Raw genomic sequence first — 72,089 nt, 5'->3', positions numbered from 1 at the left:
AGGTTTTGCTGACTATGTTCGGGTTAAGGCCAAACCCTACCGACGACGAGAGAAAGCATGAGTTTATATACTAACCAACCCACTCCTCATGTTCGTTCTGGCCCCATATCCATAAGCTTCAACCCTGATGCAGGAGGAGGTGGTGCATAAGATAACTGCTCGTCTTAACGCTATTGTGTTGAGAGAAACAGACTAGATTTACCTTAGTGTCCCTCTAGTGAATATTCCAAACCTTTTTACCTACTGGTGTGTGTGAACCGTGAGTGGGCAAGGCAGGTGACCCCACGCCCACACCCACACTCCCGGGATAGCACAGTCCACTGCTGCCCGGCTCAACCTCTCCACATGACTCATGCTCTGCTGACCACAGTGAGCCGCAGTTCAGCTCAACCCGATGAACCAGGATGACCGTCCGCCTCACCCGCCAAGACAGTCTCTGAGTGGACTGCCTGACTTCTCAGATAGTCCACTTGACCTGTATAGTCACGTGACCTTCATGACACCTACAGCAAGAGCCTTCGTGGACCTCTAGGTCCACCAGCGGTCACCGAGCTATTAACACGCCTGCAAGAGGTCATCTTTGACCTTCCGAGATCTGACCCGAGGGTCTTACTGGTCACTGAACGCCTCCAGCTACACCTCAAACACTCACAGCTGCTCCCTAACCGTGGGCATCCTCAAGCCCTAAGGATGATGTGAGATCGGTGATGACAACACGAGGCTGACTCATCCCTCGTCCTCAGCATGACCAAGCATTGCTTCCTCAGCACAGGGTGACCTCCTCGTCCCCAGCTGACGTGCACAACTCCTTTGCCAGCCTCAGGGTGACTGACTGCCTCCTGCAACAGAGACTGATGGCCCCTCCACCCCTCACCTGGCGACACTGAACGGTGGTGGAGGACAAAAGTCGCCCTCTCCTCTACCCCAGCGTCTGACTCCTCTCGTTCAGGACATAGGAGGCCACACATTCTACCTGCTTGGCTATACAAATCTAGACCGGCATTGTAACAGCCTGTGGGCCGTGGCCCCAACACACCATCGTACCATCATTACCAGGCTGGCCTGGGGCTGAGACACAACCTCCTGGAACCAGGACGACCCCTAACTCTGCACTAACTTTACCTGAGGGGTAATGACGACTCACTGACTCCACTCCCCTGCCAGTGGCAAACCCTCCACCTCCACCTGGGCACGAGGGAACCTCCTCCCACTCAGGCTATTGTCTCCAGGTCTTCCATACTCTCACACTGCCCACCCATTATTACCCTCACTCATAGAATAGTGAAGCCCCCACGCCTCGCCCTCTTCTCCTCTCCTCCTTCGCCTCTTTCCTCCCCCCCCTCCAAGGCTTTTCAAGGTCTGTGTCAGGCTGCCACCCTGACACTCACGCCTCATGCAGTGCTCTGCTGGGAAGACACTCCCCTAGAGAAGTGACCAGCTGCACTTTTACACTACTGCCTCGAGGTCACCAGCTGCGGAGTGCCACTTATCTTAGTCCAGGGTGAGGGGAGCCACCTGCCCGCCTCAATACCTGGCACACCACACATGAAGGTTGCCGTCCAGAGCCACACTCAGGGCCTCCTTCACCAGTGTTCCCCCGAGGGCTCATACTAGCCCCCAACAGCTCGTCCTGGGCCCCACGCTCAGGGCCCTCCATAAGTAAGTACCTCGAGGGCCCACACTTGAGCCCCGATACCTCGTCCAGGGCCCTGCAGTGTCCCAGCAGCGAGAGTTGAGTTCAGGATTATGATACACACGCCACGCTAACATATCGTCAGCTGCGGCCAATGTTTGTTTACCTGTGTTGACGATCCTCGTTTGTTATCCCACCCAAGCCCCCCCATTCACATACCACCACCCACCACCACCACCACCACCTCACACCAACACCGCCCCTCAACAACATCACCACCACCACACTCCCTCACCACACCACCCTCACCCACACCCCATCACCATCACCACCCACCTCACCCAACACCCCCACCACACACTCCACCTACCCTCCACCACCCACCACCCACCCCTACACCACCACACACCTCCCTCACAACACCCTACCACCACCTACCCTCACCAACACCCCATCACCCACCCCCTCACACCTACCCACCCCCACACCTACCTACCACCACCTACCCCCTCCCTCCACCCCATCATCACCCACCACCTCCCTCACCCACCTACACCATCATTAATACCACATGATCTACTGTCATGGCTCTTACATTGAATTACAGGCCAATTAAGCTTTACTAGCCACTACCTGAAGTCCCATAGAGCCTAACTACCAATAGACCTCCAATCTGAATAGGCCACATGTCATTAAGCCACAGTCCAACTAAACTACTATACCAAAGCAAGCAACGTCAACCAATCAAACCAACCTTATAAAAGTTTCATAGAATAAGACCAATAAAACCCAGCCTTTTGACCAATCACAGTCATTGTATAGGTTAGATCTCTTAAAGACTGCGTTTTTTCCTCCCAACACAACATACCACATGAGGAAGCATCAACTACCCTAACCTAACCTAACCTTAACCTAACTTATTAACCCTAACCTAACCTACCTCACTTCGACATGAAACTAATGACGTCACAATCCTACATAGGACTCACATTATGGTGTCTCTAAGGCGTAGATACAGAAGAAATTTGAACACAGAAATACTGCAGAGACCAACACACCCCTGATTGAAGTGATCCAGCCTCACTGACGTCACGAGAGATTGTCAAGTCGTGATTTAAAACCTTTAGTGCTGGGTCGAATTAACCTATTCCTGTTAAGAGATCCCAGTTTTGTCACAGCAGGTTTACGTACCCACACACACACACACACACACACACACACACACACACACACACACACACACACACACACACACACACACACACACACGGATGCTGCAGTCATAATGCTGCGTCATTAGGGATAGGATAGGTTAGGTAAGGTTAGGTTAGATTAAAGATTAGATTATTAGAGTTAGCTAGGTTTCTCATGTCACGTCCAAAAACAAATTTAAAAGGGTACTGCTAGGCAGAACCGGGAAGCCAGCCACCTGCTGACCCTTGACTCACGCCTTATTTATTCTGGTACAATTCCCTCTCTTAATTTTCTATATACTTCTCTCTCTCTCTTTTCTCATTATTTATATGTTTATCTTCTCCCATCTCTCTTTATTTACCCCACCCCCCCCCCCCCCTATATATCTATCTATCTCACAGAAGGTTTATGACTCTCTCAGACAGGATAGCAAAAGTTTTAACAGAATCACAACTAGTTCTTTAGATCACAGGAGAACCCGACAGCCCCATACGGACTCACTATATGACTGTCACACCTAACCCAAAAGTCCACCTCATTTAACTCCTAAAGTCCCATGACAGCCACAACAGAAGCACTCAACCCACGACAGCTACTTAACACATAAACAGCCACATTTAAACCATAACAGACTACAACAGCTACCCCTTAACCCATGACACTCACCCATTACAGCATCTCCTGGCTTGAAGGTTTAATAAGCACAAATCTATAGGCTCTAGAAATTAATAATAATAGGCCCTTAATTTATGAACCGTTCCTAATTAGCGAGTTTAAATTCTAATAAACTATCAACTAACCCTAACTAACCAAATTAAACTAACTTAACCCTTAAACCCAAGCTCAACCTAACCTAATCAAACAAACCTTCTTCAACCAGCTTAACCTCATCTAACTTTATCAGGACCAATTCATACCATTAGGATTAGCGATCCAGAAACGCACCAATAAGATTTTGCGGTGTATCAGAGTGAGTCTTGAGTCATCACCAGCAAACTTCACTGTCAGACCTGACCTCAACTGAACCAACACAGCCCTTGAACACACACAGCTGGACATTGGTCAGCCACCACCGCCTATAACCACCACAACTAATACTACTACTACTACTAATACTACTACAATACTACTAATACTACTACTAATACTACTAATACAATACTACCTCTACCACCTTCATCACCACCAAGCTTCATTACTACCACCACACAACTATTACTACCCACCACCACCACTACTTCCCTACACCACACCACTACCAATCCCCCACTGTTATATTGACTATTATATAAAAAAAATTTCCTTTATTTCGTTTTATTTCACCCACATTCAAACCTCCCCTATCATAATTTATCCAACTCTACTCACCTCCCCACTTTCGTGGGATGGAATAATGGATACAAAACCAAACCAGAAAATAATAAAGGCGAGTAATAAGAATAAAATGTAAAGAATAAGTCAATATACAAAGAAGAAAAATAATACAAAGACGTGATCAGTGACGTCAAGGGGTCCTAAGTAAGGCGAAGAGGCCGTCTTGTTTATGTATACCTACTGTGGACAACTATAAATCAAGAACAGTCAGTTATAGTGTTCAAATTTGGCTACATATCTACTATGTCTCTCCTAGTGACATAAATTGATCATCAAGTAAAGGTCAAGGTTACCAGCTGGAGATTCATTGGGGTTAACTGCGATCTGATTGAGTACTGGAGTATATCTGCAGCATAGAATAAGTCAACTTTGTAAGATTTATAAATGTAATTGATGTATAATTCACAAGCTATCATCATTATTAGCATCGTTAACATCACTATCGTCATCACCATCACCACCATTAGAATCAATATTATCATGCATCGCAATCACCACTACCACCACCACTACTATCACCATCACCATTATCATCCCCATCACCACATCACCAACTCCCTATCACCATCACCATCTCACTATCACCATCACTATCATCATCAGACTTAAAAATAACGATATACCCAAGAACCCATTGAAGGAGCCATCTGCACTCGACAACACACCTCTTCATTATTGCCATGTGCACTCCCAGAAGACACAACCCCGGCAAACTACACCCGCCGGACCTCCAAACACAGGCTCTGAACACGCTTCAGTGCCCTTCAAGACAACCACATTGAGCCTCCAAACGAACGACTGGAAAATGTACAAAGCCAAGACAACGATTTTTAATTATCCAGGGTAAGACATAAGAGGAGATAAAAGAAATCATACCATGCAGTCTGCCATTTATCCCATTGATTTCTATTAAACGTCCCCAGACATTAGGCTACCAATGTCCTTCATTACCCACTACACTACTTTACTCTGAGACCCTATATAAAGTACTCAATTAATATTGTTCTGTTTAGTTTAGGAGTGCTTCAACTACAAGGGTTACTTAAGTTCACAGAATCTTCAGTGACGTGACACACACACACACACACACACACACACACACACACACACACACGGTAACATCAAACACACACACACACACACACCTACACACACGTAGTACACGGGTTGATAATGGCTCAGCTAACAAGTTCAACACAACTGAGTCACTTTCCCCGATGAAGATATTGACAATGTGAAAAATTACGGACGGCCGGACAGAAATCACACGGACGAACAAACTGAATGACCAGACGGGCAAGATAAACATGGGCGGACGGGCGGACAGAACAAACACGGACGGATGCATAGTTAAACAAACATTCTCACAAGCAAATAAAATAAACAACTGTAACGAGAACAAACAAACATATCTCAGAAATAAACAAACGAACAAACAAACGACAAACCAAAAAAAACAATCAATCAAAAATGAAAACAAACGAACATAAAAACTCCCTCACACAATACAGAATAGTTGTGAAAAAATCCCTCCCCACTCTCTCCTCTCTCTCTCTCTCTCTCTCTCTCTGGACAGTATCAGTCACCAACAACCTACAAATAAGTCTCCCCAATTAACATAAACAGCACACAAAATGTACCTTCCTAGCCCTCCATCCCCTGGCCCTCCCTAGCCCTGCCCATCCCTAGCCCCCTAGCCCTCCTACCCTCTGTCTAGCCTCTCTGACCCACCTTCCCTGGCCTCCTACACTCTACCATCCCCTACCCCTACATCCCCAGCCCCACCTTCACTAAGATCCTGCCTCTCTGTCACATAACCCCTACACAACTACCCTGATACCCCTCCATCCTAACCCCTGTCCCTGATTACCTTCCCATCATCCTACCTCTAAATCCACCAATTTCCCCTAACAAATCCCATTACCCCCACCATTATCCCCTACCTGTAATCCCAACTGTCCCACACACAGCATCCTAACCCACCTTACCCCTGTCCTCCTACATCTACACTATCCCCATCTGCCATCACACCCTGACCACTCTTCCTCCTGCCTCCTACCATCCTATCCCCCCTACCATCTGTTGTACCCTGACCTCCTCCTCTACCAATCCCAGCTTCCTGCCTACTGCACTATCCCACCCTACACCATATCCCCAGCCCCCTATCCTCCTATCTACAATCCCGCACCTACACCTGTCCTCCCTCATTGCCTTCACACTTACCCAAAGTTTCCTCATTAATCACTCCTCATTCCTCCCCTAATTACATGGAAGTGAAGAGATATGATGAATAATTGAAAGAGAGAGACACAGCCTCACCTCCCTCACTACCAGGTCAACATCAAGTCCTTACCATCCCAAAGACTCTGCTCCCCACACACTCCAGAAACCACAGATGATTTGACACTCGAAACTCCGCGCTCGTCGATAGCAAGACCGTCAAATTGCATTGGTAATGTGGACAGTAAGAATTCAATACTATTTATATATGGTTGTGTTGGGGATCACAGTTGATTTATATCAGGTGACATTTTTATTTTTATATGACTGAATTGGTTCAGTTACAATTTGCACTCAGTCTAATATAGTGAAACAGTTCAGTCAACCAGGTGTCAGTCATGTGGTCTCGCGTCACACACACACACACACACACACACACACCCTCACTGTTTTTAGATATTTATGCACCCCGGACAGTATAGGACAAACTCTCCACATCCCTACACTCCCCTCACCTTACTCCCTCCTCACCTTCCCCTCCTCAATAAGTACTCAATACACAGAGACATTTCACCTTCCATCGCTCTCTCTCTCTCTCTCTCTCTCTCTCTCTCTCTCTCTCTCTCTCTGCCAAGGTCTTGTTGAACTCTCCCACCGTGAACCAGCAAACACAAACTTTAACTTTCCTGTCTGTCTGTCTGTCTGTCTCTGTCCTTCAGTCTGTCTCTTCTCTCTCTCTCTGTCTCCCGGTCTGTCTGTCCTGTCTCTGTCCTTCAGTCTGTCTCTATCTCTCTCTCCTTCTGTCTGTCTGTCTCTCTCTCCTCTCTCTCTCTCCTGTCCCTGTCTGTCTGTCCTGTCTGTCTGTCTCTGTCCTTCAGTCTGTCTCCTATCTCTCTCTCTTCCTTCTGTCCTCTCTGTCTCTCTCCTCTCTCTCTTTTCCCTGTCTGTCTGTCTGTCTGTCTCTGTCCTTCAGTCTGTCTCTCTCTCTCTCTCCTTCTGTCTGTCATCTCTCTCTCTCTCTCTCTTTCTCCCTGTCTGTCTGTCTGTCCTGTCTCTGTCCTTCAGTCTGTCTCTATCTCTCTCTCTCCTTCTGTCTGCTCTGTCTCTCTCTCTCTCTTTCTCCGTCCTGTCCAGTCTGTCTGTCTCTCTGTCCTTCAGTCTATCTCTCTCTCTCCTTCTGTCTGTCTGTCTCTCTCTCTCTCTCTCTCTCTCTCTCTCTCTCTCTCTCTCTTTCTCCCTGCCTGTCTGTGTGTCTGTCTGTCTGTCTCTTTCCCTATCTCTCATTCTCTGTCTGTCAACATACCACAACCTCACATACAACAACAACAACAACAACAACAGATATTACCACAACAATAACATGAAACATAACTATGAAAAAAAAGACTAAAATTACAACTTCAACATTAATACAACTATATTTGTTAACAACACCTACTAACAACCTACACAACAACTATTACAAAACTAACAACACCAGTAACAATTACCGTAACAAACCACAACAATCATCACAGCTAAAACAGCAACCACAACAACCACAACAACCACAACAACCACAACAACAACAATAAACTGACCTTCGATATAAGATCAGGGTCAGGTGGGGAGATGGGGGGCTGGGAGGAGGGAGGGGTTAAGTCACTATACAGGTACAAACACATTTACAGGTAGATAATTATCACAGGTACAAACACAGGTACAGATGCAGGTACAGAGAGGTGCCGTGCGCTTTACTACAGGTGCCAATTGGGACAGGAGCCATTTCAGGGTGTAATTTGTAGCAAGGAAATAAATCACTGGGATAAATCTATGGATTCCACCCACCGCATTTAATTAATTTATTTCCGGGTGGATAATTTTCTCTCTCTCGCTCACCATCTCTCTCGCTCACCATCTCTCTCGCTCTATCTGTCCGTGTCTTTCTCGCTCTGTCTGTCTGTCTGTCTGTCTGTCTGTCTGTCTCTCTCTCTCTTGATCTCTGTATGTCTCGCTCTTTATCTCTCACTCACTCTCTCGCTCTGTCTCTCAATGAATATTCATATGCAAAAGATTTAAATAATGTGTGTGTGTGTGTGTGTGTGTGTGTGTGTGTGTGTGTGTGCACGGTCGAGTCTCAGAGCATTATTGAACCCATTTTTATCTCTTTCTCTTACATTAAAATCCCAGAGAGAGAGAGAGAGAGAGAGAGAGAGATCATTTTAGTTAAAAGAAATAGCTTAGAATCCTTTGAGAATTTAGTTGATGCCTCAAAATTAGTTTATAGGTTAGATTAGGTTAGGCTAGGTTAAGTTAGATTAGCTAAGGTTAGGTTAGTTTAGGTTAGGTTATATTAGGTTAGGTTAGGTTAGATTAGGCTAGGTTATGTTAGGTTCGGTTTTTCAGTTAACTAAAGAACCTGTGTCCTCGGTACATGTTCTGCAGCAAAGAAAATAGAAACGTCCAAAAAATAAAACTTAAACCCATAAATTATAACACAATACATCAAATAAACACCTTAAAATAAAACACTTAAACCCTTAAAAATAAATCACTTAAAACCCCTAAAATAAAACTTTAAACCACAAATGTCTTCAAAGTTAAACCCCTTAAATTTATAGTTTTTCTGTTGTTAAAGGTAAGTGTCTGGAAGAACTTGTTAAAGCCTTCACTTAAATACTTCTTCACGTCCGCTAATTGGAAAAGTTTACGCCCGCCTCCAGCAGGTAGTAGGCAGCAGCAGGTAACAGCAGGGAGCAGGTAGCAGGAATCAGGCGGTAGCAGGGAGCAGACAGCAACAGGCAACAGCAGGGAGCAGGTGATAAGGGAGAGAGAGAGAGAGAGATCTTCCGCCTCACTCTGTCCCGTTCCAACTCATTATCCCTCCCGTTCCGCCTCAGTCTCGCTCCGCCTCATTATACCTCCCGTTCCACCTCAGTTCTCGCTCCCGTTCCGCCTCAGTCTCGCTCCTGTTCCGCCTCAGTCTCGCTCCTGTTCCGCCTCAGTCTCGCTCCTGTTCCGCCTCAGTCTCGCTTCTGTTCCGCCTCAGTCTAGCTCCCGTTCCGCCTCGCTCCCCTCCGTCTCGTTCCGCCCTACGTTTCCGATCCATTCCGTGTTGCTCCACCCTATGTCACGCTTCTTTCCGCCCCGTTTTCCGTCCGCCCCGTTTTCCGACCTCCAGTAATAAGAGAGAGGGTCGTACATATAGCTTACACGGTCGCATCCTTAGCCAATAATCTGAGAATTTCGCGATAATTTGCATAGCGAAAGTTGTGTCATTTCCTGAACCCCGAGGCGAGAGATCTTTGGTCAGCAATACGTGTGATTGTATCGGTATCATGTGGACCAGGCCCCAGAGAACAGGCCATGCACTATTCTGGTTATCAAGACAGACACAAGGAATAATTATTACGCGACAAAGTACGGATCATAAACATTCCTGCCGAGTGTAAGATACTGTACATCCCGGCACAAGAGACATGCTGGTCAGGATGCAGACTTGGTAGCGATAGTTGAGTAATACGAGTACATGTATAATATTTATACACAATGTTCATACAAGTATACACAATACATATATACAATACTCATACACACACACACACACACACACACACACACACACACACACACACACACACACACACTGGAGAGCTATAACCTATCGGGCGCCTGCTCCTGCTGAGGAGCTGCTCTCGGCCAATGTTGGCCCATTCCTCAAGTCCCTCTCCTCGACCCATCCTCACCACCAAGATATCGACATAATCCCTCCAAAAGTGACATTTTCGTTTCGGAAAGAAGTGGGAACAGTGTCGAACAGTGTTTACGCCAATGAATTAAGCAGTAGACAGTACCAGCGAGAGCCATGACCCACCAGTGAAATTAGCGCCCCTGGGATCCGACCACCATCTTCTGACCAGGCGGTATTAATCAGTCCACTCTGGGAACAACAGTGGGTCGGCTTTACAACCGGACCATAAGGTGAGGTACTGTGACACTACCTCACACCACACGGTCTCCATGACTACGTGATGTCCTTCATATCAACACATATGGACGAGTTACTGCACCACATTACCCCGTGGCCTACGTGACCTCACACAGTATGGCAAGAGACCAGCCCGGGCCATCAACTGTAAACTATAATTTGTATGTTCAATTCATGTTCCTTCTCCTTTTAGTAATGAAAGCTTTTGTTAAACGACCCAACTACCCCATGTCTTTGAATGCAATAAGTCATCTTTGTCTAATGTACATTTCCAGCCTTCGGGCTGCAGAACTTTTTTCAATAAATCGTTAATTATTATTATTAATATTATTACACTTGGAGAGCCTTTGTGCAGATATAAAGCACTAAATAGATGGTACAGTACAGTAAGGACTCCCTCATTAGCATACCTGACCCTGACACCCACACTAGTGCCACTTACAGCCTCACCTAACCAAACCTAATCTAACCAAACATAACCAAACTTAACCTAACCCACCACGACCTTACCCACTACCCTCCGACACCTACCCCCTTGCACCTATCCCACCTTCACCCACCTCAACCATACCCTCCACCCACTCTAACCCTCCTCCACCCACCTCCACTCAGCCTCACAGAAAATATATCACTTTTATACAGAGAATTACCCTGTGCGCGGTTAAGATCAAAGAAGCGCAATTTGTATATATCTTGGCTATCTTGAGGGGGGCAGGGCCGGATTAAGCAGGCCTGAGGAACAGGGCCCCCTACCCTCAAGGTATATATAAATAACAAGAACAAAATATACCAAAATTTATCAATGATTTCATCAATATTAAGCTTCTGCAAAATAACACATTTAATGTTCATAAGAGCCAGAAAATTGAGACGTTGCCAGGACATCGTTGAACGAAGTTCATGTTTATACGCTAACTTCGAGAATGTTTGGATTTGGGGGCCTAGAGTCGGGGGCGGAGGTCAGTGCCTCAAGTGCCTCATGGTTAATCCGGCACTGAGCGCCTCGGAGACTGGCTTAGCTATCATCAGAGGGTCGACGTACTGTGTGTGTGTGCGAGATGTTTATTTGTGCGGTTGGTTGAGGTACTGAGAGAAGATAGATACAAACACAAACACATCCCACCACACCCCTACACACCCATCCACCCCCCCCACCCCCCATCCCTCCACCACACTCCAGTTAGTGACGGTTGGCAACACCACCTGTGTCATGGCGTCGCTTAGGTGTGATGGTTCGCGTTTTCTATGATGAGTCATACCACCAACGTAAATATTTCCACTCGTTTACCTCATTTTCTTCGTTTCACTGGTCATTTTTACTCACAATATTGAATAAAACACTCGTTAATGATGATCGGGTCTTAATATTGTCACTGTGGGGAATGTTGTTTATATATTAACATTAAAACACAAACACACAAAAACAATGATGTTCCCTGTGTGTGTGTGTGTGTGTGTAGCCAAGCACTGACTGAGGTGATTCTCTGGCTGGCATCACCTACCCGCTTCTCTCCCTCCAGCTGATTGGTCATTGTTACCCCTGTCGTCTCTGACTGGTCACTGATATTTCTCGAGGGTTAGATTGGTCGTCAGAGCTCCTTTTGTGTTTACATCTGTAGTTTGGTGAATTTCCTAACAAGCAATTACGCAATTTGTTTTTTCTTCATAATCAAGGTTTAATTATCATTATCGTTAAAATACTAAACTACCGCAAATTATTTAATTATTATAGTTTTAGAGTAATACTAACGCCATGTTGGATGGTATTAGTGTGTGAGGTTATCATATTAGTATTGCCGTGTGTCGTATTAGCAGTACTGTACTGACCTGTACTACTACTACTATTACTACTACTACTACTACACACCTGCACACACACACCTGCACACACACAGACACACACACACACACACACACCTGCACACACACCTGCACACACAGACACACAGTACTGTATATTTTCCAGCTGCCAATCAATTTCAATAAACCGTTAATTATTATTATTATTATTTGTACATACACACACCTGCACACCACACACACACACACACACACCACACACACACACACACACACACACACACACACACACACACACAGACACACACACAGACACACACACACAGCACACACACACAGACACACACACACACACACACCACCACACACACACCTGCACACACACACACACAGACACACAGTACTGTATATTTTCAGCCTTCTGGCTGCCAAGCTATTTCAATAAACCGTTATTATTATTATTATTATTTATTACACACACACCTGCACACACTCACACACACACACACACAGACACACACACAGACACACACACACACACACACACACACACACACACACACACACAGACACACACAGACTCACACACACAGACACACACACAGACACACACACAGACACACAGACACACACACACACACACACACACACACACACACACACACACACTTGTCTCCCGTCCACCAGATAAGCCGGATAGTTTACCTGAGGTGATCATAAAGCGGTTTACGTGACCACCAGGTTTTAAATGTAGGTGATAAAACATGATGTTGTTTGGTTTATTAAAAGGTACCCTGTTCCCTCTCTCTCTCTCTCTCTCTCTCTCTCTCTCTCTCTCTCTCTCTCTCTCCTTTATGTAGATTAAAGAAGTAAGAGCACCAATAGGCCCCATTTATAATAGGCATCTGTTCTAATAGTCTCCAAGTTCTAATATGCCCCAGTCCTAATAGGTCCCAGTTCTAATAGACTCCAGATATAACAGGCCCCAGTTCTGAAAGGCCCCAAGTTCTATTTGGTACCAGTACTAATAGGTTCAAGTCCTAATAGATCCCATTTCTAATAGGTCCAAGTTCTAATAGATCCCAGTTCTAAAAGGCGCTCGTTCTAATAGGCCTCCGTTCTAATAGGTCCAAGTTCTAATAGATCCCAGTTCTAAAAGGCCCCCGTTCTAATAGGCCCCGTTCTAATAGGTCCAAGTTCTAATAGGTCCAAGTTCTTATAGCTTATAGAGATGGGAATAGAAAGAGAGGAGATAAAGAGAGAGAAACAGAATATATCAAGAGAAAAGGAAAGGAAGCAGAGAGATAAAGAGAGATGGTAAGAGGGAAACAGATAACAAGAGATAAAAAGAGAGATAAAGAGACAGAAAGATAAACAAAGAAAGAGGTAATGGAAGAGAGTGAGAGATTCATATATATAAAGAGACAGAAAGTTAATAAGGTTAAGAGAGATGCAAAGATAAATATAAGAGACATGCAGCCACTCGAGGCAGAGGGACACAAGATCCACACAATACCTAATTGCTTCTCCACCAGTAACACCGCCCAGGGCCCCACCACAAACAAAACATTTACACATACCAATCCTCACCAAATACCACCATCGTCTCCTCTCCCTCGTCCTCCTCCTCCTCCTCCTCCACCTCCTCCCTCCTCCCCTCCACCTCCTCTTCCTCTTCACCTACAGGACGGAGAGACAGTACACCGTCAACTTTATGTATACCTCTCAGATGAACGTCACTGAGAACCCGACAGGAGAGAGGCAGCTGTGTCAATACCTGTCAGTAAGGAGCTGTCACCTGGGTCACACAACACAGGCAGGAGACGGGGGAGACGATGCTGGCTCGACCACCATCTGGGATCAAGAACAGGTGTGGCAAGATAAGTGTGCAGGTGTGGACAGTTTTGGTGTCACTCGGTATATTCGGGTGTCACTGTACAGGTGTCACTTTGGGTGTCACTTTGTACAGGTGTCACTGTACAGGTGTCTTGGTATATACAGGTGTCTTGCTCAGGTGTCACTTGGTATATACAGGTGTCACTTGGTATATACAGGTGTCATGGTATATACAGGTGTCCTCAGTATATACAGGTGTCACTTGGTATATACAGGTGTCACTGGTATATACAAGGTGTCACTCGGTATATACAGGTGTCACTGTATATACAGGTGTCATTTGGTAAACAGGTGCTATGGTATATAGGTGTCACTTGGTATACACAGGTGTCCTTAGTATACAGGTTTCACTTGGTATATACAGGTGTCACTTGGTATACACAGGTATATAGTATATACAGGTGTCACTTGGTATATACAGGTGTCTTGGTATATACAGGTGTCATTTAGTAAATACAGGTGTCACTGGTATATACAGGTGTCACTTGGTATATACAGGTGTCACTTAAGTATATACAGGTGTCCTTGGTATACTAGGTGTCCTTGGTATATACAGAGTGTCACTGTATATAGGTGTCACTTGGTATACAGGTGCCATGGATATAGGTGTCACTTTTTATATACAGGTGCCCTTGGTATATACAGGTGTCACTTAGGTATATACAGGTGTCACTTGTATATACAGGTGTCACTTGGTATATACAGGTGTCATGGTATATACAGGTGCCACTTAGGTACATATACAGGTGTCATGGTATACACAGGTGTCACTTGGTATATACAGGTGTCACTTGGTATATACAGGTGTCACCCAGGTGTCTTAATTCAGGTCACTAGTATACAGGTGTCCTTGGTATATACAGGTGTCACTTGATATACAGGTGTCACTTGAGTATATACAGGTGTCATAGTATACAGGTGTCACATGGTATATAGGTGTCATAGTATATACAGTGTCACTTAGGTATATACAGGTGTCCTTAGTATATATACAGGTGTCACTTAGTATACAGAGTGTCCTTGGTATATACAGGTGTCCTTAGTATATAGGTGTCCTTGGTAAATACAGGTGTCACTTGGTATATACAGGTGTCCTGGTATATACAAGGTCACTTGGTATACAGTATATGTTGTATAAATAACAATAAGGTTTCTAAGTCTATCTGTCAAATGTCACAAATATCTCTCAAGGTACACCATTATCTCTCAAAGTACACCATTATCTCTCAAGGTACACCATTATCTCTCAAGGTACAAACCTTATCTCTCCAAAGTCCATTATCTCTCCAAAGTACAAATTATTTCCATAAAGGTACCATTATCTCTCAAAATTACCATTATTTCTCCAAGGTACACCATTATCTCAAAAGGTACCACATTATCTCTCAAGTACACCATTATCTCTCCAAGGTACACCATCATCTCTCAAAAGTGCTTATCTCTCAATTCCGAACCACAGTAGAAGGCAAGACTCTCCTCTCCCACCCACCATCACCACCACCACCACCACCACCACCACCAGTTAACTCCACACCGCCACCACCACCACCACCACCACCACCACCACCACCACCACCACACACACCACACACCACCACCACCACCACCAGTGCTCCCCTGGATATAAACTTTGGCCATACAAAAGATCTCTCTCCTATTCAATGTGTTATAAATTACTAAAAATGGCCTGTCTCTATATCTCCCCCTATCTCAATGGAGTCTCTCACATATAAAGCTCAGAATAAGGAGGACAAGTTTTCTAAGAGGACATTCGCCTCTCAAGTCAATGGTCCCAGGTTCGATTCCCGATAAGCTTGATAGATTGAGTTGATGCCATTAGGATTTGGGTGTTATGGTAATTGCCCATAGTTCTATCATAAATTATGGGTTAAGTTGGTTGGTTGGGTTGGTTGAGGTTGGGTTTGGTTAAGTTAGGTTGGGTTGGAATGGGTTGGGCTGGGTTTGGTTGGGTTGGGTTGGGTTTGGTTGGGTTGGGTTTGGTTCGGTTTGCTTTGGTTGGAATGGGTTGGGTTGCGTTTGGTTGGGTTGGGTTAATTTATGATTTGTTAGGTTAGATTAGGTTGGGTTAGGTCTTGTGTCTGGGAGTGGTGATGTACCGTGTCTGGGGTGGTGATGGCCAGCCACTAGTGTCTGGAGGTGGTGATGGCCAGCCACTAGTGTCAGGTGGTGATGGCCAGCCACTAGTGTCTGGAGGTGGTGATGGCCAGCCACTAGTGTCTGGAGGTGGTGATGGCCAGCCACTAGTGTCTGGAGGTGGTGATGGCCAGCCACTAGTGTCTGGGGGTGGTGATGGCCAGCCACTAGTGTCTGGAGGTGGTGATGGCCAGCCACTAGTGTCTGGAGGTGGTGATGGCCAGCCACTAGTGTCTGGAGGTGGTGATGGCCAGCCACTAGTGTCTGGGGGTGGTGTGGCCACTAGTGTCTGGGGTGAGGCCAGCCACTAGTGTCTGGAGGTAGGTGATGGCCCAGCCACTAGTGTCTGGAGGTGATGGTGGCCACACTAGTGTCTGGAGGTGGTGATGGCCAGCCACTGGTGTCTGGGTGTGATGGCCAGCCACTAGTGTCTGGGGTGGTGATGGCCAGCCACTAGTGTCTGGGGGTGGTGATGGCCCCTGAGTGTCTGGAGGTGGTGATGGCCAGCCACTAGTGTCTGGAGGTGGTGATGAGCCACTAGTGTCTGGAGGTGGTGATGGCCAGCCACTAGTGTCTGGGGGTGGTGATGGCCAGCCACTAGTGTCTGGGGTGGTGATGGCCAGCCACTAGTGTCTGGAGGTGGTGATGGGCCATCTGGAGTGGTGATGTGCACTAGGTGTCTGGAGGTGGTGATGGCCAGCCACTAGTGTCTGGGAGGTGGGATGCCCAGCCACTAGTGTCTGGGGGTGGTGATGGCAGCCACTAGTGTCTGGGGGTGGTGATGGCCAGCCACTAGTGTCTGGGGGTGGGAGGGCCAGCCACCAGTGTCTGGGGTAGGAGGCCAGCCACTATGTCTGGGGTGATGGCCAGCCACTAGTGTCTGGGAGGTGATGGATGAACACTAGTGTCTGGGGGTGGTGATGGCCACAGGATCGATCAGATATCAGGAGACAATCCTAATGTGCGAGGGAATAGATACATGTCCCACGAGAGAGAGAGAGAGAGAGAGAGGCTTTAACATACCACCTCACCACGCCGACCCACACAGACCAAAGATTCTTCAGTAACGCAATATCGTTATTTAAATTTCGTGTATATAAATAAAGGTTAGGGTCAGGTCAGGGTTTGGTTAGGGGTTAGGTTGGATTCAGAATATTTTGCCCAGCTGTGATGTGACAGCAGGGTGTGGGTTAAGGAGCTGCTGGGAGGTGGTCGGTGCAGGGGCGGTGTGTTGGAGGCTGCTGAGGTGGCCGGGTGGCAGGGGCGTGTGTTAAGGGCTGGGAGGGTGGTTGCAGCAGGGGCGGGTGGGGTTAAGGGCGCCTGGGAGGGTGGCTGTAGCAGGGCGGTGGGTTGGGGCTGCTGGGAGGGTGGTCGGCAAGGAGCGTGGGGTTAAGGGCTGCTGGGAGGAGGTCGGAGGTGCAGGGGCGGTGGGTTAGGCGGCTGGAGGATCGGAGGTGGCAGGGCGGTGTGGGGTTAGGGCATGAGGGAGGCTAGCAAGGGGGGTTATGTCACAGAGGGAGGTCAGGAGGTAGCAGGGTGTGGGTTAAGGGGCTGCTGGAGGAGGTCGAGGTGTAGCAGGGGGTTAAGGGCATGGGAGGAGGCTGGAGGTAGCAGGGTGGGGTGTTGGCGGCGCACAAGGGAGGTCGGAGGTGTAGCAGGGCGGGTGAAGAGGAAGTGAGGGGAGGTCGGAGGTGTAAGGGGCGGTGGGATTAAGGGCGGCTGGGAGGGGAGGTCGGAGGCAGGGGGGGTGGGGTTAGGGCGGCTGGGAGGGAGGTCGGAGGTGTAGCAGGCGGTGTGGGGCATATGGCCAGAGGGAGGTGAGGTGCAGTGGGGTGTGGGTTAGGCGGCTGGGAGGGTGGTCTGAGGCAGGGGGGCGGGGTGGGGTTAAATGCTGGAGGGAGGTCGGAGGTGTAGCAGGGTGGAAGGGTGGGCGGCTGGAGGGAGAGGTCGGAGGTAGCAGGGGGGTTAAGGGCGGCTGGGAGGAGGTCGGAGGTAGCAGGGCAAAGGAGCAGGCTGGGAGGGAGGTCGGAGGGGCAGAGGGCGGGTGGTTGGCGGCTGGGAGGTCGAGGTAGCAGGGGCAGGTGTGGGTTAAGGGCCTGGGAGGGGAGGTCGGAGGTGGTGGGGTGGTGTGGGTTGGCTGCTGGAGGGAGGTCGGAGGTAGCAGGGGCGGGTGTGGGTTAGGGCGGCTGGGAGGAGGTCGGAGGTGTAGCAGGGCAGGTGTGGGAAGGGCGGCTGGAGGAGGCAGGAGGTATAGCAGGGGCGGGTGGGTAGGGCGGCTGGGAGGGAGGCGGAGGTGCAGAGGGGCGGGCGTCATCAGGCGCGTGACCGAGTTGTCCTGCCATCATCTTTAAGCATGACAGACCCCTCCTCCCCTCCCCTGTGCAGCTAACACCCCCATACCCCATCTCCTCACCCCACCCCCCGCAACCTTCGCATACCTGTGTCACCTTTGTCTTGAACACCTGTGTGTGGCACTAGCACAGGTGACAGTGACACAGGCACCTCCAGAATGAGCCCCCATGAGTGCCACTTCCCCTGTACCAACTCCTTGCTATCGATTCCGGGCTCTCGGCCACAATCAATACTAACGCCTGACGTATGACGTTCACTCTTACTCCTCCCTCATACTCTCTCTTCCCTTCCTCCTTTTTGCTCTATTTACTCCTTGTTGTAGTGTACGTGAATGGCAATGGGTGTATGTTAGAGTAAGAGGGAGTAGATAATTGGAGTTTAGTTGATGAGTAAAGGTTGGGGGAGGGATGGGAGGGATTGGAGGAATGGGAGGGAGGGGTAGTGAGGCAGAGCAGTGCAGTACGACACTCTGGGCCGGGATAGCCAAGCATCCTGCAAGAGCTCCAGCATCCAGCCGGGAGAGACGTGCACACACATCTCCCCACCGATACAAGTTGGTATATTTCAATCAGTGACTATCCGTGAACTACCGCATCTGTTTGTGAGTGTCAGAAGGTGTTGTTTGTGCGTGTATGTGTGTATAGTAAGGCCCTTAAATGACTGTTAAGACGCTACGAGGCCACCATAAATGTCCACAGACACTCGTACATCTAAAGGTATACTCCAGACGTCAGGGTCAAAATTAGACATTGCGCAGAATGTTTTGATTCATCTGTTGTGACCAAGAGCTGATGGTGGTGGTGGTGACGTGGCCTCATGTCAGGGCGGAGGAACCAGCCCCTGGCACCGATATAATCTACGGAAAAATATGAAGTCTCTATCATATGTGTGTGTAGAAAAATATTGGATATCACATTGGATATTTTCTACGAGTGAGAATATGTAAAGTATTGATGGTGAAGATTTTAGTGACCGAGTTACTGTGTGAAGACGGTGTGAGCCCAGTGAGCCCAGCGTGAGCCCAGCATGAGCCTAGTGAGAACACGCCCAGTGTGAGCCCATTGAGCCCATCGACCTCAATGACCCAACCAGACGATCAAAGCTCACAAACAAACTCATTGATGTGAAATACAATATTGTGGGAAACTACGTGTGTGTGTGTGTGTGTGTGTGTAAGTCTAAACACACACACACACACACACACGAGTCATGATTCAGGTAAAGAAAAGCATTGTCATCAAGACGTCGTTTCATGACTGTGTGCGTTGGTGTACGTCAAAGATGTATACAGTTAGTGTATGTGAAAAATGTAGGTCGCAGGTGCTCTACTATTACTACTACTAATACTACTACTATTATTTTTATCCAACTACTAAAGTACTACTATCGTTATCATTATTATTAAACTATTACTACTATCAGTATCCCACATAATAATAATAATAATAATAATAATAATAATAATAATAATAATAATAATATAAAAAATAATAGTAATAAAACTCTCACAACATTGATAATTAATTCAGGGTGTGACTCCAAGAAACCTAACAGTCTCAAGAGGTCGTAGGAGAGGAGAACAAGGTGTGGGTGGGCCAATATTTTCACTTGCCAAATATCTTTAATAATTTTTCTTACACTCCCATTATTATCCGTTTCTTTCCACTCTTCCTCTTTATTGTGTGTATGTGTGTGTCTCCTTTATTTATCTTGTATTATGGTTTATGTCTTGAGTTTTGATAATAATAATAATAATAATAATAATAATAATAATAATAATAATAATAATAATAATAATAATAATAATAATAATAATAATAATAATAATAATAATCATAGTAATAATACCTTATGTAAAAGTAAATCAAGAACAACAAAATACATAAAAAAAAAAAAAAAATTCTTCAATAGCGATTTTTTTCTTAAATATATAACTTACATTTCTCCCCGCCAAAAAATATTGTTGGAACAGCGACCATACATATAAATATTTGTCTTAATCACATCACAACAACGAAACAAATACTAAAAAAGAATTACATTTATGGATACAAAATTTCCGTATATAATATATATTTTTTTGTGTTATTAAATGAACTTCAAAAATATTACGATAAGTGAAAATATCCGAGTTTTTTCAATATAAATATCAAACAATAATATGAAGTCTTTTAAAAGCACAACAACAGATTGGGGCGAGCAATAGTACACACTGTATATAACTTTTATTAAGGGGTCATTAAATTTGTACATTTTAGTAGTGATTATATATATATATATATTTAAACGGTAAAAGGGGTAAGTTGACATATATTGATGGGTGAGGCAGTTAGTGTATGTGGTGGTGATGGTGATGATGGTGTAGTGTTTATGGTGGGGATGGTGATGGTGTAGTGTTTATGGTGGGGATGGTGATGGTGTAGTGTTTGTGGTGGTGATGGTGATGATGGTGTAGTGTTTATGGTGGGGATGGTGATGGTGTAGTGTTTATGGTGGGGATGGTGATGGTGTAGTGTTTATGGTGGGGATGGTGATGGTGTAGTGTTTATGGTGCAGGGGATGATGGTGTAGTGTTTACAGGTGGGGATGGTGATGGTGTAGTGTTTATGGTGGGATGGTGATGGTGTAGTGTTTATGGTGGGGGATGGTGATGGTGTAGTGTTTATGGTGGGGGATGGTGATGAATTAGTGTTTATGAGTGGGGGATGAGGTGATGGTGTAGTGTATGTGGTGTTGGTGATGGTGTGATGGTGTAGTGTTTATGGTGAGGATGGTGATGGTGTAGTGTTTATGGTGGGGATGGTGATGGTGTAGTGTTTGTGGTGGTGACGGTGATGATGGTGTGAGTGTTTATGGTGGGGGATGGTGATGGTGTAGTGTTTATATGGGTGGGGATGGTGATGGTGTAGTGTTTATGGTGGGATGGTGATGGTGTAAGTGTTTATGGTGATGGTGATGGTTAGTGTTTATGATGGTGATGGTGTAGTGTTTATGGTGGGGATATTGTAGTGTTTGGTGGTGATGGTGATGATGGTGTAGTGTTTGTGGTGGTGATCGTGATGATGGTGTAGTATTTGTGGTGATGGTGATGATGGTGTAGTATTTGTGGTGATGGTGATGATGGTGTAGTATTTGTGGTGATGGTGATGATGGTGCACTGTAGTATTTGTGGTGATGATGGTGTAGTGGTGGTGGTGGTGGTGGTGGTGGTGGTGATGATGATGATGATGATGATGATGATGATGATGATGATGATGATGATGATGATGATGATTATGATGATGATGATAGTGATGATGGTGTAGTGTTTGTGAGGGTGATGGTGTAGTGTTTGTGGTGGTGATAGTGATGATGGTGTAGTGTTTGTGAGGGTGATGGTGTAGTGTTTGTGGGAGTGATGGTGTATTGTTTGTGATGATGATGATGATGATGATGTAGTGTTTGTGGTGGTGATGGTGCATTGTTTGTGGTGAGGATAGTGATGATGGTGTAGTGTTTGTGAGGGTGATGGTGTAGTGTTTGTGGGAGTGATGGTGTATTGTTTGTGGTAATGATAGTGATGATGGTGTAGTGAATTGGTGATAAAGATGACTTTAATATTAATGGTGATGGAGGTTATCACATACAGTATATGATAGAGTCTATATATATCTTTCATTCCCTCAAAGTTTCTTCATTCATTCATTTGCATATCCCTCATTTGCATATTATCCATTTGCATATTAATCTTTCACAAACAGTAGTAAGGAGGCAGCGTAGCGGCTCGTGAACTCATTTGACGCTGTGCCAAGATACTCAAACAAACATTCCCTTTCCATTTGTGGGAGCGAATCTATATGACAGTGTTGTTGAGTATCTTCGTGTGTCCGTTTGTGTCTACAGTACAGTAAGTTCTGCTCACGGGCTCCTAGAAGTACTTGACGTGTGGGGTGATGATGCCCCAGCGTGAGGAATGTATCTGACCCTCTCAGTGCTGAAAGTTTTATCTACGCTGAATTCGTCTAGCGGTACCCAGCATAAAGTCTTAATGTGTCGAGAGAACTAAATGATTTTGGGTGGATATCCTAAGCCCACCAGCCTCATTATACCTGAACATGGAGCCTGAGCGTTGTCTCTAACTTGGTAGTGTTGGGGTTGACAAGAGGAGGTCAAGACTACTCTGACCATATGACAGGTACGATAACTTGTGTTAGTAATGTACTGAGAGAATTTCCAAATAATATTTTTAGTAACCAATAATTATATTTTAATATTTGGTGTTGATCTCTTAAATATTTCTGTATATTGATAATTGATATGTTTTCATGTAGATAAACGAATCGGTGGACTTGATAAATAAAACATAAAAATATGAACATTGCTCTTAGTGGACAGATGGTAGTGAATGAAACACGTCAGGGATAAAGCTCCATCTCTTTGTCGTGTTTCCTTCACTACCCAAACATAAAACATAAATCATTATTAGTGTTAAAGGCAAAGATGTGTGACTAGAGAGTGACACTGTCTCAAGGTGTGTGGGAGAGACAGCTGTGAAGGAGTGTGTTGGGTTGTGTGGTGCTTAAGGTTCTGTATTGTTGACATTCGGTGGAGTAACGAGTAGAGTGATCGCTCTAACACAGGGGAGGTGACGGTGTGAGGTCATGGAAACAAGTGACCTACCAATGACCCGGTCCACTTCTATCAAATGGACCAATAAGAACTGTTCTTCGTGCGCACTTTGTTTACCTGTGAGGCTGACTCAGACAATCCAACATCTGAGGACGTCTCTTCACAGTGAGGATCATCACATAGTGTAGTGTAGACTGTGTAAATGAATGACACAAACACTTACTTATGTTTTGTCAACAATTATGGTGTAAACATGAGGGTTATAACATGTTGTTATGGTACATTACTACCCTAGCAACAGGTCTGCTTGTCTGAGCCACCATGGTTGTTATGGTACATTACTACCCTAGCAACCAGTCTGCTTGTCTGAGCCACCATGGTTGTTATGGTACATTACTACCCTAGCAACCAGTCTGCTTGTCTGAGCCACCGTGGTTGTTATGGTACATTACTACCCTAGCAACCAGTCTGCTTGTCTGAGCCACCACGATGGCTGGAGGCAAAAGTAACTGGGAGAATCAGAGTGTAGTGGTGGTCCATAACCATTAATATAACCGTGTAATAAGGAAGAGCACGATATTAAACCCTGGTTATAGTGGCAAGAGAAGCTGAAAGTGGAAACAGAATTGACGATAGAGCGTGCAACTCCCACCCGGATGTTTTTAAAGGATGCCAAAGGAAATTACAACGAGAATACTTAACATGGAGTGAGGCATTTATTGTAAAAGAGAGACACAGTTTTTCCTCAAATGCGAACAGCTATCATAACATAAAGAGGAATAAGTAATGGAAAGGAAAGTAGTGTGTGTGTGTGTGTGTGTGTGTGTGTGTGTGTGTGTGTGTGTGTGTGTGTGTCAGGGGAGAGGCGGAGGTTAGGTTATGTTAGGTTAGATTAGGTTTCTTTATTACTCTCCACCATATTTACTGCCACACCTATCATGTTCTCCCCGAATGAAAGTTGGTCTCACAGGTATTAAGTCTCATTAAGAGCAGTCCTGACACAGTACACTGTATAACTAACACTGTACTCGACTATCTTTTCTTCCTCAACTGCAAAGCTAAGTACCTATACGCAGATAAGCAAATACCCACAAAGCTAAGTATATACCCATACAGGCTCAGTAAGTACCCATACAAAGCTTAGCAAAATACCCATCAAAGCTAAGTACCCATACAAACCTAAGCAAAATACCCATCAAAGCTAAGTAAGTACCTATCAAAGCTAAGTAAATACCCATCAAAGCTAAGTACCCATACAAAGCTAGGTCGACTGGGTGTGTCCTAGACGTGAACCAGTAACACTTAGGACGGGAGGTGAGTGAGCTGTATCCACTTGACCACTATACACATCCCCCTCACCCTCCCAATAAGCTTTTATAAAACCTTTCCTTTCGCTAGATCTCATTTTTTTTGTCTATTCTTTTCCATATTATTTTCTTCTCTCTCATTCTCTCTCCATTATGCTCTTAATATTCTTTCACTTATTTTTTTTTTTTCCATTCCCAGTTTTTCTTCTTGTCTCACCCTGTTTCTATTTTTGATCTGTCTTTGATACAGTTTCCCCTACGTCTGTTTTCGTTTTCTCTCTCATCTGTTTTATAATATGTATTTTTAATGTGTTTTATTCTATTGTGATTCTTATCGTTATTCTTGTAGGTTTTTTTTAATTGTCTTATTTTTTTTTTACCTGTTTACTTTTATTCCTCGTTCGTGATTTATTTTTTTCTATCTCTCTCTCTTTTCGCTTTTTCTTTTCGTTTCTGTCCTTATGTCTGCCTGTCTGCCTCTCTTTTTTTCTCTATCTGGCTATTTATCTTGTTATTTTAATCATTCTTTAATTCTATCTATTCTACCCACACTCTTCCTTCCTCGTCGTCTCGCCTTCCCTTCATTTTTCAGTTTTTCCTCTTTATTCCTCCTTCCTTCCCCCCTTTTTCCTCTTTTCTCCTCCTTCCTTCCCCCTTCTTCCTCTTTGTTCCTCCTTCTTTCCCTCCCTTCTTCTTCTTTATTCTTCCTTCCTTCCGTCCCTTCCTCTTTATCCCTTTCTTCTTCCCCATTATTTTTCCTCTACCTTCCTTCCCTCCCTTCTTCTCTTCCGTATCTCTTCTTCCTCGTCTCACCTTTCTCTCATTATTCCTTCCTTCCTTCCTTCCTCCTTTCCCACCTCTTTCTTTTCCATCCCCGGTACACTATTAATATTGCTAACCCATTACATCCTAACACACACACACACACACACACACACACACACAAGGTTGCGTACACTTGACATTTCAAAGGTACAGGTAAGCCTTTCAGAATTCTCAGGTAAATCAATTTAAGGTCAGCTCTTGTCTCACTAATAGGATGTTACTCTTAATATGTGTTAAACGTGTATGAAGATTACTAACTGTATGGAGTATGCTATCTATGTGTGAATTATTTGTATCAATGTGTAACTTAAGATACATACATGGATGAAGATAGATAGATAGATAGATAGATAGATAGATAGATAGATAGATAGATAGATAGATAGATATTTACTATATATATATTTTTTCCCAAGGGTATATTTTAAGGGTAAAAGTTATATATTGAAATAGAACGTTAGTTTGAATGTTATTATATGTATGAATTGAACATATGGTAGTTGTTCTGCTGAGTGCTCTGGTGGAGAGAGAGAGAGAGAGAGAGAGAGAGAGAGAGAGAGAGAGAGAGAGAGAGAGAGAGAGAGAGAGAGAGAGAGAGAGAGAGAGAGAGAGAGACTACAAACGTAAACAAAAGGTGACGTCACGACAGACCACGAACCCCAACAAGAACAAGAAAAATACCGCCAAACAGCATCTACTTAACAAGTTTATTAGAAGACTACAGCTCAAGGACAATGACCATTATGACGTGGAAGCTGTGCACAGCCTCTATAGTAGCGGGGAGAAATAACAATAATATATTTGAATCTTCGTAAATCCACCGTTTAGTCTGAGCGGCTACGAACACTTCCATGTACAACACACCATCATGTACACACCATCATGTACACACCATTATGTACACACCATCATGTACACACCCTCATATGCACACCCTCATATACACACCCTCATGTACACACCATTATGTACACACCATCACGTACACACCCTCATATACACACCCTCATATACACACCCTCATGTACACACCATCATGTACACACCATCACGTACACACCCTCATATACACACCCTCAAATACACACCCTCATGTACACACCCTCATGTACACACCCTCATGTACACACCCTCATATACACACCCTCATATACACACCCTCATGTACACACCATCATGTACACACCATCATACACCATAATACACACCCTCATGTACACCTCATACACCCTCATACACACCATCATACACCCTCATACACACCTTCATATACCCTGTACACCTCATGTACACCTCATATACACACCCTCATGTACACATCATGCACACCTCATGTACACACCTCATGTACACACCCTCATGTACACACCTCTATACACACCTCATGTACACACCCTGTCCCTCATGTACACACCCTCATGTACACACCCTCATGTCCACACCTCATGTACACACCCTCATGTACCCTCATGTACACACACCCTCATATACACACCCTCATGTACACACACCCTCATGTACACACCCTCATGTACACACCCTCATGTACACACCCTCATATACACACCTCTGTACACACTATTACACACCCTCAAACACACCCTCATGTACACCTCATGTACACACCATCATGTACACTCCATACACCCTCATATACACACCCTCAAGACACACCCTCATGCACACACCCTCATATACACACACCCTCATGTACACACCCTCATTACCACCCTCATATACACACCCTCATGTACACCATCATATACACACCCTCATGTACACACCATCATATACACCTCATGTACACCCTCATGTACACCCTCATATACACCTATATACACACCCTCCATATACACACCCTCATGTACACCCTCATGTACACACCTCATGTACACACCCTCATACACACCCTCATATACACACCCTCATGTACACCATCATATACACCTCATGTACACACCATCATATCCTCATGTACACACCATCATATACACACCCTCATGTACACACCATCATATACACACCCTCATGTACACACCATCATATACACACCCTCATGTACACACCATCATATACACACCCTCATGTACACACGTCAGACCAGGAACTTAATCTAACAGTCAGTAAATTTTTTTTGACGTAAATCCCAACCTGTCGTAACCATTTCCTGAGTTCAATAAATACGACAAAAATATCATCACACCATCAGGGAAATGCCTTTACCTGATTGATTAATAGAGTAATTAGTATTTAGTTAGACGTTGAGAGCCAGGCCGTGTAGGAGTTACGATTTTCACTTCATTCCCAGAAATAACTTCATTTTCTCCACCTCAAACCTGGGTTGTGGGAGGGGTGAGAGAGGAGAGGAGGGGGAGGAGGAAATCAAGAAGGAAGGTGAGAGATGCAGGAATGAAGAGGCATACAGTAGAAGCAAAAGGTAGGGAAAAAGGAAGGAGGAGAGGAAGAGGAGATAGGAAAGAAGGAAGGGAGAGAGAAACAAGAGGAGAGAGGAAGAAAGGAAGGAAGGGTGACAAAGGGAGGAGAGAGAAGCAAGAAGAAAGGAAAGAAGAAGAAAAGAGAAAAAAAATAAAGGAAAGGAAGGCGAAAAACTAAGAAAAAGAAGGGAAGAAGAAAGAAGGGAAAAGGAATCAGGAATGGAGAAAGAAGGAAGAGAAAGAACAAGGAAGAAGTAATAAAGTGTCCAAACTGGGAGAATATTTCAAGATCCTTCAAGTGTTGTAGGAAGCTGACGAAAAATGTATTAAATCTCACTCCTTTGGTACCATAGCTCTCGCTGACGTGTCCCTCCTTACCTCTGACGTAATAAAGGAGGATACGGCTGACACAGTGGACCCCCAGTACGACCCAGCTGCTGATGGTGGCAGAGATATGAGAGGATGGTGAGAGATTCCTTTGTGTTTACCTGGGGTGATGGGACGAACACACACACACACACACACACACACACACTCACACACACTCCACGATACAAAAATACTTTAAAAAAAAACACCCTAAATTTATCCCATTCTAAAATACGAGACAAATTAATCCCAAAACCCTTTATATACGCTAACAACCAGTTACTAGAGTCACTGTGTAAAAATACCGCCATTTTGACGCAATTCTATAAGGTACACCTACAGGTTAAACTCTACATCTCTACTTCAGATAAAAATATTCAATTTACCAACCTTTTAGAATCCAGTTGTTGGTATGTACAGTACGGATGGCCATGGTGGTGTGTGTGTGTGTGTGTGTGTGTGTGTGAAGTGAGTGAGTGAGTGAGTGTGTGTGTGTGTGTGTGTGTGTGTGTGTGTGTGTGTGTGTGTGTGTGTGTGTGTGTGTGTGTGTGAGTGAGTGAGTGAGTGAGTGTGTGTGTGTGTGTGTGTGTGTGTGTGTGTGTGTGTGTGTGTGTGGTGATGATCGCACACACAAGGTCACCACCACTGCTGTTAACTTACCTTCGTTACCCACCTCCAGGCTCTGCTGTAACGTGAGAAACATTTCACTTTATAAGACATTTTGTTGCATCATGTAATTTGATGCAAGAGAAATAACTTTGCTACATGAGAGAATTTGTTGCATGAGAGAATAATTTGTTGCATGAGAAAGAACTTGCTACACGAGAGAGACTTTGTTGCATGAGAAAGAACTTGCTACATGAGAGAGAATTTGTTGCATGAGAGATTAATTTGTTGCATGAGAAAGAAGTTGCTACATGAAAGAACTTGCTACACGATAGAGAATTTGTTGCATGAGAAAGAACTTGCTACATGAGAAAGAATTTGTTGCATGAGAGAATAATTTGTTGCATGAGAAAGAACTTGCTACATGAGAGAGAATTTGTTGCATGAGAGATTAATTTGTTGCATGAGAAAGAACTTGCTACATGAAAGAACTTGCTACACGAGAGAGAATTTGTTGCATGAGAAAGAACTTGCTACACGAGAGAGACTTTGTTGCATGAGAAAGAACTTGCTACATGAGAGAGAATTTGTTGCATGAGAGAATAATTTGTTGCATGAGAAAGAACTTGCTACACGAGAGAGAATTTGTTGCATGAGAGAATAATTTGTTGCATGAGAAAGAACTTGCTACATGAGAGAGAATTTGTTGCATGGGAGAGACTTTGTTGCATGAGAAATAACTTGCTACATGAGAGAGAATTTGTTGCATGGGAGAGAATAATTTGTTGCATGAGAGAATTTGCTTCATGGCTTGATATCAGTCAATTCAGTAGGAGCACACACACACACACACACACACACACACACACACACACACACACTACCATTAATTTGGATACAGAAATAGATATTGACAATGTATGTATATTTATGCATTTATGTATATCATATTTGTGCGAGTGGAGAGAGAGAGAGAGAGAGAGAGAGAGAGAGAGAGGATATAACAAAGACAACTGAATAAAAAGAAGAATAAACAAGAATAAACAGATAGAACAGAAAACAGACCTGACATAAGAGAAACCAGAAGCAGGCAACAATAATATACACAGCAGGCAACACCTTACACCTCCTCCTCCTCCTCACTCAAGCAACATCACTTGTCTTCACTATTTCCATCAGTAATCAACAAGCAACACCTGGCAGGGCTCATAACTAACCTGTATATCCTTAACAGAGGCGAAGAGAGGAATTGGAATAACGAAATATGTGATAAACTAAGAAGAACAAGATAATAAGAGGAATTGACTTCTATCTGTTGGATTCCTCGGGAGTGTTTTGCTCGCTTGGAAACACACGACTACATTCCTTAACAGAAAACGGAAAGTCAAGAGGGAGAACAACAGTATTTAGCTGAGGTTCTTGTCTATAGCAAAATACAAGTTTTATTTTTACTACAGTGAATACAGTAAGATTTTTTTTACTATTTTTGGGCTCCGTTTTTTCCTGGATGCGTCGGTTTGTGTATGTGAGTTTCCGTCCGTCCGTCAGTCCGTCCGTCCGTCCGTCCGTCTGTCCGTCTGTTCGGATCTAGTCCATACGATAACTCGACCAAAAATCAATGAATTTTACCCAAACTTGTTCCGTAGATGTAAAATAACAAGATCTCATTAGAGTTCAGTAATTAATATTTTATAACATTACTGTCAAGAGTTATGGCCATAAATCTGTACATTAATAAAAAAAAATACTCATTAATGAAGTCATCTAAGATCTTGTTATGTTACACTCACAGAAGAAGCTTGGTTAAAACCTCTCGTTTTTTGGTCGAGTTATCGTATGGACAACACCCAAGCAGACGAACAGACGGGCGGACGGACGGAAAACTTCTCTCTAAATGGCGGAGAATAACAAAGTGTTTACCATCCAGCTGGTTACCTAATATTTACTTCTTGATCTTCCCAAACTCCTAACCTAATCCCTTACCTTCCCTCAATCAGTAATCCCATTCTTCTTTCCTGTAATCCTTAATCCCCCTCCCCTTTCTCCAAAAACCCTAATCCAATTCTTTCCCTAAAATCGCTAAGTAATCGCTCCCCTCCCTCAAATCCCTAGGAAATCTCTCCCTCCCCAAAATCCCTAGGTATTCCTTCCCTCCCCTAAATCCCCAGGTAATCCTTCCCTCCCCTAAATCCCCAGGCAATCCCTCCCTCCCTAAAATCCCCAAGTAATCCCTTAATCCCATCCACCCTTTCCAAATCCCATATCCAACTCCCTCCTGCAAATCCATAATCCCATTCTCCCTTCTGCTCTAGATTATACTGTACAACTCCGGGTATTGCGAGTATATCTGTCTGTCTGTCTGTCTGTTTGTCTGTGTAGGAATTTGACTGTTTAATTGTCTGCCTGTATGTCTGTCAATGGGTCTGTCTACTTTTCATTCTGTCTGTATATCTGTCTATGGGTCTATTTGTTATTCTGTCTTCTGTACGATTTGCTTCTCTTTCTGTCTGTCTGTCTGTATATCTTTATGGGTATATCTACTCATCATTGTCTGTCTGTCTGTCTGTCTGTCTGTCTTTCGCCAAGTTATACAAGGATGATCTGGGATTATAGGATGATAAATAATACACGAATGATTGACGTCCTGTGAGTCACCACGGCCACGACACAGACAGACAGACAGACAGACAGACAGCCAGACAGACAGACAGGATTGGTATATTGGACTGTGATTGGTCCTTTTAGTTCTAATTATTATTTGGCGCTATGATTGTTATTATTATTATTATCATTATTATTATTATTATTATTATTATTATTATTATTATTAATATTATTATTATTATTATTATTATTATTATTATTACAGATACTTTTGCTCCTACTGATAATATTACATCTACTACTACTTCTTCTACTACTACTACTACTACTACTACTACTACTACTACTACTACTACTGCTACTACTAATAATAATAATAATCGTACAACTAAGAGATCACACATACTTGGGTAGCGTCGGACAGGGTGATAAAACAGGCAATAAATGCAATGTTGCAAAAGTGTGCATGTGTGCGTGTGTGTGTGTGTGTGTGTGTGTGTGTGTGTGTGTGTGTGTGTGTGTGTGTGTAATGAAGAAGAAAACTAGAGTTACGGCTGTGTTAAGAATGTAAGACCGTGACAGTGTCTGAGGAGGAGAGAAATTTATGTTTTAATTTGGCCAGAGAACAAGACACTATTGAGGAGGAAGGATACATGCCTGGGAGAGAGAGATAGTTGATTAAAGAAAGTGAGAGAGAGAGAGAGAGAGAGAGAGTTTTGATTAAAGAAAGTGAGAGAAAAATGTAAGATGATTAAAGAAAGTAAGAGACAAAGGAAGATGATTTAAGAAAGTGAGAGAGAGAGAAAGAGAAATATAGTGATTCAAGAAAGTAAAAAAAGCGTGAAAGAAATAAGAGAAGACAAGAGAGAGAGAGAGAGAGAGAGAGAGAGAGAGAGAGAGAGAGAGAGAGAGAAGAAAGGTAATACAAGAAAGTGAGCACAGATTCTCTCTTTCATCTTGAGCGAATGTGGGGGGAAGAGGAAGACGAAATAAAAGAAGGAAGATGTGAATTATAAAAGGAACCGCGCCACTACACACACAGCGAGGACCTGTGAGGTAAATAATGGGTTAAATTGACTGAGTGAGAGACTGATGGCAACCTATTTGAGACTGAGAGACGGAGAGAGATAAAGAGAGACGGAGAGAGATAAAGAGAGAGACGGAGAGATATAAAGAGAGAGACGGAGACAGATAAAGAGAGAGACGGAGAGAGATAAAGAGAGAGACGGACAGAGATAAAGAGAGAGACGGAGAGAGATAAAGAGAGAGACGGAGACAGATAAAGAGAGAGACGGAGACAGATAAAGAGAGAGACGGAGAGAGATAAAGAGAGAGAGTGAGAGACATATATAGAAACATGTGTAGAAAGAGTGAAAGAGGTATAGAGATAGTGAGGGATAAAGAAAGAAAGAGAGAGAGAAAGAGAGAAAGTCGTATCCAGAGAGAGAGGCATTGAGAAAGAGATACATAGAGGCACAAAGAGAGAAAAGAGAGAGATATAGTTATTAAAAGAAAGATAGAAACAAGATATAAAAAGAAAGAGAGAGAGAAGTGAGAAAGGCGAAGAAAAAACAATAAACGAGAATGAGAAGAAACTAAGGTACGAAGAGGGAGATGAGATAATGTACGATAAGAAGGACAGTGAATAAAGATATGGTAGAGAGAGAGAGATAAATATTTTTGTTCATCTCTCTCTCCCTCTCTCTCTCTCTCTCTCTCTCTTTCTATCTCTCTGTTTGTCTGTCTGTCTGTACCCTTCATTCTTATTCTCTCTCTCTCTCTGTATGTCTCACCAGTTGTTTTGTCATGTTTCTCTCGTTTTCTCTCCCTCGCTCTTTTGTATTACGTCTCTGTGTTTCCTGTCGCTCTCTCTCTCTCTCTTTCTCTTAACGGAAACAATGAGAAGAGAAGAGAAAAGACGAGAATAGAAGAGAAAAGAAGAGAAGAGAAGATGAATCCAAGGGAACATTTACACAAGATGGATGACTGAGGAAGACGAAGGTGCTGGGGAGACGTGTGTTATTGTGGGCTGAGAGAGAGAGAGAGAGAGAGAGAGAGAGAGAGAGAGAGAGAGAGAGACAGAGAGAGAGAGGAGACAGAGAGAGAGAGAGAGAGAGACAGAGAGAGGGACAGAGAGACAGAGAGAGAGAGAGGAGAGAGAGAGAGAGAGAGAGACAGAGAGAGAGAGAGAGAGACAGAGAGAGAGAGAGGAGAGAGAGAGAGAGAGAGAGAGAGAGAGAGAGAGAGAGAGAGAGAGTCTGTCTTATTCTACGTATGTTTATGTATTTTCTGCTTTCTTGAGACGCTGTTAAGTTCTCTCAGACGCTGTTAAGTTCTCTCAGACGCTGTTAAGTTCTCTCAGACGCTGTTAAGTTCTCTCAGACGCTGTTAAGTTCTCTCAGACGCTGATAAATTCTCTCAGACGCTGTTAAGTTCTCTCAGACGCTGTTAAGTTCTCTCAGACGCTGAAAAATTCTCTCAGACGCTGTTAAGTTCTCTCAGACGCTGATAAATTCTCTCAGAATCTGTTAAGCTCTCTCAGACACCGTTAAGTTCTCTCAAACGCTGTTAAGTTCTCTCAGACGCTGATAAATTCTCTCAGACGCTTTAAGTTCTAAGACGCTGATAAATTCTCTCAGAATCTGTTAAGCTCTCTCAGACACCGTTAAGTTCTCTCTCAGACGCTGTTAAGTTCTCTCAGACGCTGATAAATTCTCTCAGACGCTGTTACGTTCTCTCAGACGCTGTTAAATTATCTCAGACTTTGTTAAGTTCTCTCAGACGCCGTTAAGTTCTCTCAGACGCTGATAAATTCTCTCAGACACCGATAAGGTCTCTCAGACGCTGTTAAATTCTCTCAGACACCGTTAAGTTCTCTCAGACGCTGATAAATTCTCTCAGACACCGTTAAGTTCTCTCAGACGTTGTTAAATTCTCTCAGACTTTGTTAAGTTCTCTCAGAAGCCGTTAAGTTCTCTCAGACGCTGATAAATTCTCTCAAAATCTGTTAAGCTCTCAGACACCGTTAAGTTCTCTCAGACACCGTTAAGTTCTCTCAGACGCTGTTAAATTCTCTCAGACGGTGTTAAATTCTCTCAGACGCTGATAAATTCTCTCAGAATCTGTTAAGCTCTCTCAGACACCGTTAAGTTCTCTCAGACGCTGTTAAATTCTCTCAGACTTTGTTAAGTTCTCTCAGACACCGTTAAGTTCTCTCAGACGCTGATAAATTCTCTCAGACACCGTTAAGTTCTCTCAGACGCTGTTAAATTCTCTCAGACTTTGTTAAGTTCTCTCAGACACCGTTAAGTTCTCTCAGACGCTGTTAAATTCTCTCAGACTTTGTTAAGTTCTCTCAGACGCTGTTAAATTCTCTCAGACACTGTTAAGTTCTCTCAGACACTGTTAAGTTCTCTCAGACGCTGATAAATTCTCCCAGACACCGTTAAGTTCTCTCACAGTTAACGTCTTGTTGTTAATGTCATAATATACGCTTTAGCTACTAAGTAAGGTCATGTTATTATAATATATTACAGCAACAATGGCCACTAAGTAGTCTAGTCAATACGCTAATAATAAACAATAAAATATAAGAAAGAAGCGAGTCATGGCAGGTAGAGTGCAGGTACAGCCTCACGACGACAGGTTTAAGAAAGATCTTCTCCAGTCCTCCTCCGCCTTCAATATTATAACAAGTTTTCGCTATTCTCAGTCTTGTCTATTCTCGGGCTTTTTTGCGTCATCTTGTTGGTGGTGGTGGTGGTGGTGGTGGTGGTGGTGATGATGGTGATGGTGATGGTGATGGTGGTGGTGGTGATGGTGCTGGTGGTGGTGAAGATCTTGGTGGTGGTGGTGGTGGTGAAGATCTTGGTGGTGGTGGTGGTGAAGATCTTGGATGTTAATTGATTTGTGGATCGTGTTCCGGGGTAATGGTTAGCCAGTGCAGTTGGTGAGTTGTCCGGTCTTCTCGGACTATTCCTTGGCACTGGGTCATGCAGCTCGTTAATTCAGGCTGTGGTTGTTGTGTTGGCGACAGTTTCTACACCTTAAACAAATTTACACCTAGGTGGCCATTGGGCCGGCCATCCTCGTATACGAAGGGCAACCATTATTATTAAATACTACGAGACAATAGTGAGACAATTCTTCATCTGACGTGTTAAGAGTGAACAACATAGTAACACAGAGAATGTAAACAATGGCCTCTTGTCAACCATTCGCGCTCCCGTCCGTCTGTCCGTCCGTCCCAAGTCTCCGTGCGTCCGGAAACTGTCAACACGGTAACTTGAACAAATAACAACGAATTTTACCCAAACTCAGTAAGTGGATGTATCATAACAGTATCTCATATGACTTCGATTATCAACAGTTTCCGTCGGGATTATCTAGAGTTATGGCCACTTGGCTTAGGTAGGGTGAGAGAGCGTGGGGGGAGGTCAGGGGAGGGTGGGGGTTGGGTAGGGACCTGGCCCAGGATAATGTAAACAAATCAATGAATAAAATTAAGCGAACAATAGAACTCGTGAAAACAAACATGAAAGTAAACTGACGATAAATAAAGGGAGCAGAACAGATACGAGTAAACAGACGAACTAAAAGAAAAACAATAAAAAGAATGAAGCAAATAACAATAATTTACTCTAGTTCCCCATCAGTTTTACCAACATACTGTACATGAGAGAGAAAAGAAAAAAGAGAAAAATAACGATTAATCAGAAGAAAGAGGCGAAGAAAGAAGCGGTAATAATAATAATAATAATAATAATAATAATAATAATAATAATAATAATAATAATAATAATAATAATAATAATAATAATAATAATAATAATAATAATAATAATAATAACAATAATAATAATAATAATAACACTAATAATAATCCTACCTACACAAGCTTTTTAAATTTCTCTTATGCAGAATTGATTAAAATGAATAAATAAGAAAAAAAAATAAGATAATTGTTAAGCTTCTTATGAAAAACAAAATAATGTCCCCGTGTTTGATGTCGCCCACACACACTGTACACGATGGTGAAACATTTTTGATGGCAAATACCCACACACCCTCCCCCCACACCTCCCACCCCTGCACCCCCACGCGCCTCTCACCCCCTCCCCCACACGCACCTTCACTCCCCCACACGCACCTTCACACCCCCCCACACGCACCTTCACTCCCCCTCCCCCACACGCACCTTCACCTCCCCCACACGCACCTTCACCCCCTCCCCCACACGCACCTTCACACGCACCTTCACCCCACGCACTTCACCCCCTCCCCCCACACGCACCCACTCCCCCTCCCCACACGCACCTTCACTCTCCCCCACACGCACGCACCTTCACACCCCCCCCCCTCCCCCACACGCACCTAATACCCCAGGAAGAAAATAAATGAATAAATAAACAAAGCACAACTCTCGACCACATGTAATGATTTAATATACAATTTCCAAAGTCGTGATACACTCCGGAATTTACTATGTTAGTGTGTACGCCCCACACACTGTATAGTTCCCACACTCTGTAGCCCCACACTTATTTATCTCCACACCATGTAGCATCCACACCCATGTAGTCCCACACCATGTAGCCCCCACACCATGTAGCCCCCTCAGACTACTACTTTTATCCTTTGAGTTTATTGCTGGTTTGTCTTCTTAAAGGTAGCAGCAAGGTGGTGGTATTTCATCTTGAAGACGGTGCCTCCCACTGCCTCTCCTCGATACCTCTCTCTAATGCCTCCCACTGCCTCTCCTCGATACCTCTCTCTAATGCCTTTCACTGCCTCTCATCGATACCTCTCTAATGCCTTTCACTGCCTCTCTCGATATCTCTAATGCCTCCCACTGCCTCCCTGCCTCTCCTCGATATCTCTCTCTAATGCCTTTCACTGCCTCTCCCCGATACCTCTCTCTAATGCCTTTCACTGCCTCTCCTCGATACCTCTCTCTAATGCCTCCCACTGCCTCTCCTCGATACCTCTCTCTAATGCCTCCCACTGCCTCTCCTCGATACCTCTCTCTAATGCCTCCCACTGCCTCTCCTCGATACCTCTCTCTAATGCCTTTCACTGCCTCTCCCCGATGCTTCCTCTAATTCCTTCCACTGCCTCCCACTCACCTCTCCTCGATACCTCTCTCTAATGCCTCCCACTGCCTCTCATCGATGCTTCTCTAATTCCTTCCACTGCTTCTCACTGTTGTCTTTCACCGATGCCTTTCTCTCGATAGATAGATGGATAAATAGATAGACAGATGGCGTCTCATGGTTCGTGTTGTTTCTGTAGTATTTATATGAAAATTTAGCTGGATTTCAATATCATTTTTTGATTGGGGCAGCAACGGCCGACGAGCAAATTGGAAAAGGTTCAGTATTGTGTTCAAGGGGATATACAGTGTCTATTTTACTCCCTTTATTTATATGGGAAAACCAATTACTTTTTTTAGGGATTTTAAAATATAGAAAAAAGTATAAAGTATAGAATTTTTTTTTTTTGCTGAGGAATAAAGAAAAGACAAAAAAACGGAATTGAAACCATTTTTTTTTTAGTAACTTAAAAAAAAAAGACTAAGAATCTTCCTATTTTTTTTATTATATTTACATTGAAAAGAACTATTTAATTCTGGTTATAATTAAGGTTATAATTAAGAAGATTTACTCGGTAATAAAAAATAAAATAAATTCCAATCACTTTATATCAATCGCATAATAAAATCTCTTTTGGGGGGGGGGAAGGGGAGGGAGGGGGAGGGAGGAAGGGAGGGGGAGGGAGGGGGAAGAGGGCTGTCGAGTGTATTAAGGAGGCACTGTACTCGATCACCTTCTCTTCCTCAACAGTAAAGTCAGGTACCCACACCATATAGCCCTCACACCATGTAGCTCTAAGACCCTGTAGCCCTCAGACTATGTAGCCCCTACACCATGTAGCCCCCACACCATATAGCCCTCACACCATGTAGCCCTAAGACCATGTAGACCTAAGACCATGTAGCCCCCAGATCATGTAGACCCCACACCATCTAGCCCCCTGACCTTGCAGCCCCCAAGATGGTGTGAGGGAGTCGACGTGTTTAAGGGGACTACCAGTAATAATCTAATAACGGAAGAACAATAACAATGAACGAACAATAACTGTAAAACAAAAACAAAGACATGAATTAATACAAAAGACTGACTGGAAGCTATAAAAGTGTTGTTATTGTTGTTGCTTTTCTTGTTTTTGCTGTTGTTGTTGTTCTTGGTGTTATTGTTAATGTGATGCTGTTGATGAAGGCGGTGGTATTGTTGTTGTTGTTGTTTTAAATCATCTTTGCTTCATATTTTAATGCAGTTAGATGGATTCTTATAGTTCCAGTTCAGATAAAAATACTCCAATTAAAGTAAAAAAATACTCCAATTAAGGTGAAAATACTCCAATAAAGGTGAAAATACTCCAATTAAAGTCATAATACTCCAGTTAAGGTAAAAATTTGCCTACGACACTTTTTAAGAGTTAAGTCGTTATTCTTAAGATGAAAGTTTGATATATTGACAATCTTGGTCATTAATATTCATAATAGACGACTTGACAACCTCACACTAGGGGGTCGTATATCAGCCCTCACCAACACGAGACACTACTTACCTCAATCTACCCCTAACCTAACCTCAACCAATTCTAATCTAACCTAAACTTCGCTTAATCTGGCTTAACCTAACCTAACTCAACACGATCTAACCTAATGAGGCTTAACCTAACCTAATCTGGCTTAAGCTATCCTAACCCGATCTGACTTAAGCTAACCTGTTTTAAACCTAACCTAACCTAACCTAAACTAACCTTAACCTAATACAGCCCCCACATTGTTAGCTATAAACACACGGCTCTGGTACCAGGCCAAAGTTCGTCTCAGGTCGGTAATTAATGACCTATAATCACCTCTGATGACGTGTTATTGTTGACCGTCACAGCTAGATGGAAAAAAAAATAGGTCCACCTACTTAACTTTTATGAAGATTTGACCCCCAGAGCGTGTTTCACCTAATGATTAAAATTCCCTAACGTTATCTTGGGGAGGGGGGCGGGGGGGGGGAGATTAGGTAACTACACTAACCTAACTAACCCCTGATGTAACTTAACCTAATCTAACTAAATCTAACTTTGCTTACTTCTAACCTAGCTTAACCTAACTTAACCCATCCTACCCTAACTTAACTTACCCCTAAACTAACCAAACTTAACCTAGATGGCGCTGGAAAGACTCGACCCACAAGTACAGGTTTATGCTCAGGGTCGAGTGAAGAGAAGAGCCCTGGACCCTTTAGTGGCGTAGTGCACATCGTTATGGCGTCATTTACTTCACAAAATTCCATTAAAAGTTAGTTTGAACAGAGAGTCAACTTCCTAAGGTCAATCTCTACCAGCGATGGGGGTCGTGATGGCCAATTTTTTCGTTAAGGAGGCGTAGGATGGTGGTGGTGGTGGTGATCTGGGGGTCGTAGAGGGTGGCCGTCTGGGTCAAAGTGGTGGTGTGTGGGGTCAGAGTGGGTGGTCTGGGGGTCTGGGGGTCGGTAGAGCAGGTCTGGGGGTCAAAGTGGTGGTAGTGATGGTCTGGGGTCGTAGAGTGGTAGGTCTGGGGGTCGTAAAGTGGTGGTGGTGGTGATGGTCTGGGGTCGTAGAGTGGTGTCTGGGGTCGTAAAGTGGTGGTGGTGATGTCTGGGGGTCTGGTGGTGATGGTCTGGGGTCGCAAAGTGGTGGTGATGGTCTGGGGGGGGTGGTCTGGGGGTCAAAGTGGTGGTGGTGGTGGTTCCGGGTCTGGTCGTCTGGGGTCGTAAAGTGGTGGTGGTGGTGGTGGTCTGGGGGTCGTAAAGTGGTGGTGGTGGCCGTCTGGGGGTCGTAAAGTGGTGGTGGTGGTGGTGGTCTGGGGGTCAGTCAGTCAATGTAAGTCACTCAGTCAGTAGGTTCATTAATTCAGTCAGCCAGTTTATTAAGCCAGTCAGTCAATTTAATTTCGTTAAGTCAGTTCATTAATTCAGTCAGCCCGTTTATTAAGTCAGTCTATCTGTTATTTAAGCCAGTCAGCCGATTTAAGTCAGTTAGTCAGTTTATTAATCAGTCAATCAGTTTATTAAGTCAACCAATCAGTTAATAAGTCAGTCAGTCAGTTTATTAAGTGAGTCAGTTTATTAAATCAGTCAGTCTGTTTATTAAGTCACTTGGTTCATTAAGTTAGTTAGTCAGCTCATTAAGTGAGTCAGTCAATTTAAATCACTCAGTCGGCTTATTGCGTCAGTTATTTATTTAAGTCAATCAGTTTATTAAGTCAGTCAGTTTATTAAGTCAGTCAGTTTATTTAGTCAGTTATTTAAGTCAGTCAGTTTATTAAATCGGTCAGTCAGTTTATGAAGTCAATCAATCAGTTTATTCAGTCAGTCAGTTTATCAAGTCAGTCCGCCAATCTAAGTGAGTCAGTTCATTAATAGCGGTTTATTGATCATGTGTATTGCTCACTTCATTGGTGACGTCACGAATGTAAATACTGTACAGCCACGGCGGAGTGGTGAACAATACTCGGCAGAGAACTTATACTGTCCCAAAAATTAAACTGTTGTATTTATAACCTGAACTGGGGACCTATTAACCAGTTTTGTAAGCTTAACTCTGAAGCTAACACCATAAATAAATGCTATATTAATCAAATAAAAAGTTAGTAGATAGCTAGAATGAAGCTGCCTCATCTAGTTTAGCTATGAACTCAAATTTAATAATTAATGTTTAAATTTCCACAATCACTCCTTGTAGAGGGATTATTAAGTCTATTTTGTAGTTTGTTTTTAAGTTCCCCCCAATTGAGTAATAAGAGCCATTTTAGCTAAAATATTTTACCTAACTGTTCATAAACTGACAACAAAATATCAATGCTTGTTTTCAGTGGTGCAGCCACTATGTGGCCAGTTAGGTAATGCCTGTGGCTTTGCTTGGAAGCATAAGCTTAGGCTTTCTGTAATATGCTAAGAGCCCAAAACATATACAGTTTTGTAATGGCATGTTGCAAACTCTCCTTGTTCTGCACAAAGATAGGCTTTAACTATTTTTCTAGTTTACCTTAAATAAAAAAAAAATTCTCAATTTTATTTTGTGTCACTGTGTTTGTCAAGGTTAGGTCAGATTATGCTCAACTTAAGTCCTGATAAGGTTAGGTTAGGTGGGATTGGTTGATATCACTGACTCTAATACATAAATATATACATCAAGGAATGGAAAGTACTCTTGTGGAAAAATAATTACAATCATGATAATTATTTGTGGTGCCCCTCTTCTCAAGTAAAGGTATCTTATCTCTGTAATAGGTATATAAGTACTCAACAAGGAATATATCTTGCTACCATTGATTACATTAACAACCAATATGGCTAATAGTTGCAAAAGTATCTTAGGTTTTCAGCTTAAATGTGTAATATAATTCAATTAATCTATTGCATTAATCATAGGCATTGATTATCATTTTAGTCGTAGTACCTGGTAGAGTATATGTGACTTCTTTTGCCTCGGATAATGTACTAATTATCAAATTGACTTGATCCACTTAAGAAAAACATACTTAGGTTTATAATAAAGTAATAATTATGATTTGCTTGATGATGGTATTACTAAGTATAATAATACCCATCTTTGGGATGACATAACTCACTGCTGCAATATGAATCTTTATCCCTCAATAAGATGAATAGGGATTTGACAAAAATGTTGGGTACCGAATATTTAAGCCAAGGAGACGTTCACCACATAAATAGAACAAATTCGTGCACATAAATCATTACTAAGAATTGATAATGTATTAGTTATAGTTACCTGTTAAGAAGTGCTTCCCACAGACCTTCCAGCGTTCAGGGTTTGAAGTCTGAGCTCTAGAAATCCGACATAACCATAGGTGTCTTCACTTAATGTCTTGCGCTCCTCTCCCCAAGCCAGAATGTAACAAGAGTGCGGCATCGCTATAACAACTACTACAACAGTCACCAAGCCACTAAAAGTAGAATAAAATGAGCCGACGTCCGTAAGACCCCACTTGTTTACAATATCAGTAGGGCTCCCATAATGCCCCTGAATAGTGACGTCGGAGAGTTCGATGTCAAACGAAAATCCTCCATTCAGTCAGTTAGTTATATAAGTCAGTCAGACAATCTAAGTTGGTCCATTATTTTAGTAAGTGAGTCAGTTTGTTAAGTCAGTCAGTCTATCAGTTTATTAAGTTTATCTTAATAAAATTATCACGTTCTTTAAACGCTGACGAATGTTAAGATGGCCGGTGTTAGTGTTATACCACGAACACGATGGTCAGTGTTAGGCATATACCACGACTATAATGGCTAAGGGTTTTTTCTTCAAAGGGATTTCAAGAGCCTTACTAACCCATTCAAGCCTAAAGTGACTTAATTTAAGAATCTTTTGATTAGGTGGTTCCGAAGTCACGGCAGATTTTACCCAATGATTTCTCATCGGAGTTATCTAAATTATTAATTATGTAGATGTCATAACGTTTTTGAAACGTGCATTTAAACAATTAACTATTTTCCAAACATCATGTCAGTTTGTTTATACAATGAATATTCATATTTTTAAATAATTGATGTCAGTTAAAGATGTCCGGGTTTCTGTATGATTTACCAAATATCTAAATGATTTACAGCAGACTAAATCATAACTTACGTAACTGACAAGTAATTTACTGATGCTTATACTTTATGTATTTTTTCTTCTATAACATTAACCATGTTTTTTATCCTCTTCATATATTTATGTTTATTTATGCTATTAATATCTACTTTACTATAAAATAAAAGTGATCGGTTTTAACAGAATTAATCATTTAAATGTTTCAACACTATTATTATGTCTTCTACGCAAATTCTGATATAGATAAAAAAAAGCTGATATTCTTAAATATAAATGAATAAGAGATGAAGTTGTTTATCTATTATGAAAAATAAAAATAGTTTATTATACGTATGTTTCCCCTCACAGCTTCCCGCCATAACCTACAGAGGCGGGAAGCAAGAGAGCGTCAGTCACCCACCAGCGTCGGAAGGGTGGGTGTCGTGCTCCGTTACTAAACACTGTTGCATTTATGTTAGTGAGTTATTTTTAATAAATCAATAATGAAGATTTCGAAAGTGCATTTAAAGAGTTAAGTCGTCGATATGAAGCCGGAAAATATTTAAGGTAAGTCTTAGAGAGGGTTATATAAGAGGTTAATTAAGCCGGTAACAAGTACCTAGTAAAGTTGCCATAATGTTTTACCTTTAATTAGTGGCTCTTTAATAACATTACTAACACGCTGACATAAAGAAAAACTATAATATGGGGAAATCTTACTTAAATATATCTTATTAGATATTTACTTAAAATATTTGAAGATACATAAAAATATATTTCAACATAATTATCTAAATAAACTCTTTAAGTACATAATTTGTATCAATATTTTCACTTAATTTAATCAAGATAAATATAACCCAAATATCAGGTCAGCTAGCCATCTCATACGCCCGTCTGTTCGTCCGTCCAGAAGGTTAATTGACGTGTAATTATTTATTTAATGATTTATTTATTTATTGAGTTTTTATTTTTTTTAACATGGAAATTACTTATAAGTGTACATAATTCATAAAGTGGTCGTATTTACTTTAAGGAAGTTAGTTATTATATTTAAAGGAATTATTAAATTTAAGGAAATTATTTAATTTTAGGGAGTTAAAAATAATTAGGTAATTATTAAGTTCAAGAATCTTATTATATTTTAGATAATTGATCCTTATAGGGAATTATCACACTTTAAGCAATCATTACCTTTAAATGTATTACAAACAAGCGTACAGGCATTCATTAATGAGGCAACAGGTGAGAGAGATTGACCTAAGATTGACATTTCACCAACAGCCATTATTAATTTTATCATTGTGGTCAACAGCAGGAAAAATATATATTACATTGTTCACAAATTCTATTAAAAATAAATATTAAACAGAGGCTGTGTTTGTAAGACATATACTGTGTACTAGCTAGATTATGTCTTAGGGGGGGTTAAAAAGTGTGCAGATTTGTGAAAAACTTGAAAGTTTTTGAAAAAATGAGAAATTGTGTAAAAATTATGGGAGTTTGAGAAATTTTAGAAAAATTTGAGTTGTGGAAATTTTTTTGAAAAACTATAAGAAATTGTGAAATTTTACGGAATTTGTGGAAAAAATAGAAATGAATTGAAATATTTTGTTAAAACTAATTTCCCAAAGAAGCCCATAAAAGTTTAGTGGGATGAAATCAATTATAATTAGTATTTTATTTCATGTAAGGATTATTATTTTATTATTATTATTATTATTATCATCATCATTATTATTATTATTATTAATTTTATTATTATTATTATTATTATTATTATAATTATTAATTTTATTATTAATATTATTATTATCATTATTATTATTATCATTATTATTAATTTTATTATTAATATTATTATAATCATTATTATTATTATCATTATTATTAATTTTATTATTATTATTACTTTTATTATTATTATTATTATTACTTTTTTTTTGCGTGGGTTGGGAGTGTGTTTGAGTAGATGGACGTATGGCTGGACAAGACGTATCGACTGACCGACGGATTAGAATGGATGACTGTACGTTAAAAATACGAACACAAATATATCATGAACATCAAAAAATACAGACACAAATACAAACAAAAAAATTTACGAACATAGGAAACACGAACAGCAAAACAACATGAACGCAGGAGATATGAACACAAACACGAACACAGGAGATACGAAAACAATACAAATACAGTACAGTAAAAAACACACAAACAAAAATACAGGAACAGAAACCATTTTACAAACAATAAAAAACAATAAAACAAAAATATAAACAATAAAAACATTAAAGAACAGAAAAAACAATTAAAACACAAATACAGGAAATACAAACATAACAAAACACAAAAATATACACACATCTCTCACTATCGGATTCAGAGGAAAGAGAAAGTTCACGGTCATTAAAGTGAGATATTCCTAACAAGAGGAAGAATAATGCCACAAAGGTCATTTACATCCCCCCTCCCCGAAAAAAAAAAACATTACATTAATTTCCTTATCTCGTAGAAACAGCAGAATAAATCAGCAGTTGTAAAAAAACATTAATAAATCAGGAAATAAGGCCCTCCCCATTAATATAAATTATCATGAAAGTAAATCGTATTATTTATGCTTAGAAAAATTAGGGTCTATGGTTGTCATCTTATTTAAAGGGTAAAAAAAAGTGGTATAAATTATTTCTTATCACTTGGAAACGGGAGAAGATATGAATGAGTATAAAGATCGCTGAATACGTGGTCCATTGGCATAACTTGTCATATTACACACACACACACACACACACACACACACACACGCACACACACACACACACACACACAGAGTTCCAAACCCTTTAAAAAAGATTGGAGGTAGCATGTATGGGGCAGGGAAGGAGGATATGTGGTTCATGGTAAAGGGGTGTGTGTGTGTGTGTGTGTGTGTGTGTGTGTGTGTGTGTGTGTGTGTGTGTGTGTGTGTGTGTGTGTGTGAAGAGATGATGTAGAGGAGAGGGGTGGTGGGGTAGGGAGGTGGTGTGTGTAGGGGGAGGTGGTGTGTGTGGGGTGGGGAGGTAGTGCGTGTAGAGGTAGGGAGAGGTAGTGTGTGTAGAGGTAGGGAAAGGTAGTGTGTGTGTAGAGGTAGGGAGAGGTAATGTGTGTAGAGGTAGGGAGAGGTAGTGTGTGTAGAGGTAGGGAGAGGTAGTGCGTGTGTAGAGGTAGGGAGAGGTAGTGTGTGTAGAGGTAGGGAGAGGTAGTGTGTGTAGAGGGAGGGAAGATGTGTAGGTCGGAGGTAGGGAGAGGTACTGTGGGTGGGAGGTAGCGTGTGCAGACGGAGGGAAAAAGGGAGTATGTGTAGAGAAAAAGACTATGAGGGAAGGAGTGGGTGTACAGGGAGGTAGAGTGAAGGAAAGAGTGGGCGTAAAAGGAGAACGTCGCTGCTCCAAGGGAAACTGACTCCTACCGTCCTGGTTGCTAGAGGCGAGACTCGAGTACCAGCAGCTCCGTGTGGCAGTAAGTGTATGGGGGGTGAGCATGGCTGAGCGAGTATTTACTAGGTACACTATACGACACACCCCATTTCACCAGTCAGAACGGTGCGGATCTTTATGAGTTCGGAAAGTATAAATACGATTCGTGAACGGGTCGAGTCAGGGGCCTTAACCCAAGTCTTGCAACCATTCTGCTGAGATTTATAAAAATGCTTCTTGCCAGCCCTCCTCCCCACCCCTACAACCCCCTCCCCCAACCAACCCTATCCCCACACTCACCCCCAGCGACATGTTTTAAATTGACTCATATTGAAATGTTAACGCCATTTCAAAATTAACTAGATTTTTCCTCCAAAATTTCATGCTCTATTGACACAAAATTGATCATCTGAAATATCCCAACCCAACCCAACCCAACCCAACCCAACCCAACCCAACCAACCCAGCAACCCAACCCAACTAACCCAACCCAACCAACCCAACCCAACTCAACCAACCCAACCCAACCCAACCCAACCCAACCTCACCGAAATCAATTAAATAATTCGCCAAATATCCAAACTCTTCCACAACAATGAAAAGTTAACTAGCTACAAATAATAGGAGCCACTAGCTTATTTAACCATACAATTAAATACCCTATCGCATCCTGAGAGGGTTTGGTTAGGTTAGGTTAGGTTATTCAAGGTTAGGGTATGTTAGGTTAGGTTTGTTTTCTTTAGGTTATGTTAGGTTAAGTTTGTTTACTTTAGGTTGTTAGGTTAAGTTTGTTTACTTTAGGTTGTTAGGTTAGGTTTGTTTACTTTAGGTTGTTAGGTTAGGTTTGTTTACTTTAGGTTGTTAGGTTAGGTTTGTTTTCTTTAGGTTATGTTAGGTTAAGTTTGTTTACTTTAGGTTGTTAGGTTAGGTTTGTTTTCTTTAGGTTATGTTAGGTTAAGTTTGTTTACTTTAGGTTGTTAGGTTAGGTTTGTTTACTTTAGGTTGTTAGGTTAGGTTTGTTTACTTTAGGTTGTTAGGTTTGTTTACTTTGGGTTGTTAGGTGGGTTTGTTTACTTTGGGTTGTTAGGTTAGGTTTGTTTTCTTTAGGTTATGTTGGGTTAAGTTTGTTTACTTTAGGTTGTTGGAGTTGGGTTTGTTTACTTTAGGTTGTTAGGTTTGTTTACTTTGGGTTGGGTTGGGTTAAGTTTGTTTACTTTAGGTTGTTAGGTTGGGTTTGTTTACTTTGGGTTGTTAGGTTTGTTTACTTTAGGTTGGGTTATGATAGGTTAGGTTGGGTTAGGTTAAATTATGTTATGATAGGTTAGTTTGAGTTAGGTTATGTTATGATAGCTTTGGTATGGTTAGGTTAGCTTTGGTTTGGTATGGTTGGGTTAGGTTAGCTTTGGTTTGGTATGGTTGGGTTAGGTTAGCTTTGGTTTGGTTTGGTATGGTTGGGTTAGGTTAGGTTACGTTTGCTTGCTTTGGTTAGCTTTTGTGAGAACTGCACATTTCCAGACTACAGTCTTTTCAGTACGGTTCAATCTCAGCACCGGGTCCTTGTTGATCCTCTTCCAAGACTGTCAAATTTTGGTGTATATGGTTGAGGGAATTCTCTTTTAAGTTTACTGGGATTACCTGAATATCCTCTCCCTCCTCCTCACCCCCTCCTCCCCACTCACTCCTCTCCCTCCCCTCCCCCTCCTCCTCACCCCTTCACCCCTTCACCCCACTCACACCTCTCCCCCCTCCTCCCCCCGAGCTTATTTCACTTTAAGGTTATCCACGCAACAATCTCAGCTCACCACACCCAGATAGGAAATCATTGTACTCGTCTCCTATACTGTGATATTTGCGACGACTTCCATGGCTGCAGCTGTATCCCTGGCCCCACAGTTAACAAGGTCAGAGGATATATAGCTCAATGAGGGTTAAATAGCTCACGGGGGTGTTAAATAGCTCACGGGGGGTAAATAGCTCACGGGGGTTAAATAGCTAACAGGGGGATTAAATAGCTCAGATGAGAAGGTGGGGGTAAATAACTCAGGGTTTATATAGTAGAGGAGGGGGTAGGAGCATATACAGTGTAGCTCTCGGGGATTAAATAGCTCAGAGGAGGGGGTGGTGGTAAATAGCTCATGGTGTTAATACTAAATGGCTCAGGGTGTAAATATTAAATAGCTCAGAGGGTAGTACATAGCTGTGAGGAAGTGTTGTGAGTTATTTAGTGAAGTTGAGATTCACTTTGTATACTGGCGATTTCTGTCACTTTCTACACTTGTCTTGGCACTTTGCTGTCACTTTCTACACTTGTCTTGGCACTTTGCTGTCACTTTCTACATTTGTCTTGGCACTTTGCTGTCACTTTCTACACTTGTCTTGGCACTTTGCTGTCACTTTCTACACTTGTCTTGGCACTTTGCTGTCACTTTCTACACTTGTCTTGGCACTTTGCTGTCACTTTCTACACTTGTCTTGGCACTTTGCTGTCACTTTCTACACTTGTCTTGGCACTTTCCTGTCACTTTCTACACTTACGTTTCACCACCATTATTTACTCCCGTCTTTGAGATAGATAGATAGATAATAAAATATTACATATAAATTTTAGTCAGTATTATGTTTTGTCTAATATATATTTTTTTTCTCGACAGATTATTGAACAGAGGAAGTTTTCAGATTAACCTAAAGGATTACGGAAGTACAGCGAGAGATTCTTAGTGTATTGAAAAGACTTTCGAAAAGATCGAGCGTAATAACAGGTACAAACGTGGTGGTGCAGAAGACTGGAGGGCATTGTACTGTTGTGTTATGAGCGTCATGTTCTGGCAAACGTAAGTCAAGTTGTTGTACCTGACACGTAAGGGGTCTTATGGAACCTTGTGGTGTTTGTGTTGACTGTGCTACTAAGACCTTCCACCATGGCGTCGCGGCCCCCTGGACAGTGTTGCGCCGGGCGCTGTGGTGTGAGTGAGGACGTGTAGGTGTGACTTAAGCGTTGGTGACGGGAGTAAACCGCCGCGGTCATGGACGGCCACAGGAGCGGTGACCTGACGGCGCTGCAATACAACCAGCGGTCATCACGGTCGCTGGGGCGGTGTTCCGTGTGCTGTTCTCGCCTCGTGTCCATTTTGTGCTCCAACATGGGCGTGTGCGCCCTGGTGCTGCTCTACACCGTGGTGGGCGCCTTCATCTTCACCACCATCGAGGGTGGCGGTGACATGGCCATCCAGCTGGACCCCCTGCACGGCCGCCCCGCCCCGCCCCGCGACTCAGCAGTCATGGAGTCAATGCGTCAGCACGCACAAGGTCTCCGTAACGAGACGGTGGAACACCTGTGGACCATCACGGAGTCCCTTAACATCCTGTACCGCGACAACTGGACCAGAGTGGCTGAACAGGAGCTGCTCAGGTTCAGCGAGAAGCTCCTAATTAGACTGTACGAGGAGCAACTTCCGCCCAACCCCGCGCCCACCACCGCCCACGCCTCCTACCAGTGGACCTTCGCGGGCTCCTTCCTCTACTCCCTCACCGTAATCACCACTATAGGTAAGTGAGGCCCTCTATTGTACTCTTTAACACCATCCTCACCACATACTCTTCATCAGCACTAGAGGTAAGTCACCCCCTCATCTGCCTCTCCCCATATACGGAAGATAGGAAAGTGGCCGCCCTCAGCCAGCATTAAATGAGCTGACGAACAGTGGCGCCACTTATTGAATTTCCAGCACAGTTTGATTACCTTTACAGAGGCCAGATATTTCCAGATGCGTAGTGTTGCTAGATACTTCAAGATGTCAATTGTTATCTTGTTCACCAATATATTTAGATGAATAATAAAATACTGCAGGTGTACTTAATCTCCCAAATTATATATAAACGCTGTCAGACGACAAACCTTGGCAGAGCCATCTAGCAGGTTTCCAACAAAACTTCACTGTCTTCTATATGTGCATTCGTTTGTTGGTTGAGTATCACACAGGGGAGGAGCTCTTCTACCCTCCGTACTATACATAGTCGCCATCATATAACCACGATGCTGCTCACTCCCTTCTTCAGCGTCGAATAAGTCACTATCCCTCCTCCGAGCTCCCACAACACTACCTCACATAACCCAGGACACTCGGGCTTCATTTTCATCTTAGTAAGTGTACAACAGGACATAAAATTAAACAAATAACAGGATGGTCAATAATCACAAGACAAAGATACACTAACTACTGTAAGGTGGAAAGTAGGTACACCACGCGGCGTCTGAGCGTCTCCCTGACGAAGAAAACCTAACTTTAGAGTACGGGGTAACAATTCCATAATATATGTAAAAATTAATAAGATTTGTACGGCACAACAGAAAAATAACTTAACCTGATCTAAGAGCAGGTCAGGTTGTTTAGGTAAATACATATTAGTTTTGTCAGTCATAGTTCTGACATAAAAATATATTCATGTCATTTACATTATTAACTTTTTCTGTAGAATGTATAAAAAACCGCATCAAACATAATATAACACTCCTTAAATGGTTACAAACAAAGAAGCATCTTATATAAACAATATAACATTTTGAGGGGTTATATGGGTTATATACAAACATACAATAGTTATAAACAAATGAACATAAACAATCAACACACCTCAAGGGTTTTGAAGGCCAGACAAGACTCTTCAGAACCCACAAAGTATTAGTTTATATTATCCAATTACAACAGGACTGATACTGAATAAACATTGTTAAGACTAGTTTTGGGAGGGCTAGTTAGCATGCTAACCAGCTCCTTTTGATGTATTTGTCAATAAATGTTTTGAATTTGAATTTGATACTGAATAAACAAGCGAATCTGCTTATTTTAAACTTCAGTACAGTAATAAGATGTAAGTATTGTCGTTATGTAAGACTTCTGTTGAGTGATTGTTAAAACGCTTGTTAGTAGGTAATAGTTAAGGACAAGAGCTCATACATACATACACATACATACATCTACATACATACATACATACATAGACAAACCTACAATTTATTACCAACCCATCAAAATTACCAACCATTCTTCCCTACTCCTCCTCCTCACTTTCTCTCACTTCCTGCAAAAAAATTACATACAATGATATCCTGTTTGTCTGTCTGTCTGTCTGTCTGTTTTCCTAACCTTTCAGTAAATATAACTGACAATCTCTAACATGCCTCTCTCTACCCTCGTGCCATGGCGTAACTTTAAATATTTATGTATCCTACCAGGCGGTGACCAAATAACTCTAGCACTGAACACACACACGCAACGCACACACACACACACACACACACACACACACACACACACACACACACACACACACACACACACACACACAAATTGGTTATATTCAATTAGCATACGCCATACGACACCTGTTCAATAATCTCTAGGTATACCTGTACAGGAGAATGTTGAAGTAACATAAAAACATTTGAAGAAGTGCTAAGATACTAAGATTGCTTAGGTTAGGTTAGGAGGGTAGGTTAGGTTAGGTTAGGTTAGGTTAGGTTAGGTTAGGTTAGGTTAGTTAGTGAAGTGCCGTCTGGTGGAGTAAAGTGGTAGATTCTGGTCGAACGGTTCCCAGGTTCCGCACTCCAATGTTCACTTAAGGGATCACGGTGCTCATCAAGTTGGTGACTTATAGCAGAGATGAGTACAATTTTAGTTACTATATGCACAAATATATATTATCTGATTAAGAAGTAACTCACAGCACATGCGCCGTGGGTGGAGAGGCCATGCATCAGAGTTCACTCACCATCACATGACTACCCAGGTGTTGAAGTTTATATTTGAAATTGCGAACGGATGTGTTCTATCAGTAGTGAGGGTGACACCCAAATGGGAACTCTACCTATGTTAAAAAAAACCTGGGGTTATTTGTAGGGCGGTTGGCGACATGGAGTAGGCAATCGTCCTACGAAATATAAATAATCCTATAAAATAAAACTAGTAGTGAAAGAAGCTAGGAATGACCTGTTCTTAGATTAACTAAGCTAGATTAAAGTAGCCACCTGCTCGGGGCGTCTCACAAATTGGACTTCTGATAATCACCTGTGATGGCAACTTACATTAGAGCAACGAGATAATTGGTGTATATTTATAGAATAAGGAAAATGAGATACTTAGGTCATATAATTAAGATTGAGGGATAACAGAAGAGATATTAATAGGTCACAGTGTGTGTAGAAGGGCCAGGGATAGGTAAGGATAGGAGGGCCAGGGGTAGGAGGGTCAGGGACAGGTAGGGGTAAGAGGGTCAGGGAAAGGTAGGGGTAAGAGGGTCAGGGGAAGGCAGGGGTAGAAGGGCCAGGGATAGGTAAGGATAGGAGGGACGGGTAGGAGGGTCAGGGGAAGGTAGGGGTAAGAGGGTCAGGGGATAGTAAGGATAGGAGGCCAGGATAGGTAAGGATAGGAGGGCCAGGGATAGGTAAGGATAGAGGCCAGGATAGGTAGGATAGGAGGGCCAGGGGAAGGTAGGGATGTAAGAGAAGGTAGGGGCAAGAGGGGCAGGGGAAGGTAGGGGTAAGAGGGCCAGGGGAAGGTAGGGGGTAGAAGGGTTAGAGAAAGGTAGGGGTAAGAGGCTGGGGAAGGTAGGGGGCCAGGGGAAGGTAGGGAAGAGGGGCCAGGGGAAGGTAGGGGAAGAGGCCAGGGAAGGTAGGGGTAGGAGGGCCAGAGGAAGGTAGGGGTAAGAGGGTCAGGGAAGGTAGGGGTAGGAGGGGCCAGGGGAAGGTAGGGGTAAGAGGGCCAGGGGAAGGTAGGGGTAGGAGGCCAGAGGAAGGTAGGGGTAGGGGCCAGGGGAAGGTAGGGGTAAGAGGGGCTAGGGGAATAGAAGAGGGGCTAGGGGAAGGGGTGAGAAGGGCTAGAGAAAGGTAGGGGTAAGAGGGCTGGGGGGGTAGGGGCACAGGGAAGGTAGGGGTAAGAGGGCCAGGGGAAGGTAGGGGAAGAGGCCAGGGGAAGGTAGGGGTAGGGAGGCCAGAGAGGTAGGGGTAAGGAGGCGGGGGGAAGGTAGGGGTAGGGAGGGCCAGGGGAAGGTAGGGGAAGAGGGCCAGGGGAAGGTAGGGTAGGAGGCCAGAGGAAGGTAGGGGCAAGAGGGCCAGGGGAAGGTAGGGGTAGAGGGCCAGGGGAAGGTAGGGGTAAGGGCCAGGGAAGGTAGGGGAGGCCAGGGGAAGGTAGGGTAAGAGGCCAGAAGGTAGGGTGGCAGGGGTAAAGGGAGGCTGGGGAAGGTAGGGGTAAGAGGCCAGGGAAGGTAGGGGTAGAGGCCAGAGGAAGGTAGGGGTAAGAGGTCAAAGGTAGGGGTAGGAGGGCCAGGGGAAGGTAGGGGTAAGAGGCTGGGGAAGGTAGGGGTAGGGAGGGCCAGAGGAAGGTAGGGGTAAGAGGGCCAGGGGAAGTAGGGGTAGGAGGGCCAGGGGAAGGTAGGGGTAAGAGGCAGGGGAAGGTAGGGGTAGGAGGGCCAGGGAAGGTGGGGGGTGGAGGGCCAGGGGAAGGTAGGGGTAAGAGGCCAGGAAGGTAGGGGGTAGGAGGGGCCAGAGGAAGGTAGGGTAAGAGGGTCAGGAAGGTAGGGAGGGCCAGGGGCAGGGGTAAGAGGGCCAGGGGAAGGTAGGGGGTAGGAGGCTAGAGAAGGTAGGGGTAAGAGGGCCAGAAGGGGGGTAGGGAGGCCAGGGAAGGTAGGGGAAGAGGCCAGGGGTAGTAGGAGGGCCAGAGGAAGGTAGGGGAAGGGTCAGGGGAAGGTAGGGGGTAGGAGGGCTGGGAGGAAGGTAGGGGTAAGAGGGGCCAGGGTAGGGGGCAGGAGGGCAGGGGAAGAGGGGAGAAAGGGGCGGGAGGGTAGGGGAGGCCAGAGGAAGGTAGGGGGAAGAGGGGCCAGGGGAAGGTAGGGGGAAGAGGCCAGAGGAAGGTAGGGGTAGGGGTCAGGGAAGGTAGGGGGTAGGAGGCCAGGGGAAGGTAGGGGTAAGAGGGCCAGGGGAAGGTAGGGGTAGAAGGCTAGAGAAAGGTAGGGGTAAGAGGGCTGGGGAAGTAGGGCAAGAAGGTAGAGGAAGAGGGTCAGGGAAGGGGTAGAAGGGTTAGAGAAAGGTAGGGGTAAGAGGGTCAGGGGAAGGTAGGGGTAGGAGGCCAGGAAGGTAGTGAGGGCCAGGGGAAGGTAGGGAGGGCCAGGGAAGGTAGGGTAAGAGGGTCAGGGGAAGGCAGGTAGAAGGCCAGGGAAGGTAGGGGTAAGAGGGTCAGGGGAAGGTAGGGGTAGAAGGGCCAGAGAAAGGTAGGGGTAAGAGGGCTGGGAAGGTAGGGGTAAGGGCCAGGGAAGGTAGTAAGAGGGTCAGAGGAAGGCAGGTAGAAGGCCAGGGAAGGTAGGGGTAAGAGGGTCAGGGGAAGGCAGGGGTAGAAGGCCAGGGAAGGTAGGGGTAAGAGGGCCAGGGAAGGTAGGGGTAAGAGGGCAGAAGCAGATAATAGACTGAATTAAATTAAAATCTGTTGTGGCCTCGGAGGGTTACAACAGCTGAGAAGGTTAGTAAACACAGCCCTGAAAATATATGGATTCGTGGACCGTAGTCGCCAACCCTCTGACCTGATAAAAGGAACACACTATTCTACCATGTAAGTTGGATTACTAAATATAGCTTGTAGGCGAGGGTTGAATTAATGGTGGTAGTGGTGGTTGTAGTGGTAGTGGTGGTAGTGATAAGTGGTGTTCAAGCCGATAGACCACCACTAAAACCACAACCACCACCACCAAAACAACCACCACCAACCCGCTCGTTCTGCTCCTGGCTTTACTTAACACTAGTGATAACACACACAATGGTCATTACCTCCAGTTTACACAGCGCCCAGTGTTATTGTGTGTGTGTGTGTGTGTGTGTGTGTGTGTGTGTGTGTGTGTGTGTGTTAGTATTTGTCATTTACTTCAATATATAAGAAAAAGCTGTACTCGGCTGTTCTCTTAATATCACAAGTTATACCTCACTAAGTTAACCTAACCAAAGCGAACTTAACTTAACCTTACCTAACATAAACCTAACTCTTCCAAAGTAACCTAACCAACCGTAACCAAAACGGAGCCAAACTTTACCTCCCACCCAACATTATCCAGACCTAACCTAACCAAACAAATCCACGGTATTAGTGTGGAAATCCGATTGACTATTTTGGAGGTTAGGGATTTAACTTTGGCTTTGTAAACACAGATGTCTATTGTAGTCTCAGATGTTGGAGTGAGTGAGTGAGTGAGTGAGTGAGTGCACTGATTGAGTGAGTGAGTGAAGCTCTGCAGTAACATGACCCGGGTGTAAGGAGACGATATCCAGTGGCTTCTTGGGTTCCAATAATCTAATCCAATTTTGTGTGTGTGTGTGTGTGTGTGTGTGTGTTAAGGTTCGAAGTGGTTGTTGTTGGTCGGTGATGAAAGTTGTTTTTATCATTTATTAATTTTGTTCTTGTGGTGGTTGTGATAGTGGCGCAGTACTGGTGGTGGTAGTTGTGGTAATACGGGTGGTAGCTGTGGTAATACGGGTGGTAGCTGTGATGGTGGTGAGGGAGGAATGTTAAAGTGTCTTCTTCTTTTCTTCGTGTTCACTTAGCTTGGACTTCCGCCGTGCAAGAGCCAACCTTACTTAGTCGATCATGATGGGGTAATAATCTCTCTCTCTCTCTCTCTAGCCTTGGAGAGTACTGAGGGAGGTTCACAGCAGATTGTTATGGCTTAATCGGGGTGCTGTGGTTATACTGTGAAGGGGTGCTGTGGTGGTGCTGTTTAGGGGTGCTGTGGTGGTGCTGTTTCGGGATGCTGTGGTGAGGTGTTGTGTCTAGTCAGTGTATCAGGATGCTGTTCTCTAGCTACTGCCTGCGGTGGCGATTTCTTATGGTGAGGTAGATGAATGCCTGAAGCCAAGACCATTATTATTGAGATGAAAGTGTTGGGGGAGTTGATGGTGGTGGTGGTGATGGTGGAGGTGGTGATGGTAGATAGTGATGAATGGAGGGAGTGTAGGAAGGTGGACGGAGAGAGAAGGGAGGTGGTGGAGAGGACCCCTGGAACTCCTTCCCCCCATTCCCCTCCCCTCCCCCCTGGATCGTGTTCTCTCAGGTCACTACCACCACCACTACCACTATTTACCACAGCCTCTTAACAGATAACCCCAACTTCATCCCCTCATCACCTCCCTCCTACCCCATCCACCACCCCCTTCCTACCCCCTCCACCACCCCCTTCCTACCCCATCCACCATCCCCTTCCTACCCCCTCCACCACCCCCTTCCTACCTCCACCTCATAACAGCTGACCCTTCTGTGTTGATTGTTATTGTTATGGCTTGAGGCACCACTTAGGTCAGTACTGGAGATCCTGCGCACACAGGAGGTTCTGACACACACAGGAGGTTCTGACACACACACAGGAGGTTCTGACACACACAGGAGGTTCTGACACACACACAGGAGGTTTTGACACAGTAGGTTCTGAGCACACACAGGAGGTTCTGACTTTGGGGAGGTTCTGACACACGTGGGTTCGCTTTTACACACAGGAGGTTCTGACACACACAGGAGGTTTGACACAGTGGGTTCTGACACACACAGGAGGTTCAGCACACACAGGAGGTTCTGACACACACACAGGAGGTTCTGACACACACAGTAGGTTCCTGACACAGGAGATTCTGACATACACAGTGGGTTCCTGACACACAGGGTTCTGACACACACACAGGAGGTTCTGACACACACAGTGGGTTCTGACACACACACAGGAGGTTCCCAGCACACAGTAGGTTCTGACACACACAGGGAGGTTCTGACACACACACAGTAGGTTCTGACACACACACAGGGTTTGACACAGTAGGTTTATTTTAGGAGGTTCTGACACACACAGGAGGTTCTGACACACACAGGTTCTGACACACACACACAGGAGGTTTGACACACACAGGAGGTTCTGGCACACACAGGAGATTCTGACATACCATGGGGTTTTGACTGCCTCACACGGGAGGGACCTGACACATAGGGAGGTTCTGGCACACACAGGAGTTTTTTGGCCTGGAGGTTCTGACACACACAGGAGGTTTTGACACACACAGGAGGTTTTGACACACACAGGAGGTTCTGACACACACACAGGAGGTTCCTGACACACACAGTGGGTTCTGACACACACACACAGGGTTTTGACACAGTAGGTTCTGACACACAGGAGGTTCTGACACACACAGGGAGGTTCTGAAAACACACACAGTAGGTTCTGACACACACACACAGGGTTCTGACACACAGGAGGTTCTGAGCACACACAGTGAGTTCTGACACACACGCAGGAGGTTTGACACACTCACAGGAGGTTCTGACTACAGGAGGTTTTGACACACTGGAGGTTCTGACACACACAGGAGGTTTTGACACACTGGAGGTTCTGACACACACAGGAGGTTTTGACACACTGGAGGTTTTGACACTCACAGGAGGTTTTGACACACACAGGAGGTTCTGACGCACACAGGTGGTTCTAACACGTAGAAGGTTCTGACACAAAAGAAGTCTGACACATAGGAGGTTCTGAAACACACACACACACACACACACACACACACACATGCTCTGCTCCAGGAATGTTAATTTAGGCTACACTGTGGGGCGGGCCTTAAGAGTGACAGCGCTGCGCCACAATGAAACAGCCACATAACAGCGTCGTAAAGGGTATTATAAGGAGCTACTTACGCCAGCATAATGGTGCAATACCTTTTGATTGGCGCAAGTCAGCTGATCTAACCTGAGCTAATCTATTCTAGCCTGGCGTATTCTCACCTAAACGTATCGTAACTTAACGTAACCTAACGTAACGTAACATAACCTAACCTAACTCTAACATAACTTAACCTAACCCCAACATAACCTAACTTAACCTAATCTCAAGATAACCTAACTTAACCTAATTCCAACATAACTTAAACCTAATCATCATTACTATATCATCAACATCATTGTCATCCCTCTCTTTCTTTCTCTCTTTCACTCACATTCTCTCTCTCTCTCTCTCTCTCTCTCTCTCTCTCTCTCTCTCTCTCTCTCTTTCTCTCTCTCTCTCTCTCTCTCTCCCTACTCGCTCTCGCTCTCCTCTCGCTCTCTCTCGCTCTCTCTCTCTCTCTCTCTCTCTCTCTCTCTCTCTCTCTCTCTCTCTCTCTCTCTCTCTCTCTCTCTCTCTCTCTCTCTCTCTCTCTCTCTCTCTCTCTCTCTCTCTCTATTGTACACCATCAGAGAATATCTGTAATTCATTTAATCACTAATACTAAAGCTAAACAATTTATTAATTTTAACTTTTGAGGACGAGAAAATTATTTGAAATGGGTTATTAAAAAAAGTTGTATCAATTATTTTTTCCAAGTTTTTCTTTGGAGGATAAGTAATTTGGAGGCGATAGAACTTATTGAAGAAGTTCTCATGTAAGATAAAGTTTTTGGGAAGGGACGGTAGAACTAAGAGTTAATTAGTGAGGTGTATCTTGAAAGGTTTTTACCTGTGTGTGTGTGTGTGCGAGTGAGGAAATAACCAAGTCTTTCACACACTCTCTCACTCTATTGTTCTCTTTTTAATTTTTTCTTTCTTTCACTAACGTTCTTTTTCTTTCTCTGTCTCTTAATCTTTTTCTCACTCCCATGTCTCTTTGCTAAAAACAGACCACAACAGCCATTCTCAGCCTCAGATCAATGCTACAACGCACACATACACACACACACATATACACACACACACACACACACACGTCAAACAGTGTACTTTGCAAACATTGCTTTTCATCCTTGAAGTGAAGAATTTGTAGCAATAAGTCACTTGATCACACCAGCTGGCGATGTAAATAAAGTCGCTTCATCACCCCAGCTGATGTGTAAACAATGCCACGTGACCAAATCAGCTGTCGATGTTAACAATGAGGTATTCAAATATAATGAAAAGTGACAAAAATGAGACAAAGATACAAAGAAAATAGAGAGTGAGAACAATCGAAGTTAGAAAGAGAGACGATATTCAGAGAGAGAGAGAGAGAGAGAGACACTGGCTGGCTGGGTCGTCAACAACTCAGTTAAGTGGTTGTTTTGCCGCCTGGCTGACTCACACCGTAAATGGCTGTCAGACTGACTGCTGACTGTTTGAGTGTAAGAGTATCTGGCTGACTGTGTGTTAGACCGACCTACTGAATGAATGAATGAATGTATGAATAATTAAGCAACTGACTGACTGGTGGACTGGAGTGACAGACTGGTAAATGTTCAGGGTGACACACACACACACACACACACACACACACACACACACTACTGCCAGGAGGAATATAGGTATTCGTGGTGACACACCTGACACATTTACTACACCTGTAACACACATGTCACTTTCATAACACACCAGACACTATCACAACACACCTGGTATTGTTTTCACACACCTGACACTGGCTTCACACCGAGCACTATTACTATACACCTGTCACTATCACAACACATCTGGCTATCATTACACACCTGCCACCATCACAACACATCTGGAACTATCACAATACACCTGTCACTCACTATACACCTGTCACTCACAATACACCTGGCACTATCACTACACACCTGGCACCATCACTACACACCTGGTCTAATTAGCCTTAATATTACCTTTATTTTCATATTTGTATTTGTTGGGTGTTGGTTTTATTCTCTTTCTTTCTCTCTAAATTAATTAATTGAGAAATAAAATTGTACCAAACAAATTCTACAAATTAGTTAAAGAATTTATCAATACGTTAAGGGATCTCTATAACACACACACACACACACACACACACACACACACTCACACACACCATTTTTCCCGTCACGTACCAACACTATCGTCCAGAAATTCCCCTTTTATATCCCAAACAGTAAGATAAGGTGAGTTATATCTCTCCTGCCTGGATATTTTTAAGTCCCTCCTGTTTGTTTTTTTTCGTTTGTTTTTTTTTTTTACCTGTGTGCCGTGAAAGGACAAGGTGGTACAGGTAGCCAGCTGCCCACACGGTCACTGGTAGCCTGAGATATTTACGACTCTACCCACGCTGTTGGCTGGATGGCTGGGTTTACGTAGCACATAAGATGAGGTTGTCAGTCCAGTGTCAGTCATGTATTATGGGTGAGGATTGTTAGCCCAGGGTGTCAGTTATGTATTATAATCTGTGATTGTCAACCCAGGTTAGGTTAGGTTAAGTGATTTAGGATGAGGTTAACTTAGGTTAGGAGAAGGTAAATTAAGGTAAGGGAGATTAGATTAAATTAGGTCAGGTTAAGGTTGGGTTAAGTCAGGTTAGGTTAGGTTAGGAGGATATTAAGTTAAATTATGGTAGAGGTGGTTAGGTTAGATTAAGTTAGGTTAGGTTAAGTTTGGTCGGGAGGAGTTAAGTTAGGTTAAATTAGGTCTGGAGGAGTTAAATTAGGTTGAGTAACGTTAGGTTCAGTTAGATCTAGATGAGTTAGGTTAAGTTATTTAAGAATGAGTTAAGTTAAGTTAGGTCAAGTCTATAGGAACTTAGGAGAAAAGTTAGGTCATCTTTAAGTTCATTTCCTCTTCACATTTAACGACCTGAAAGCAATGAATACATCTCCTGAATTATACAAACGAAACATTGTTGACTCGTTCAGGAAAGGATTCGAATCATGTTTTCACGGTAAACACAATAGAGAATTGAAGATTGTTCGCCAGCGGGTTCGAATCTCGTTTGCAAGGCATATACAAAACAAAAATAATGATTCTTTTGCACGGGATTCAAACCGTGCGCTTATGTGTTAGATTGCGCCATGTGATTCGACCAAGCAAGGATTCGAGCCATGTATTCATATGATTCATTCAATAAGGGATTCGTACCGTATGTTCATGTGAGTCATTCAGTAAAGGATTCTAACCATGTAATCATGAGTCAGATACACCCAATGGCACCCACTTAACAAGGGATTCGAACCCAGTATGCACGAATCAAACTTCAGATCAGCAAGGGATTAGAAACAAATCACTCAGCCAGGGATTCGAGCCGAGCCATCACTCAACCGGGAGTCGAAACATATAATTTACTCAGCCAAGGATTCGAATTGAACCGTCACTCACCCGGGGATTCGTAACATATAATCACTCGACCAGGGATTCGAACGGAGGAGCCATCACGATACAAATAGTTTTTTGCCAATTCTTGTAAACAGATAAGTTAACAAGCCATTCATATTTTATAGCAAAAGTGAAGTACGGTACATGTTTCCACTCGTCAAATATTTACCATTGGTTATACATATAGAAATGTTTGTGAGTAATTACTGTATCTCTGTATCCTGTATGAAGATTATTATTATTCCATTGTATCTGCAATGTATCGAATTTGTGTGTTTGTTTGTCTGTGTTGTACTGGATATGTGTTTGTTTGTATGTGTTGTACCAGATGTGTGTTTGTTTGTTTGCTTGTGCTGTACCGGATGGATGTGTTTGTTTGTGTGTTGTACTGTGTGTTTGTTTGTTTGCTTGTGCTGTACCGGATGTGTGTTTGTGCTGTGTCAATGCGGTTTGTAGGTGCAGTACCTGAGCTACATGTCTGTGTCTGTGTATCAGGTTCTCGATTTGTCTGTGAAATTGGTGTTTGTTTACGTATGAGTGACAGAGAAGGATGTGTAGTTTGGATTTGTCTGTCTGTCTGTCTCTGTGTACCTGTCAGTTGCGCGCTCTCGCTCTCTATGAAAACATTACTAAGAGAATGAAAACAAACACATGCTCACACGCATATACTCATGAACGGACAGCCAGACAGACAGCCATCCAACCAACCAGCCAGACAGTCAGACATCATTTCCACGTATCGTTACTCACTGTTTTGTGTTTTAATATTTTAGTATTTTTTTATTTTTTGTCGAGTTATTTTTTTCAGTGATTTTCCCGCCCTGTTGCATTAAGATCTTGTTGCTGTTGTTATTATTGTTGTTGAGTTGTTATTGTTGTTGTGGGTGTTGTTGTCGTTGGTGATGATTTTGGTGTTAATGAAAACAATTCTCTCGTATACTCCAGAATTTCGTAAAGTAAAATATATGATAATGAATATAGATAATAATAATAATAATAATAATAATACCAACAGCACAACAACAACAACAATAATAATAATAATAATAATAATAATAATAATAGTAATATGACAACTCTTAAAAAAATCTTAACCCTAACTCTGTTGACATAAGTAACGTTTATCTATAGCAGAATACTTCAGTGATTCACAAAATACTTATAAACATAAGTATTAAAGTAAATTATAAAGTAGTTATAAAGTGGAAACGTATCCTTAGAAGTAACTCATCATCTGAGAACATGCCGAGAGAGCCCCACTTAAATAACCAGCAGTCAAGGTATTTTTTTTCCAACAGTCTGTGATATTTTGCTGAGGACGCGGAAATGAGTCAGGTCAATTTAACCTCTTTACCACACTATCCCTAAAAAAAAAGAAAAAAGAAAAAAACGACCCTTTCATGTTCGTTTAAAAAAAATATAATTTGATATTTAGCAAAACTCCGAATGCATTGGATGGCGTTGAAAAAATTCCCAATATTTTTTTTTTTTTTGGTCCGCCCAACACTAAGTCAATTGTTTGCCTATTGATAAAACATATTGCCATAATATCATATACATAGAGCACTCAAGCATTGGGTATATATTTTTTTTAAAGAGTTGATTGTCTCTGATTTTGTTGAGGATAATTTGCTTGGTGAAAGATCATTTGTTGTTGTTGTGTTGTTGTTTTTGTGTTGTGTTGTTGTTGGTGTTGTTGTTGGTGTTGCGTTGTAGTTATGTTGTTGTGTTGTTGTTGTTGTTGTGTTTATTGAGTGACGGTTGTAGCGTTTATAACCTCGTGAGCGGTGATTTAATCTTTTGAGTAGGATGATTCAAGTAAAAGTCCTCTTTCCTCTAGCTATCTATCTATCTATCTATCTATCTATCTATCTATCTATCTATCTATCTATCTATTAATCTATCTATCTATCTTTACACGCAAACAATAAATAAAAAATATAAAATAATTAACATTTACAGATAAGTATATCGAAAAAAAACGGGAACAATCAATAAAAATAATAAAAAAATAACACAAAGTGGCAACTCTCATCAGAAAGTGCCATAGGATGTAATTGTTATTTCTTTTAATTACGTCTATACCTGAATTAATTACCAATAGCTGAAATAGCCACCGGTTATTACGGCCATCAAGACCTGCATTACATACCCACACCGTTTATTAGTGCACCTCTTATAGTGTATATTGTAGAGTATTTTTGTATATTGTATAAATGTATGTATATATGTGATTAATGTATATGTAAAATGTATGTGTATTAATAATGTATGTAAATATATGATGTATGTGTACGTATAATGCATGTGTATGTATCATGGGTGTTTCTATAATGTATGTGTTTTTATTTTATATGTATAACTTTCAGTGTTTTTTTTTTCTTCATAAACTCAGCCCCGTCATTACCTTTATTATTGTATCATTATATAATTATCTTATATTGTTTATCATTATATAATTACTTTATTAAGTGTATCCTTATATAATTACCTTATTAAGTGTATCATTAAATAATTCCCTTATAGTGACCTCTACATGCTTAGCCACGTTAATTACTTATAATATCACTTGCTTGACTTGTGACCTGTCAAAAAGGATAAAAGTCTAGGGATGGCGCAACCCAAATTTAACAATGTTGGCGATAGTTACGATGTAGTAAGTTAATGGGGCCTAATCAGTCCTAATGGAGCCATAGTTAGTCCTAATGGGGTCATAGTCCTAATGGAGTTATAGTCAGTCCTAATGGGATCATAGTCAGTCCTAATGGAGCCTAGTTAGTCCTAATCGAGTTATAGTCAGTCCTAATGGGGTCATAGTCAGTCCTAATGGAGTTATAGTCAGTCCTAATGGGGTCATAGTCAGTCCTAATGAGGCCTAGTCAATCCTAATGGTAAGTCAGAGTGACCCAATGACTCACAGATACCTGGAAGACAGGTAGATGACAGTGACCTTTGACCCAACTACCTCAGATCAATAGGGACCTTCACGTACGAGACACCTGTGTAATATTAAGAGGTGTTGAGGCATGCTTGTCACGGCTCACAGACACTGACAACAACAACAACAATAAAAGCAACAACGACAGCAATAATAATATCCACAAAACAACGTACTGTACAATAACAAAGACATACAACAACACGCAATAACAGCAACAATAACTACAAAACCAACAATAATAGCATACAGCAACAATATGCAACAACAATGTGCAACAGTAACAACAACAGCGTACAATAACAATGACAACGTACAACAACAACAATAACGTACAAAACAACAACAACAACAATCTATCCGTCATATTTCACAACATACAACAATAAAGAATACAAAAATACACGATATAACAAGGAAACATAACCAACAGGTGAAAGAATAACAAATGAAATTAACCGATGTGTGTATGTGTGTTGACGTTCACCACCACTCTTAACTTTCACCATCCCTACATTACAAAATATCTACAGTAACTTCATCTATATCCGTTTTAAAAACAATTTATATATAAAGGTAAAAAATATATATTTATATATTTTTTTGTTATTAGAAATTTAATTCATAATTTTTGACGGGGTAGATAAATGTGTTTCTCTGGTTTTCACTGTCTTGTCTGCCTTTCTGTCTGTCAGTCTTTTCGTCCTTCTCTCTCGCGCCTGCGCTCTGCCATTACTATTCTCACAAACCTTTGTTATGGAGAAGAAATTTTTTTTTGATAATAAAGTCATATACAGTAGGTAAGTCCTGTTTATTATTATTATTATTATTATTATTATTATTATTGTTATTATTATTATTATTATTATTATTACTATCACTAAATTATAATAATGCAAATACTTCTACTACTACTACTACTACTTTTCTCTTCTTTTTTTAACGTGGCCTCCAGCCTCCCCCAATAGTCACACCGTCGCCGCCATTATATTACCTAATCCATAAGTAGCTACCCTGGCTGTGTTGAGTTAGTTGAGCCGCAGATCTATGCGGCATTCAGTGACTGTTGCCTCAGAGTCAATATGCTTCGACTTTGGGGCCGATGCTCTCGTTTCCCTGAGGCAAAGCAGTGCAGACCAAAGCAGAGAGAAGGACAGTCGACATTTCAACCAGACTGTAACGTAACTTCTGGGCTGCTGCTTCCGTTCAGATAACACTACTACTACTACTAATAATATTATCATTACCATCAGGTCGGCTACTACTTACTACTACTACCATCAGCATTACTACTACTTCTAGAAGTACTACTACTACTACTACTACTTTTATTTATTTTTTAACGTGACCTCCAGCCCTCCTCAATAGCTAAAACTCTTTCTTGCCACCTATTTACCTGTATATTAAACATCCCAATACATAATAAGCCATCCTATCTTTGTAAGTTAAATTAGTTAAGTCGCAGATCCATAGTATTCAGTGACCTAGCCTCATAGTCAATATCTGCAGTTGTCGGAGTAGGGCAGAAGCTTCCGTTCCCTGATATAGGAAAGAGCAGCCGGACTTGTATGAGAGAGAAAGACAGTCGACATCTCATCCAGGCTGTAACATAACTTCTGGGCTGCTGCTTCTGTTCGGAGATCACCTCTGCGAGTCTGGCGTAGAAACATCTTGCACTTGGTCCCATCCCACCAGAGGTTGTGAACACTAGAGGAGTGAAGCTGCCTTGATCAACGTTTTAAATTCTCTCCCCATATGCCCTTCTCTTGTCGTTCTCGTTCCTCTCCGGTGCGCAACGAGCCGGTTATGTGAGCTGCGCCGTTGGACTGCAATCCTGATGTCGAAGAGCTGCTGTCCCCGCGTCCAGAATCCTCGAGCACTGACGTCCACACGGGCTTCATTAGATGTGTTTGAAGTCCTGTGTTGGAAGATCTCACCATCCAATGGAAGGAGGGTCGGTTCTACCATGACGTCCCGGCAGATTTCCTTCAACATATTTGCTGTGAGATCCCTTACCTCGTCATGCCTCATGCATATGAAGCCCCCCTTCTTGCACACCATGGCGTGATCGCCGTCATAGGAAGAGCCACACACGCATTGGGAGGGCAAACCTTCTGTTTCGTCAAACTGTACCTTAGAGCAATGGCAATTTGTAAATTCTTGGTTTGTTATTAAGGAAACCATTGGCTCTATCGGTACGCCGTAGTTAAACTGTGTTCGAGGCGCCTGCACCCTGCGCTTATAGCTACTTTTTTTTGGACAAATTTCTACTACCGCTTTACTACTACTACTACTACTAATACTACTACTACTACTACTAATTACTAATACTACTACTACTACTACTACTACTACTACTACTACTAACACTACATTTCGCATTTCACCATATACTAATGGCCTCCATCCTCCCCTAATAGCCACACCTTCGCCGCCAATTTATACTGCCCGATTCTGGGGTCACTAATTCTAAGGGGATAACTTAACTCTACTCTTAATTTTAAGGTCGCTGCCACCAGACCCCCCCTGGACAGTATGTAGCTCGTTAGGTATCGGGCAGAGTAAGCTAGGCATTGGGTTGGGTTTTTCATTGACCAAATCGAGGGTGGGAAGAAGGGCGAAACTATTACTACAACTACTCCTGCTGCTGCTGCCGATGATGATGATGATAATGATGATGATGATACGGTAATGATATTGATAATAATAATAATAATAATAAAATAATTATAATGGTAAAAAAAATGACAGTAATAACAGCAATAACAACAATAATAACAATAATATACACAAAATAAAAAAAATAGCAACAACAACAACAATAACAATCATTACTCTCATCACTATAATCTCCCCCTTAAACAAACAACCCGTAATATATACCAACATGCATGTACTGTACACTCAGGAAGACACACGAATATACACATTTAATTACCAAAACAAAAGTAGCATTTAAAACTTTAATATTTTTCACACTAATATTTTCCACACCAACGCGATATAATTAAGTATCATTAATTTAATTTGAGTTAATTAGAATGAACCCTATTGGCTGGCGGCCTAAACTCATTTGTGTGTTAAGTTTGTGTTGCGTGTTGTGTTGTTTTGTGCTGTGCTGTGTTATTTTGTGTTGCGTGTTGTGTTATGTTGTGATGTGCTGTGTTGTTGTCTTGTGTTGTGTTATTGTGTTGTTTTGTGTAATTTGTACTTACGTATCTAAATGCGATAGTAATAATAACTCTCTCTCTCATCAAGTAAAGAGAGAGGTAGAGATTATAAAGAAATATAAAGTTCTCACACACACTCCACAACAAGCTCCCTACTTCATTACTGGACACTCTGGCCTAGTTTTACCGCCAGCCCCATGTTCTAGAGTCCTCAGTGTTCGACATTGTTGATGAAGAGACCACTTAACTCACTCGACACTACCTTAGTTTTACCGCCAGACAGAGTTTAATGATTCCTAAAGCAGATGAGGGATACAATTAAGGTATAATGACACTTATCTTATATTTATCACCAGACTGAGGGAGTATCATTAACTGGTCATAATGAAGTTGAAGGGTTGAGTTAGGTCACTACACGCTACCCTAATTCTATTAACGCCGGACTAACTTATTCTCCATTTTTTTTATGTGAGTGAACGATGCAATTAGGTCAATACATGCTATCTTAATTTTATCACCTGATCAACATAATTAGTGCACCCCCCCACCCCGCCCCCCATCGTTTATAATATGGATGAAAGGTTAGGTACTGACACAGACACAAATAAAGACACAGACAAAGACACAGACAAACAAAGACACAGACAAGCACAGACACAGAAATATACACAGATAGATAAAGAAAGACACAGACAAACACAGACACACACACACACACGCTTCACAGACACAGAAATATACGCAGACAGACAGACAGGCAAACACAGACACAGGCACATACACAGACAAAGAAAGACAAAGACACAGACAAATAGACAGACGCATACACAGACAAAGATAAATAAAGAGACACAGACAAAGACAGACACAGACACATAAAGAGAGGCGCATACACAGACACAGACAATAACTCAAGAGGAGGAAAAAAGAAGCAAGGAAACAAGTGGAATTTTTTTTTTTTTTTGGGAGGAGAAGAGAAAGATTGAAGTGCCGGTTTCTTTAAGGTGTGGTGGGAGGACAGCGACTCGCTCTTGCTTGTTCTTCCCCTTATGGCCGAAACACAACTGTTAACCTTACCTCCTTGAGCCTTTTCCTCACCTCCGTCAGGAAAAGAGGCAGAGAGGAGGGAGGAATGGGAGAGAGAGAGAGTGGGGAGGTTTAGTGGAGAGAGAGAGGATGGGATGGGGAGGGGGGCTAGATCTAATATTCTGTGTGTTCTGTTTAAGAAAGGGATGGAGGGGGGGTTGTGATCTGTTGTTTTCATCTGACACACTCTATCTTTCTCTGACACACCCTTTCTTACCCTGACACACACTCTTTTACCTTGACACACTCTATCTTTCTCTGACACACCCTTTCTTACCCTGACACACTCTCTTTTACCTTGACACACTCTATCTTTCTCTGACACACCCTTTCTTACCCTGACACACTCTCTCTTACCTTGACACACACTCTTTTACCCTGACACACTCTCTCTTGCAGCACTCTCTATCTTTCTCTGACACACCCTTTCTTTTTGACACACTCTCTTTTACCTTGACACACTCCTATCTTTCTCTGACACACCCTTTCTTACCCTGACACACTCTCTCTTGCTCTGACACGCTCTCTCTTACCCTGACACACTCTCTCTTGCTCTGACACACTCTCTCTTACTGACACACTCTCTCTTGCTCTGACACACACTCTCTTACCCCGACACACTCTCTCTTACACTGACACACTCTCTCTTACCCCGACACACACTTTCTTACCCTGACACACTCTCTCTTGCTCTGACACACTCTCTCTTACCCTGACACACTCTCTCTTGCTCTGACACACTCTCTCTTACTGACACACTCTCTCACCATGACACGCTCTCTTTTACTCTGACACTCCCCCTTGCTGTGGTGCTGTAGTGCTGTGGTGTTGTGGTGCTGTAGTGCTGAGGTGTTGTGGTGCTGTAGTGCTGTGGTGTTGTGGTGCTGTAGTGCTGTGGTGTTGTGGTGCACTGTAGTGCTGTGAGCATTGTGGTGCTGCTATGAGTGCTGTGGTGTGGTGCTGTGGTGTTGCAGTGCTGTAGTGTTGTGTGCTGTAGTGCTGGGGAGGTGTTGCTTGTAGTGTTGTGGTGCTGTATGTGGTGTAGTGTTGTAGTGTTGTGTGGTGCTGTAGTGCTGAGGGTGTTTGTAGTGTTGTGGTGCTGTGTGGTGCTGCTGAGGTGTTGTGGTGTTGTGAACCATGGTGCTGTATGTGCTGTGGTGCTGTAGTGCTGAGGTGTTGTTGTAGTGTTGTGTGGTGCTGTAGTGCTGTAGTGTTGTTGTGGTATAGTGTTGTGGTGCTGTAATTTGTGGTGCTGTGTAGTGCTACAGGGTGTTATGTAGTGTTGTGTGGTGCTGTAGTGCTGTAGTGTTGTAATTGTGTGGTGCTGTAGTGCTGAGGGTGTTGTAGTGTTGTAGTGCTGTAGTGCTGGTGTTGTGGTGTTGTTGTGGTGCTGTAGTGCTGCCTTGTAGTGCTGTGGTGCTGTAGTGCTGAGGTGTTGTAGTGTTGTGCTGTAGTGCTGTGTTGTGGTGCCTGTAGTGTTGTGGTGCTGTAGTGCTGTGGTGCTGCAGTGCTGAGATGTTAGCAGTGTTGTGTGGTGCTGCTTAGTGCTGTAGTGTTGTTGTGGTGCATGGTGTTGTGGTGCTGTAGTGCGCACGAGGTGTTGTAGTGTTGTGGTGCTGTATGCTGGGGTGCTCTGTGTTGTGGTGTTGTGGTGCTGTAGTGTTGGTGCTGTAGTGTTGTAGTGTTGTGGCGCTGTAGTGTTGTAGTGTTGTGGTGCTGTAGTGCTGAGGTGTTGTAGTGTTGTGGTGCTGTAGTGCTGTAGTGTTGTGGTGCTGTAGTGCTGAGGTGTTGTAGTGTTGTGGTGCTGTAGTGCTGTAGTGTTGTGGTGCAGTGGTATTCCCTCCCCTTCCCTCACTGCAATATGCAACATGGTCGTCCAACGTCATGTTTCAACTGTTTTCCCCTGAGAGTTTTCATGGCCTTTGATATCTTATATTAGGTTAGCTTAGGTTAATGTTTGGTTAATGTTAGGTAAGGTTAAGTGTAGTTTTAGTTAGGTTAGGTGAGGTTAAGTTAGGGAAAATTAGATTATGTTAGATGAAGTTAGGTTATAAATATTGTATGGAAATATCTTTAAAAATAATCGTCTATTAACGTGATTTTTGGCAAAAAAAATTACAACATTTTTATGACCCAGAAATTATCGACTCTTGAGTTTCCGACGTAATTTCTGTCGATTAAATTTTTTTCTTCACAATTTTAATGATTCTGAAATTAATGACTTAGATGTTGGAAGTAATTGAAAAAATGAAGGAATGAATGCATGATAAATATTATATTCAAAATCTTTATATATATCTTCCTCGTTTTAACATTATTTCAGTGATATTAGTTTATTTTATTTTCTGTGTATATTGTGTGTGAAGCGATGTACACGTAACTATCATCCATTATACCTACACAACGGCGCACACTTACACATGATCATATATACAATATAGACTTGTATATACTTAGCACATATATAAACACACACACACACACACACTCTCTCTCTCTCTCTCTCTCTCTCTCTCTCTCTCTCTCTCTCTCTCTCTCTCTCTCTCTCTCTCTCTCTCTGCTCTCTCTCTCTCTCTCCTCTCTCTCTCTCTCTCTCTCTCTCTCTCTCTCTCTCTCTCTCTCTCTCTCTCTCTCTCTCCGATCCTCTCTCTCAACAATGAAGTGAGAAAAATACCTGGTTGGAATATCATCAAGAGAGGATTTACCGCCGCTGGCTAGGTGGTGAGGCTGTGTAAGGGAGGTGCTGTGTGCTGGGGCTGTGTAGGGGAGGTGCTGTGTGGTGAGGCTGTGTAGGGGAGGTGCTGTGTGGTGAGGCTGTGTAAAGGAAGTGCTGTGTGGTGAGGCTGTGTAAGGGAGGTGCTGTGTAGGGGAGGTGCTGTGTGGTGAGGCTGTGTAAGGGAGGTGCTGTGTGGTGAGGCTGTGTAAGGGAGGTGCTGTGCGGTATGGCTGGGTGTAACTGCAATAAGGCCCCAGAGCATAAAGGTACCACTGGAATACTCACCTTTGTAGACGAAAGTGGGAAATACGTCCTCATTTAAGGGAAAATGTGGTTACAGTGGAATCAAGTTACAGAGGAAGAGGCACTGTAACTGAAGGACTTACAAGAGTTACAGGTGGCAGAAGAAACTAGATTGAGAATTACAAGAGTCAAAGATAATTAGAGTGAAGAAGAAGAAAAGTTGGCCGATGAAACAAGGAACTAATGAACCAATTAACCAATGAAGCAATGAACCAACAAACCAGTGAACCAACGAACCAATGAACTAGTGAACCAATAAATCAGTAAACCAACGAACCAATGAACCAATAAACCAGTAAACCAGTGAATCAATGAACCAATCAACCA

At 42.9% G+C, this 72,089-nt stretch overlaps 1 protein-coding gene across 1 annotated transcript; it reads left to right on the top strand.

Annotated features, from left to right (window-relative positions):
• Window positions 1-22,336: 22,336 nt before the first annotated feature.
• On the top strand, window positions 22,337-50,269 carry LOC121860817 (TWiK family of potassium channels protein 7-like). Its single transcript, XM_042358204.1, has 3 exons — window positions 22,337-22,764; window positions 49,091-49,985; window positions 50,187-50,269. Exons 2-3 carry the CDS (start codon window positions 49,463-49,465, stop codon window positions 50,267-50,269), a joined length of 606 nt encoding a protein of 201 aa, XP_042214138.1. The 5' UTR covers window positions 22,337-22,764; window positions 49,091-49,462.
• Window positions 50,270-72,089: the final 21,820 nt, after the last annotated feature.

The sequence above is a fragment of the Homarus americanus genome, unplaced genomic scaffold (genome assembly GCF_018991925.1).
Source record: "Homarus americanus isolate GMGI-L3 unplaced genomic scaffold, GMGI_Hamer_2.0 scaffold23617, whole genome shotgun sequence".
Taxonomy (NCBI): Eukaryota; Metazoa; Arthropoda; class Malacostraca; order Decapoda; family Nephropidae; genus Homarus; species Homarus americanus.
This window is presented reverse-complemented; position numbering and strand designations above follow the sequence as displayed.

Excerpts from the sequence above, each read along its gene's own strand:
- LOC121860817 (XM_042358204.1), top strand. The coding sequence starts at position 49,463 with ATGGACGGCCACAGGAGCGGTGACCTGACGGCGCTGCAATACAACCAG. Across the intron at positions 49,986-50,186 it reads CACCGTAATCACCACTATAG|AGGCCAGATATTTCCAGATG; the intron begins GTAAGTGAGGCC and ends TTACCTTTACAG.